The 71,650-nt window shown below is 49.5% G+C and overlaps 1 protein-coding gene and 1 pseudogene across 1 annotated transcript; both read right to left on the bottom strand.

Annotated features, from left to right (window-relative positions):
• Positions 1–52,720: 52,720 nt before the first annotated feature.
• Positions 52,721–56,437, bottom strand: LOC120661576 (annotated as a pseudogene).
• A 6,977-nt stretch (positions 56,438–63,414) lies between these two features.
• LOC120661575 (cysteine-rich receptor-like protein kinase 6) lies at positions 63,415–67,330 on the bottom strand. The gene is made up of 7 exons (XM_039940470.1): positions 66,408–67,330; positions 65,605–65,727; positions 65,362–65,516; positions 64,886–65,096; positions 64,295–64,532; positions 64,008–64,158; positions 63,415–63,924 (listed from the first exon to the last, which is right to left on the bottom strand). Exons 1-7 carry the CDS (start codon positions 67,255–67,257, stop codon positions 63,583–63,585), a joined length of 2,070 nt encoding a protein of 689 aa, XP_039796404.1. The 5' UTR covers positions 67,258–67,330; the 3' UTR covers positions 63,415–63,582.
• Positions 67,331–71,650: the final 4,320 nt, after the last annotated feature.

Here is a 71,650-nt window from a genome sequence, read left to right as displayed (position 1 = left end):
TGCTCGTTGGACGTGAGCAATGGTTTATATGACTGAATAAGACTTATTCGAAAAAGGATCTTAGTCGATATGATGGTCGACTAGTACCACTAGTCGGCACAGAGGTCGACTAGATTTATTGGTGGTGTCTCCTTTAGGAGAGGTGCCCCAAGGGCTTTGCGGAGTGAGTCACACTGGAAGATCGTGTGAGAGCTCTTTAGGTGGATAAAGCACTTGCATAGCAGTACTTTGTTGATCCTGTTTCCGCTCTGAGATAATTCAGCTTGATACTGGGTGCGTGGTTTACCCTGAGGACGGGTACTGGTGGTTGCCGGCTTGTACTTCTTGAAAAATGTGGAAGCCTTTGGCGGGATGCGGTAGTTGGAAGAAGAGTTGTATGCCTCGACTTCCTCCCGTTCCTTTCCTCTTGAGATGATGACATTGTGCGCATTGCGCCCAACGTTGATCACACTGCGGAGGTCACAATTGGAGTAGTCGTAGTTGTCACCTTGTTGTTCTTGTAGGGTGTTAGCGAGGCGTTGACGCCTGAACGCCCTCTTCTGGTTGAGCTGGCGACGACGTTCATAGAGATCTTCTATTGGATGCTGCTCGTCCAGTTGGACGGTGACGGTCACCGCTGGAGGAGGAGGAGGAGCAGGTAGTTTCTCCTTGGTAGCGACTTGGGCTTCTGTGATTGTAGGAGGAGTAGTTTCCATGTTGTCGGAAAGGTACTCGTTGAAATCATCAGAATTGTAGTCGTCGAGGTTAAGATGCTCCGTGGGATCGCCCTCAGGTTCTTCGGCGATACGAACCATGAGGATTTCACGGTAGAGGTCTTGAACTTCTTGGTCTTGTTTGCTTGAGAATATGTCTAAAGGAGTGCTCTGTTGGTAGGGCAGATCCGCTAGCTGTGAGGTAGAAGCGTTGGGATCTTGTGCCTTCCTGAGGTGCACTGTCCGTCCTAGCGGCGTTGCATATATAATTCGGTTAGGGAGGGAGTCCTGATCGGACTTGAGGTTCTTAGTCGAGTTGGACTCGACTTGTTTACTATACTGGATTAGGTCGTCCATTTGTTCCTCCGGATCGGAGGGGTACTCGGATTTGGAGTCGGTTAGCCCACCGATTTTTGAGTATGTATGTTTTGGGTGAGCGAGAAGTGGTATGCCCATCTCTACATAGAGGGCGTTCTCGTTCATCCAGTGTAGCCATGATTGAGTAGGAGTTAGCCCCTCAGGCTCCTTAATCCAGGGTTTGTCATAGATTGAGTCGCTGGATTGTTCTGGAGCCTTGGCTTTTCCTTTTTTAAGCTTGGCCAGTTCCCAAAGAGCATCGGCATGCTCGGTTGGTTTGGCCATAGCGTCCATGAACAGCTCGACGTTGTCTGACCACTCTTCAAGATCGTCAAACGGTTCAAAGTTCTCGAGACCGTTCATAAAGCGATCAAAGTCCTAATCGAACTTGGACTCGATTGGTTTCGGAGTCCGAGTGTGAGCAGGTTTCGGTGAAGGGCTCTGAGGTATCCTGGAGATAGACGGTCCCATCCGAACAAGACGGGGGTTTGTCTCACCAGCTCCCCCGCAGATTCCTCCTCCCGATTTCTGCTCTTTGTTTTGCAGAGTGCTTTCAGCCACCTTAATGCAGTTAGCAAGCTTTGAATTTACCCGATCGATCCCTGAGAGCATGTCGCCCGACCTCTTCTGCTGCGGGCTTAGTGCTTTAGGGTTCTGCTGTAGCGCAGATGGGCTGAGAGCGGGTTTTGCAAGTTTGATGCAGCCCTCTATCGATCATCAAACTTAATCCACTCCGGCGAGTAGTTCTGAGTTTTTGATCCTAGGGCGTTTGATTGTCTTGAGATGAGCCAGGTATTTTCCAAGAGTTTTGGAAAAATAAGGCTTTTCAGAATTAGAATTTGTGTCGAACTCGACCAAACCAAGAGTTCGGTTTTGAGTTGTCACGTTTCCTGGGTTGTCCGAGTCTCGTTCGGGTGGAGCTCTTTTCTTGTCGAGATCCGCAGACTCGCGGATGCCGGCGAGTTGGGAGCGGGTTTTCGATTTAGGCGAGTTAGGTGTGACAAGGTGGCTGGAAAAGCCTCCCGTTCCATCAGCCGTGCAAGCCCAGGAACCGAAAACGAAAGTCGTGCCTTCTGGCACGCTGTTGGCATTGCTTGATCCGGCCATTGAATTCATTGGTGAACTCGCCGAATCCCCTACCTAGCGCGCCAGTTGTCGGTGTTAACCGCCAAGTCTGCTTAGGGATACCCTTAGCAGTAGGGTTTGTAGGTAGGGATCGACTTCTCTAGAACTCGATGGTACAAGGAACACAAAGATTTAGACATGTTCGGGCTGCGAGTTTGCGTAATACCCTACGTCCTGTGTAGTTTGTATTGTCTTAGGTGTTGATGATTATTTGGAGGGGGTCCATGCCCGTCCTTATATATCCGGGGGGACAGGGTTACATGGAAAGTCCTAGCCGAGTATAATTGGAGTCCTACTACAACACAATCGGGTAGTTTCTTTTGTACTGCAGCTAGTTCTATGCCTATTCGGGTAGTTTCAAAAGAGGTAAGGTACATCCATGAGCTAACCCTTACTCTAGAACATTCTATGTCTATAAGAATCCCGTTGTCCCGGGTTTGACAGGCTTTGCGATCACGGCCAGCTTACCCGCATCGACGGTCTTATTTACATCGGAACTACTCGTTGAATGAGTAGCCCCAATCCCACTCGACGGCTCCACTGTGGTGGAGGGGTCTGTCTGTTCCACCGCAGCATCATCCCCAGATGTTGAGGTCCGTGGCACCTTAGCCGCCGGACTGAGAAAAGCAAAAACACAAATTAAAATTTGCAAATCGATAACTAGAAAGTACTCAATTGCAAAATAACTAGCTACTTACCTGCGCTAGTAGTATGGGAGGAGCTGCTACGCTTCCTCGCCGCTGGCCGAGTACTCCTTGGGCGTTCGGTCTAGGCATCAGCACTTGGAGTGGGGCTGTGCTCCCCATCACTCCTTTCCCTAGACGATGCCTCATCTGCACAACCAAGTCTGGATATCAGTACTGTTTATATGAAATCTCATATGAGCATACTATGATTTGATTAACAGATGAGGAAATTAGAATAACAAAAGGGTGAACAAATGCCTGGTAGCAAAGGACTACTCTTAAAGCGATCCACGTCCTCCTACAGAAAGCAAATCTTATCAGATTTACACTATGGCAAAGTACTCGATTTCTACAAATCGACTGCTCTTATCAAGTACCTGCTTCGATGGATTAGTAGTAGAAAAAGTACCAGGAACAACTGGGATTCTATTTACATTCTTCAGAAGTCGTTGTAATCGATTAAAAACTACATCATTCGAGATCTCTTCCTTCGAGTATCTTGACGGGTCAGTTGTTCCCTGATACTGGAACCCAAGCGATTCCCGAGCCTGCAATGGCTGGATCCTTCTCTTCATCCAGTCAAATACGACCGCCTCTCCAGTTAACAAGTTTTGTCTCAAGATGGCAATCCAATCAAGTAGTTCAGAGATCTGACTCTCGTCGACTGGTTTTTTGTTCCACTCGAGCCATTGGATTGGAGGGCCGGGAGTAATGGATGGAAAACTTCTCGACTGGTTCTCGACATAGAACCACTTGGGTTTCCATTCGATTACTTTATTATTAAGGTCATAAGGGATATACACTCTATCCTTTCTTTTTCTAAGTTGGAGACCCGCGCCCCCTACTACATCTAAGACGAATCTGTTGGGCTGCGATTTCAAATGAAAAAGAAAGCGAAAGAGTTCGAAATGGGGCTCGATGCCCAGAAAAGCTTCGCATAAATGCACGAAGATGGAAATGTGAACAAAGGAATTTGGGGTCAGATGATGCAATTGGATCCTGTAGTAGTGCAGGAGTCCAGAAGAAAAAATAAGAAAAGCAAGAAAACCCCAATCATCGTTCCAAGTATGAGGTGAAAGCAATAATTTCCCCCGTATTTTCATACGGATGATCTTTCCCAAAGGCAGGACGCCATTGGATAATAGATCTGGGAACTAACAGACCCTGCGACACCAGAGAATCTAAGTCAGATTGAGAACACTTACTTGTGTTCCAACCCTCATCACGGGTTGTGTCGGTACCCCAGGACTGGGGTACCCCCTCTTGCTGTGTCTGGGCAAGGGTCTTGTAGTTATCCTTAACTACATCCAAACAGCCGGACCCCTGAGGTCCGGAGTCCTGTTCTCCCAGCAACGCTCCGGACCGTTCCACAGTTGGGAAAGGTCCGGAGACACCACGTGTCCCGGAAGAGGCAGGAACTCGTGTGCGAGCAGCCGAGGCTCCGGACCTCCCACGGAGACCGGACCCCCGCGGGGTCCCGGACCCTCATGGGGTCCCGGACCCCCTGTATAATAACCGGACCCCTCACTAAGGGAAGAGATCGACGCCCCGCGTCGGGGTGGTCCGGGGCCGCCACGTGTCTGCAAGACATGGCCGTTTGGGTTTCCATACCAACGTTCACCCACCATTGCATTTATTGCGGTAGGTGAACGTCTGCATTGATATAGCAGAAGCTGAGGCGTTTCATTGACCAGGGGATACTATTGATCGCGTATTACCAAGGCAGTGGAGCCGCTGGCACCGCCCATACTGCGTCTGCCAGTCTGCCGTAACAGATGGATACGACGGCTCAGCTTCGCCCATTATGACGCTGCATAATAGCCTCAGCAGGCCACGCCGCAAGCTACACTACTCCAACGGGCGCCTAGCTGACGGGACAAGAAAAGACCCCCCTGAGTCAGAAGAGCAGCAGTGTGCATATCGGAGGAAAGATTCGCTACCACTGTAGCCACAGTCACGTTGGGCCCACCTGTCGGGGCACCAACGTCCTATGTATCCGCTCCCCCTTGATCTATAAAAGGGGGGGCGCCGCTAGAAAACCTCAGGCTGCCAAAGAGCCAAGGCCAGCAGAGGATAGGTTCATACACACCAAGAACAATACATCTCCCAGTGGACGTAGGGTATTACGCTCCGGCGCCCCGAACCACTCTAAATCGTGTGTTCTTGAGTCCTTGTCTCAGCGTAGATTCAGCCCCATCGCCTAGTACTTCCCCGAGTACTCCCTCACTGGGAATAGGCAGGTGCGCTCCGCCACCCGGCTGTGGGTACCCCTAGAAACCCCACGACATTTTGGCGCCGTCCGTGGGGAGGAACAGGCGCTGACTGGATCTTCAGGCTTCTGGGGCCGTGTTCATCCTCTGCAACGACGAACAAGAAGATGAAGGAAGGCAGGGCGTCACCCACGCCGCATGCTGTGGCACTGGGGCGCCAGTGCCCTCTGTGCGACGGTGCACGGCAGCTGCGCCTGTTGTGCGTCGCCACTGCGACGCCTCAGAGCCGGCACGTTGGTGCGCGGGGGCAACGCCTGTCGCGTGCCGCCCCGCGCCATCCCGGTGTCTGCTCAAGGTTTTCTCTCAAGCAACGGCCACGCTTCCCCTGCGGTGGCATGGTGTCGGCTCAAGACTTTCTCTCAACATGGAGCCTGGAGCCGACGGCCATCCCGGAGGAAGTTGGCCGTGTCGTCGTGTCCGGCACCGCCTGAGGTTCTTGGTGCTGTTACAGACAGCACCAAGGACAAGCCGGCGAACGACCGCACCTCTCCGCGCTCCACGTCCGGTCCATCTGCTGCGCAAGGGCGTCTGGCTTCCATCGGCAGACGACGACGACGGCTGGGGGCCTCTCCCATTCAAAGCCAAAGAATTTGTCTCATGCCATCTAGGCATGTGACAGCTCTTAGGTAAGGAGGGGTCCCCCGAGCTCCCGAGGTGATGCTGGATGATGCGGTTCAGGCACATCCAGGGCGCCTTCGCCTCCGAAGAAGAATACGCTGTATAGCATGCAGCCGTAGGTTACTCCTGAGAAAGGGCTAAGAGAGTTTCTCCTTTGTAATAACGTGGCGCCTACGTGTGTGTCCAGAGCGGTCAAGGCCAGACCTTGTAAACCCGACCTCTGGCCCTATCACACAAACAGGCAAAAAGCGGTCCGGAGCGGTGGAGGTCCGACCTCGTAATCCCGACCTCTGATGTATACCGTGACAACCACAATGATAAAGGAGATTTTCTTCCTCGGTCTTGTCTCGACTCCACCCTGATTACATTCACTCGTTTTGGTTGGCTGATTTTTGGTTAACCGTTTTCTTCCTCCCAAACAGAGTCTTTACCTTTGTTGCTAACAATCCAAGTTAAGTTGCTGGCTTGTGGTCAGGTGAGGACACCCCTTCTAGCTGGAAGGCAGTCCGGACCCCTAAGGACCTGCTCAGGAGAAGTGGTACTCGTATCCTGGGGTAGGGAAGCTCGGCGTAGCTTAGCCTGGTAATGTACCCTAAGTTACGTACTTCGCTACCCTGTTACAAGTACTCTAGTATCCGAGTCTGCTGTCTTTAGAGGTCCCGGGCTCTCTTCTAGTATAAGGCTTGGTTTCTTTGCACCTTACTATGAGGTCCGGTAACATGCTTCATCAGATCATCAGCAACAATCCAAGTCCACTCCGGTGGCCCGCTCCGGCGGAGACCGCTTGCCACGGTCGCTCCAAGTCCACTCCGGTGGCCCGCTCCGGCGGAGACCGCTCGCCACGGTCGCTCCAAGTCCACTCCGGTGGCCCGCTCCGGCGGAGACCGCTCGCCACGGTCGCTCCAAGTCCACTCCGGTGGCCCGCTCCGGCGGAGACCGCTCGCCACGGTCGCTCCAAGTCCACTCCGGTGGCCCGCTCCGGCGGAGACCGCTCGCCACGGTCGCTCCAAGTCCACTCTGGTGGCCCGCTCCGGCGGAGACCGCTCGCCACGGTCGCTCCAAGTCCACTCCGGTGGCCCGCTCCGGCGGAGACCGCTCGCCACGGTCGCTCCAAGTCCACTCCGGTGGCCCGCTCCGGCGGAGACCGCTCGCCACGGTCGCTCCAAGTCCACTTCGGTGGCCCGCTCCGGCGGAGACCGCTCGCACGGTCGCTCCAAGTCCACTCCGGTGGCCCGCTCCGGCGGAGACCGCTCGCCACGGTCGCCAAAAGCCGGGTCCGGGAGGTGGTGCTTACTCCCTGAGCGATCCGAAGTCTGTGTAGCCGCTTAGCTTGGTTCCGTACCCTAAGCCTACACCTTCGTCGCCCAATGGAGAGCACTCTAGTACCTGAACCTGGGAACAGGCATACCGGCCTCAGGGGTCCGGGATGCCCGCTCTCTCCATAAGCACACCAACGCAATCAACTTGCGTAGCAACACATCACGATGGTGGCCCCCCCTGCGGGTTCGTACCTCACCCGAGGTGGGCCCGGGGGCCACTGTCGGTACCCCAGGACTGGGGTACCCCCTCTTGCTGTGTCTGGGCAAGGGTCTTGTAGTTATCCTTAACTACATCCAAACAGCCGGACCCCTGAGGTCCGGAGTCCTGTTCTCCCAGCAACGCTCAGGACCGTTCCACAGTTGGGAAAGGTCCGGAGACACCACGTGTCCCGGAAGAGGCAGGAACTCGTGTGCGAGCAGCCGAGGCTCCAGACCTCCCACGGAGACCGGACCCCCGCGGGGTCCCGGACCCTCATGGGGTCCCGGACCCCCTGTATAATAATCGGACCCCTCACTAAGGGAAGAGATCGACGCCCCGCGTCGGGGTGGTCCGGGGCCGCCACGTGTCTGCAAGACATGGCCGTTTGGGTTTCCATACCAACGTTCACCCACCATTGCATTTATTGCGGTAGGTGAACGTCTGCATTGATATAGCAGAAGCTGAGGCGTTTCATTGACCAGGGGATACTATTGATCGCGTATTACCAAGGCAGTGGAGCCGCTGGCACCGCCCATACTGCGTCTGCCAGTCTGCCGTAACAGATGGATACGACGGCTCAGCTTCGCCCATTATGACGCTGCATAATAGCCTCAGCAGGCCACGCCGCAAGCTACGCTACTCCAACGGGCGCCTAGCTGACGGGACAAGAAAAGACCCCCCTGAGTCAGAAGAGCAGCAGTGTGCATATCGGAGGAAAGATTCGCTACCACTGTAGCCATAGTCACGTTGGGCCCACCTGTCGGGGCACCAACGTCCTATGTATCCGCTCCCCCTTGATCTATAAAAGGGGGGGCGCCGCTAGAAAACCTCAGGCTGCCAAAGAGCCAAGGCCAGCAGAGGATAGGTTCATACACACCAAGAACAATACATCTCCCAGTGGACGTAGGGTATTACGCTCCGGCGGCCCGAACCACTCTAAATCGTGTGTTCTTGAGTCCTTGTCTCAGCGTAGATTCAGCCCCATCGCCTAGTACTTCCCTGAGTACTCCCTCACTGGGAATAGGCGGGTGCGCTCCGCCACCCGGCTGTGGGTACCCCTAGAAACCCCACGACATTTTGGCGCCGTCCGTGGGGAGGAACAGGCGCTGACTGGATCTTCAGGCTTCTGGGGCCATGTTCATCCTCTGCAACGACGAACAAGAAGATGAAGGAAGGCAGGGCGTCACCCACGCCGCATGCTGTGGCACTGGGGCGCCAGCGCCCTCTGTGCGATGGTGCACGGCAGCTGCGCCTGTTGTGCGTCGCCACTGCGACGCCTCAGAGCCGGCACGTTGGTGCGCGGGGGCAACGCCTGTCGCGTGCCGCCCCGCGCCATCTCGGTGTCGGCTCAAGGTTTTCTCTCAAGCAACGACCACGCTTCCCCTGCGGTGGCATGGTGTCGGCTCAAGGCTTTCTCTCAACATGGAGCCTGGAGCCGACGGCCATCCCGGAGGAAGTTGGCCGTGTCGTCGTGTCCGGCACCGCCTGAGGTTCTTGGTGCTGTTACAGACAGCACCAAGGACAAGCCGGCGAACGACCGCACCTCTCCGCGCTCCACGTCCGGTCCATCTGCTGCGCAAGGGCGTCTGGCTTCCATCGGCAGACGACGACGACGGCTGGGGGCCTCTCCCATTCAAAGCCAAAGAATTTGTCTCATGCCATCTAGGCATGTGACAGCTCTTAGGTAAGGAGGGGTCCCCCGAGCTCCCGAGGTGATGCTGGATGATGCGGTTCAGGCACATCCAGGGCGCCTTCGCCTCCGAAGAAGAATACGTTGTATAGCATGCAGCCGTAGGTTACTCCTGAGAAAGGGCTAAGAGAGTTTCTCCTTTGTAATAACGTGGCGCCTACGTGTGTGTCCAGAGCGGTCAAGGCCAGACCTTGTAAACCCGACCTCTGGCCCTATCACACAAACAGGCAAAAAGCGGTCCGGAGCGGTGGAGGTCCGACCTCGTAATCCCGACCTCGGATGTATACCGTGACAACCACAATGATAAAGGAGATTTTCTTCCTCGGTCTTGTCTCGACTCCACCCTGATTACATTCACTCGTTTTGGTTGGCTGATTTTTGGTTAACCGTTTTCTTCCTCCCAAACAGAGTCTTTACCTTTGTTGCTAACAATCCAAGTTAAGTTGCTGGCTTGTGGTCAGGTGAGGACACCCCTTCTAGCTGGAAGGCAGTCCGGACCCCTAAGGACCTGCTCAGGAGAAGTGGTACTCGTATCCTGGGGTAGAGAAGCTCGGCGTAGCTTAGCCTGGTAATGTACCCTAAGTTACGTACTTCGCTACCCTGTTACAAGTACTCTAGTATCCGAGTCTGCTGTCTTTAGAGGTCCCGGGCTCTCTTCTAGTATAAGGCTTGGTTTCTTTGCACCTTACTATGAGGTCCGGTAACATGCTTCATCAGATCGTCAGCAACAATCCAAGTCCACTCCGGTGGCCCGCTCCGGCGGAGACCGCTCGCCACGGTCGCTCCAAGTCCACTCCGGTGGCCCGCTCCGGCGGAGACCGCTCGCCACGGTCGCTCCAAGTCCACTCCGGTGGCCCGCTCCGGCGGAGACCGCTCGCCACGGTCGCTCCAAGTCCACTCCGGTGGCCCGCTCCGGCGGAGACCGCTCGCCACGGTCGCTCCAAGTCCACTCCGGTGGCCCGCTCCGGCGGAGACCGCTCGCCACGGTCGCTCCAAGTCCACTCCGGTGGCCCGCTCCGGCGGAGACCGCTCGCCACGGTCGCTCCAAGTCCACTCCGGTGGCCCGCTCCGGCGGAGACCGCTCGCCACGGTCGCTCCAAGTCCACTCCGGTGGCCTGCTCCGGCGGAGACCGCTCGCCACGGTCGCTCCAAGTCCACTCCGGTGGCCCGCTCCGGCGGAGACCGCTCGCACGGTCGCTCCAAGTCCACTCTGGTGGCCCGCTCCGGCGGAGACCGCTCGCCACGGTCGCCAAAAGCCGGGTCCGGGAGGTGGTGCTTACTCCCTGAGCGATCCGAAGTCTGTGTAGCCGCTTAGCTTGGTTCCGTACCCTAAGCCTACACCTTCGTCACCCAATGGAGAGCACTCTAGTACCTGAACCTGGGAACAGGCATACCGGCCTCAGAGGTCCGGGATGCCCGCTCTCTCCATGAGCACACCAACGCAATCAACTTGCGTAGGAACACATCACGATGGTGGCCCCACCTGCGGGTTCGTACCTCACCCGAGGTGGGCCCGGGGGCCACTGTCGGTACCCCAGGACTGGGGTACCCCCTCTTGCTGTGTCTGGGCAAGGGTCTTGTAGTTATCCTTAACTACATCCAAACAGCCGGACCCCTGAGGTCCGGAGTCCTGTTCTCCCAGCAACGCTCCGGACCGTTCCACAGTTGGGAAAGGTCCGGAGACACCACATGTCCCGGAAGAGGCAGGAACTCGTGTGCGAGCAGCCGAGGCTCCGGACCTCCCACGGAGACCAGACCCCCTGTATAATAACCGGACCCCTCACTAAGGGAAGAGATCGACGCCCCGCGTCGGGGTGGTCCGGGGCCGCCACGTGTCTGCAAGACATGGCCGTTTGGGTTTCCATACCAACGTTCACCCACCATTGCATTTATTGCGGTAGGTGAACGTCTGCATTGATATAGCAGAAGCTGAGGCGTTTCATTGACCAGGGGATACTATTGATCGCGTATTACCAAGGCAGTGGAGCCACTGGCACCGCCCATACTGCGTCTGCGGGGTCCCGGAGGGGGGGCGCCGCTAGAAAACCTCAGGCGGCCAAAGAGCCAAGGCCAGCAGAGGATAGGTTCATACACACCAAGAACAATACATCTCCCAGTGGATGTAGGGTATTACGCTCCGGCGGCCCGAACCACTCTAAATCGTGTGTTCTTGAGTCCTTGTCTCAGCGTAGATTCAGCCCCATCGCCTAGTACTTCCCCGAGTACTCCCTCACTGGGAATAGGCGGGTGCGCTCCGCCACCCGGCTGTGGGTACCCCTAGAAACCCCACGACAGGTTGGCTCTGCAGTCGCACCCTTTCCCTTGGTCATTTTCTTGGGGGCCATCCGGAAATCTACGGATCGCTTCACGCGCATACACTGGCGAAAACCCTAGGGCGATAGTGGGGAGCAAAGGGAAACAAGAACTTTGGATCTGGGAGCTCGAGAGCGAAAAGACAGATATGAAGCAGTAAAAACAAGTGACGGCCGGTGGGGTAAAACCTAAGTTACCGCTTCATTTTATAATGGCGGTGGCAACATGGTAAAAATACCCAACAGGTCAAAACTCTGTTGCAAATCGCAGAAAAAACGGGATTTTAAAGAGACATTCCTTTTTTTGAGATTACATTCTGGAAAAGAAAATACTCACATCCCTAGTCGATTACTCGACATCCTTTTTCATTAATTGGGATTACATTCCAAAACAAGGATAAGTACTCGACACAGTACAACTACTCGACATTACAACTCGAGTACTTTTTACATAACTTTACAAATGACTCGGGTCTACACGCACACTTCTTGGCTTCCTGAGAAGCATGCTGCAGCTAGATCGGCCCGAGACCGTGATAAAGTACAAACTTGTTATTCCCATTTCAGGAATAAAGATATTTGTATTCAGGGAGATAAGCTACAAGAGTATGGAGGCAGATTACAGTAATCACCTCGCAAGTCCTCTTATAGCATCTTGCGGAGAAATTTCTCTTTCTCCCTGAACACTTTGTGGCAAGATCAAGCTTTCCCGCCAGAGATGTCAGTTCTTGGGCACCTAGAAACAGGCAACCCCAAGGATGTGACACAACAAGACCCCAAATATGCCTCATTGGACGATGCAAGGACATCATATCTAGCTTGGATCTGATGAGAGCTCTACGGATGCAGGAGGAGGCAGCAGAGACTTCTTTTGTCACTCGCAAGTTCTCTTCTAGCATCTTTTGTTGGAAGGAACTACGTAAAATTCAAGAGGACGAGAGCAAGAACACCAAGGAAAAGCCATGGTCGCTATACTTTGGTGTTTATGGCAAAAGCCTCTCCCCTACCTTTTATAGCCACAAGGAGACTTGCTAAAGGAGAACCCGTGAATCAACAGTGCATGTTTCACGGACGCATTCATGACAGCATTCACGGACGCAGTAAAAGTTGCAATAATGCAGATTCTCCAAACATTAACATCTCATGTGAGCATTGAATAAAGAGCCATACATTCCGGGTTTTATTCCTGAAATTATTTCGGGTGCAATCAGTGTGGCGGATCTAATTCTATCATTTTTCTAGGATTATACCAGAAGAAGAGGTCTTTTCGGATTCCGGATCTGATGAATCCTGCAAATAATCTGAAGGATAAAATCTGATGCCATGACTTAAATCCTTAATTCCAAATCTACGCTCGGGAGCTACTCGCAGCAAAAGGGATTTTGATTTAAGGCTCGGGGGCTGCTGGATATATGCATCAGAGATTTATTTTTCAATTTTTTTTGGAAAATAGTCTGATGTGACCCTCAGCCTGATTCTGCGATTCAACCTAAGGCTCGGGGGCTACTCCATATGGAGCGCGAGTACTTCGCGCACCATATATGATCAAGATTTCAGGGCTTGAGCACCTCACAGCCTCGAAGCAAACAGAAGTACTTGAAGGACTACTCGACGTATCTGAAGGAAGGACCAGAAGCAACCAGAAGGATGTTCTGACTACTTGAAGTACTCAAAGACGCCCAGCCAAGTACTCGATGCCTGCAAGACTCGGCTACGAAGAGCTCGGGGGCTTGTCAGACCCGGGACACGAGACTGCTTATAAACATAGAATGTTCTAGAGTAAGTGATAGCTCATGGATGTACCTTACCTCTTTTGTAACTATACGAATAGGCATAGAACTAACTGCAGTACAAAGGAAACTACCCGATTGTGTTGTAGTAGGACTCCAACTGTACTCGGCTAGGACTTTCTATGTAACTCTATCCCCCGGATATATAAGGGCGGGCAGGGACCCCCTCCAAACAATCATCAACACCTAAGGCAATACAAACCACACAAGACGTAGGGTATTACGCAAACTCGCGGCCCGAACCTATCTAAATCTTTGTGTTCCTTGTACCATCGAGTTCTAGAGCAGTCGATCCCTACCTATAAACCCTACTGCTAAGGATATCTCTGAGCAGGCTTGGCGGTAAACACTGACATTCAACAAAAATGGCAAATAATTCATGTTTAGGCTTCTTCTCCTTCTTTTATTGCTTCTTCTTGAATCTCTTCTCAACCTTCATATGTTGGTGGTGAGGCCCATCTTTGAGGAAGATCATATACCCCATTGAGTTGATTTTTGTCAAGCATTTGTTCATCTTTTTGACTTGCTTGTAGAGGTCGGGGTTCATTGGCTCTTTTTCATCATTTGAGGTGCTTCTAGCCTCCTCTTCTTCCTCTTCAATTGAGCTACCTTTGATGGCCATCTCCTTCCACTTCTTGACTTGCTTGCATGCAAGTGCACTATGTGTTGGTGAAGGAGGTGGCGCTCTTAGTTTGATATCATGGCGTAGCTCTTGGGCGACCACCTTGTTGAGGATTTGATTTGGTGTCAATGTATTGAGCTTTTTTTATAGAGAACCATGATCACCAAATCATAATTCGGCCTCCGTAGTGAGTGAAGGATCTTGCAAATGAGCTCCGTATCATCAATTTTTTTCACACCTAACGAATTGATCTAATTCACAAGAGTATTCAATCGTGAGTGCATAGATTCGGTATTTTCATCATCAAGTTGCTTAAAACTATTAAACCTATCAATGAGAATATGATATTTTTCATTGGCTACATCCTTCATGTCTTCATAGTTCTCAATGATAGTCTTCCATAGCTTATGAGTATTTTCACAAGAATAAACACGATTGAACACATTTTTATTTAGAGAAAACAAGATTATGCTTTTGGCGGTGGCGCCATATTGTCTCTCTTGTTGACTATTGTTTTTAGTTCCTTCACTAACTACTCTCCAAATATTTAGACCCGTTGTTTGGAGATGGGCTTGCATTAAAACCTTCCAATACTGGAAGCCCATGCCATTGAACCGTGGAGCATTTCTAAAGGGATACATCCCTTCCCCAAAGAGCTAACTCACTAGACGGTGAAGTCTAACCGATCAAATGAGTGGGTAAACACAAATTGCCAATGGAATTGATTTTTTTAGAGAAGTGAGTCCCTGCTCTGATACCAATTGAAAGTGATTGGGTGCTCTAACCTAAGAGGGGGAGGGGGTGAATTAGGCAACTTAAAATCTTAACCTATGGCTCCAACTAATTTGCTTAATATTAAACTAAAACATACTTTCTATATGTGCAACTATAGTTTTACAAGTGTGAAACTCTTATCCCAAAAGAGTTTAGCAACCTATGGCCTTTTCTATCAAGATACTATTCTATGAAAGTAAATGCATACAAGGAGCTAGTATGAAATGCGGAAACATAAAGTATGGGATAGGAGGAAGCAAACTCTTGATGTGGGTGTTTATCCCGTGGTTCGGTTAGCCACAAAGACACACCTACATTCACGTTGTCGAAGCACTCATTAAGAGTATCACTTCACGGTAATCAAGTCTCTTACGTGAACACAATCACGATCACCTTGATCCTGCTTTCCACTAAAAAGCTTGTCCACGAAGGAAGGGGGTGTGCACGTCCACCGTACAAGTTTGTTGTCTCTACTCCACACCAAGTCGGAGGATCGATGACGTGCCGGCGAGCCTGTAACACCCGGTTTATAAAAGAACATAAACCGAGCAATCATATACGTGCCAGGATCAAGTCACACGTATATACAACAGAATGAACAATATATCACAGCATATATAACGTAAAAAGATGTAATAAAGTGAGTACAGATGTTATTTATTACATTAATGACAAAATGTCTGATACAGCGGAAGCGTAAAAACATATACGAGAAACTCTCGGAAGTAGGGTGCCACAGGGACGTCGACTGGGAGACGAACGCCTAGAAGTCCTCGTACTCCTGGTAGCTCTAAGTGAACTCCCTCGCGTCGGCAGGAACTGAGCAGCAGTAGAATATCCCCAAGAGGAAAAAGAGTAGAGTAGGCAAGAGTGAGTACACAACTTGTACTCAACAAGTATAATACAAACTATGTAACACCCTAATTTAAATTTCAGCATTTATTAATAAATTAATTGACTTTATTTAATTTTCTAAGGTTTATTGTGTTTAGTTGGCATTTAATCTAATTTTTATTCCTAATTAATTAAAATTTATCTTAGGTTTAAATTTTTGTTGCATTCATGCTGTTGCATAATTTAAATTGAGTGTGGTTTGAATTCAAATTTTGATTTGAATTCAAACTTTGTTTGAAATAGAAAAGAAATAGAAAGAGAAAATAGAAAAGGAAAAACCCATAGGAAACCCAAACCCTCAACCCAGTCTGGCCCAAAACCAAACCCGGCCCCCCCCCCCTCTCTCCCTTGGCCTAGCCTCACGCCGGCCCAAACTCGCAGCCGGCTCCATCCCACGCTCGGCCCGGCTCCGAACGGCCCACACCGCGGCCTGCTTCTGCCCGCTCCCCGCGCGGCCCCTCCCACGCCGGCTCGCCCGCGTCCCTGCCGGTCCCCCCCGCCAGCGGCACCCCGCTCGGGCCGCGCTCGCCCCGCCGCTGACAAGCGACCCCACCTCGTCAGCTTCTCCTTCCTCCCCGCGCCGAAGATTCCTCTGCTTCAACCGCCCCTCGCTCCTCTGTACCGTGGACCCCCCCCATCTCCGCAGGGCCACCAACCAGCCTAGCCCCACGCCCGCCCGACCTTCTAGAAGCGCGCCTGGAGTCCGGATCACGGCGGGCAACGCTCGTCCGCCTTCCTTGCGCCTCACCGGCCCGGCCGAAATCTCCGCGGCGGCCCCGCTAATCACGCCTGCCGAGGATCGCTCCTGGCTCTATTTGAGCGCCGTCCGCGCCCCCCCCCTGATCCCTCCATCCACCAGCGCGCCGCACCACCCTAGCCGCCACCTTGCCTCTGCTCGGAGCGAGCGCCGCCGCGACCTCCAATCCGGTGATCCCCTGCGCCGCCCCAATTCATCATCTCCGGTGACTTCTGGACCTCTCTGACCCCTCACCGGCTTCGCAGAGCGACCCCGAGGATCCCCGTGGAGTCCGGAGGGCCGGGACACCGCCGCATCGGCCACGCCAACGAACGCCGCCCGCCTCCACCGCCGGTCCCCGTCGCCGGCCACACTACGCCGCTCCCTCGCCCGCTCCAGGCCCACGGTGAGCACCACCCGGTCCCCCTGCTCCCTTTGCGCAGGATTTTTCCGCCCTTAGCGCGCCCTAGGAGTCCGTCCGCCGCAGGCCCGCTCTTGCGCCGCCGCGCAGCCCCGCTCCTCGCCGTGGCAAGCCCCGCCAGAGCACAGCACCGCCCCCCTTCGTGTTCCAGTGACTTACGCGTGTCACGCTCATCCTTTTGCACCAGACCGCAGCCCAAATGGCCCACTGGAGCGCCAGATCGGCCAGCTCCGGCGAGCTCGCCGCCGCGGAGCTCTGCTCCGGCGGCTGAGCGCCGCCGCCCAGCGCCCCTTTGCCCCGAACCGCCCGATCCGATTTTGACGCGTGAGATTAGATCCAGATCGGGATAGGTCCGGATCGTTGGATCTAGATCCGGCGGTCCATATGCGAACTTACCGCTTCAGCCGGGCTCTTTTGCATAAGAGCCCCTGGAGTTTTCTTTAATAAACCCGCCGTCCCTGGTAGTTCAAAAACAATTAGATTTAGGTCCGGTTTTTAGCACTTAAGCCCCTGAGCTTTCCCAAATTAGCACCCGCAGTCCAGGCCTTGTGTTTTTGCACGTCAGCCCTTAGATTTAATGTTTATTTACGTTTTAGTCCTCGGTTTTAGCAGAAAAGCCCCTGAAACTTCAGTTTTCTTACAAATAAACCCCTAGAACTTGTTTTTGGCCTAGTTTATGCGTTTTAGCTCCGTTTTTAGTGTTCTTTATATCCACGCGATCGTTGTAACGCGTAGAATAGTTCTAGAGTAGTTTTGTGCGCTGTTTTTATGTATTGATGTACTGTTTCTTAGTTTTTGTTAGTGTTTGCTTGTATGCTTATTATTGTGCATTGTTTTGGCCATGTGTTCGTGAGTAGACGTTGATCCATCTGAGGAGCCCCAGTACCAGTACCCGGAGCAGCCGTCTTCCGAGCACTTTGAGCAGCAGCCAGAGCAGTACGAGGAAGGCAAGTATAACATGAACAACCCATCACTTTTAAATACAATTTCATACTGCATTTTAATACTGTATGCCTATAAGGATTTCCTAGCCACTTTATATCCTTTATATATACCTTTGGGTTGCATTTTGGTTAGTTGTGCTAGGTTGCTGCGCTATAACCCACTCTGGTCCTTTTTAATTAATTTGATTAATGGTTTACTTAAACTTAATTCTGAGAGTGGCACTCTGTGTGGCTTGAGTGGCTCACTTCTCGTTAAAAGATGGTTTTTGTAGAAACATGGTTTAGGGGGCCAGCACGGTGCTTACTGCCTGGTTGGCCACTCTCCATAAGGACCGGTTCATAGAGCGACAACCTGGGACAACAGCGCTACCACAAGGCTAGAATGGGATGGACTTGGCGTAATATTTAGATCTTTTTGGTTTGGAGTAACTTACCTGCGGGGCAAGAGTAGCAAGCTTCAATGGTCCCTGCTCCTCCGGCTTGGTCTGTGCTACGTGCTTGTACCCCCGGAGGTGGGCCCCATCGTCGCCGACCTAACTCTCGCGGTTACGCCTTACCAACGAGATTCTTTCTAAAGGCCTCGTAGTGAGTCGCTGGCCATCTCACCTAAGGAAGTGTGATGAACAACTGGCGTAGCTCACGACTTGTGGGTAAAGATGTGCAACCTCTGCAGAGTGTAAAACTGGTATACTAGCCGTGCTCACGGTTATGAGCGGCCCAGATCCTCCTTTTGATTAGTGAAGTTATCTCCTTCCGACGAGGGAGGTGCTTCTCGGGGTTTACCTTGGTGGCTTGGTTTCGGTTTGGTTCTCAGTAGTAACATGTTTAAACTTGATTAATAACTATGTAACTGGGTTAATGGTAATTCATCAACTCGTAGTAAATAGCTTCAATAAAATTTTGCCAACACTTAAAAGCTAATGCAGTTGAGTCAGCCAGCCTAGAGCCTCATAGTTTGTGTTATACTTGTTGAGTACAAGTTGTGTACTCACTCTTGCCTCTTCTCTACTTTTTCCTCTTGGCTACGCTACTGCTGCTCAGTTCCTGCCGACACGAGGGAGTTCGTCCAGCGCTACCAGGACTACGAGGACTTCTAGGTGTTCGTCTCCCAGTCGACGTCCCTGTGGCGCCCTGCTTCAGCTTCGGAGAGCTTTATTCGTATTTTGTACTTCGTTTCCGCTGTATCAGACATTTTTGTCATTATTGTAATAAATAACATTCGTATTTCGATTTATTATGTCTTATTCGTGATATGTGCTATGATATACTGTTCATTCTGTTGTATATACGTGTGACTTGATCCTGGCACGTATATGATTGCTCGGTTTATGTCCTTTTATAAACCGGGTGTTACAGAGTGGTATCAGAGCCATATCGACTGTAGGACGAAGCCTAGATAGAACTGGTCGAGTTTTAGGACTTCTTCTCACCAATCCTTGTCTGCTGAAACTATTTTACTATTATACCCCTTGACTTCTTTGACTTTTTACCCTTCTTGCCTTGATTTCTCTCTCTGAAGAATAGTTTCGTAGATTTTGGCCTGAATCAGTCATCTGACCTCCATGAGCATAGCTAGGTGACCCTTTTATAATAATACGATAGCACGTTCTGCGACGCGTTGTGTTAGTCGAGTCTTTTGCTAAACTCGGCTAAGTTGTGAAAATTGTCTGCTTGTTATTATGCTTCATGGTTGATTTGGATTTTTGACTGATTGCATAGCTTAGTAGCTTAAATTTGTTTAAAGAAAATCACTCGGATGTTAAAGTTAACTAATTAATAAAATGAGTTAGATCGTTGGGGGTAAAACAGTCAACTCTATCCTGTCTACTTTATCATGGCTGAGTCTTTTTCCGCAAAGAGTTATCATATCCATCTGAACTTATTCCTACAATATCCTTACTCGTGAAATCTTTTGTTCCAATCAGATGGTGAACACCAGGAGCACCGGTTCAGGTTCTGGCCAGCAGCAGGGTCAGAACAACCAGGGTACTGGGATCCCGATGCCTCCGCCTTTGACTCCGGAGCAGTACTTCCAGCTCCAGATGCAGATGATGGCTACCCTGAACAACACTGTTCAGGCTCTTCAGCACGCTCACACTCAGCCTCCGCCTCCTCCACCGCCGCAGCCTCGCGACAGGCGTGCTGAGTTCCTGAGGGGTCACCCGCCGACGTTCTCTCACACGTCCGACCCTCTTCAGGCTGACGACTGGCTCCGTGCAGTGGAGCGTCAGCTGGACATCGCCCAGTGCGATGATCGTGAGCGCGTCTTGTACGCAGCAGGACAGCTGCGAGGGGCAGCTTTGGACTGGTGGGAGTCCCACCCAGTTCACGACCGCGAGGCTCTCACTTGGCTCCAGTTCAGGGAGCGTTTCCGTAGCCACAACGTCCCCGCGGGCGTTATGAAGATGAAGCAGAAGGAGTTCCTTGCACTGAAGCAGGTAATCTTAAGTATAATCATTCAGCGTTTTCTTTTGAGCTAATGCCCCTTGTTCTATCCTTATGAATCTTGAGTTAATCTTCCGATATCCATCTGTCTTTGTGAATTCAGGGGACTATGTCGGTCACGGAGTATCGTGATCGCTTTCTTCAGCTGGCTCGCTACGCCCCTGCCGAGGTTGCGGATGACCGCAAGAAGCAGGAGCACTTCATGGAGGGTCTTGAGGACTACCTCCAGTACGCGCTGCTCAACCTCCGCTTCGACGACTTCAACCATCTGGTTGACAGTGCGCTCAACACTGAGCGTAAGCACTTGGAGATGGAGGACAAGAAGAGGAAGGTTGTCCCCGTTGCTTCCGGCAGCAACACTCGTCCACGACTCCAGCAGCCTCAGCCGTACCAGCAGCAGTACCGGCCTCCTCAGCAGTACCAGCAGAGGCCACCGCAGCAGTACCCGCCTCGACAGCAGCAGGCAGGTCAGGGCCAGAGGTTACCGGCACCTCCGGCTCGTGCAGCTCCACCAGCACCGCAGACTCCACGTCCGGCAGCTCCTACCGGACAGCAGGCTCAGGGACCTCCTCGCACCTGCTTTCACTGCGGCCAGCCGGGGCACTACGCCAACGCTTGCCCCCGGAAGGCGCAGGCGGGACAGCAGGGACGCCCAGCTCAGCCCAGGGCGCCAGCACAGGGCAGGGTGAACCACGTGACGGCCGAGTCAGCGGCCGAGGCTCCCAACGTGGTTATTGGTACGTTCATGGTTAATTCATATCCAGCTACAGTGCTTTTTGATACTGGTGCTACGCATTCCTTCATTACTCAGTCTTTTGTCGAGCATCATGGTATTCATACTAGCACATTAAAGAGGTGCCTGTTAGTATCTTCTCCGGGAGGACAGTTGAGGTCTCACACTTACTGCCCGAGAGTCAGTGTTTCTTTGAGGGGAGTAGAGTTCTGTACTGATCTGATGGTGCTAGACACCAAGGGCATTGATGTCATTCTGGGAATGGAGACTCTGGCCAAGTGGGGAGTTCGGATAGATTGTGCTCAGAGGACAGTCTTGCTATCAGCTTCCAGTGGCCAAGAGGTTGTTATCAGTGCAGTAGAGCCTTCTGGATTTCTTCATCAGATGGAGGCTAGACCCACGGATGGTATTCGCGTGGTGTCTGAATTCCCGGATGTCTTTCCGGATGATCTGCCAGGTATGCCGCCTGAACGCGCCATTGAGTTTTGTATTGATCTCTTGCCTGGCACAGCCCCTATTGCAAAGAGGCCCTACCGTATGGCACCTATAGAGCATGAAGAGGTCAAGAAAACTATTGATGAGTTGCTAGCCAAGGGCTATATCCGTCGCAGCTTCTCTCCTTGGGCTTTTCCATTGCTGCTAGTAGATAAGAAGGATGGCTCGAAGAGGATGTGTGTGGATTATCGTGAGCTGAATGCAGTTACTATCAAGAACAAGCATCCGCTGCCCCGTATTGAGGATCTCTTCGATCTGCTTCGAGGTGCTCGTATATTCTCGAAGATTGATCTTCGTTCGGGATATTTTCAGCTGAGGATCCGTCCTGGGGATATTCCGAAGACGGCATTCACCTGCAAGTACGGGCTATATGAGTATACAGTCATGTCCTTCGGCTTGACTAATGCCCCGGCTTACTTCATGCACCTGATGAACATGGTTTTCATGGACTATCTGGATGTCTTCGTGGTGATTTTCATTGATGATATTCTGATCTTCTCCAAGACAGAAGAAGAGCATGAGGAGCATCTGAGACTCGTGTTGCAGAGGCTGAGAGAACATCAGCTGTATGCCAAGTTCAGCAAGTGCGAGTTCTGGATTGACGAGGTTCCATTCCTCGGTCATGTCATCTCTCAGGGAGGCATTGCTGTTGATCCGAGTAAGGTGAAGGATGTGCTCGAGTGGGAGACACCACAGACAGTGAAGGAAGTCAGATCTTTCTTGGGCTTAGCTGGATATTATCGGAGGTTCATTGAGAATTTCTCCAAGATCGCGAAGCCTTTGACTTCTTTGCTGGAGAAGAATGTGGCTTTCATATGGACTGATGAGCGTCAGATGGCCTTTGATGAGCTGAAGAAAAGGTTGACTACGGCGCCAGTCCTGACTCTGCCAGACCAGACGAAGAGGTTCACGGTATATTGTGATGCTTCGAAGGATGGTCTTGGGTGTGTTCTGATGCAGGAGGGCAGAGTGATAGCTTATGCTTCACGGCAGTTACGCCGGCATGAGCTGAATTATCCTACTCATGATCTTGAGTTAGCCGCAGTTGTGCATGCTCTGAAAATTTGGAGGCATTACTTGTATGGGCAGCGTTGTGATATCTACACTGATCACAAGAGCCTCAAGTATATTTTCACGCAGAATGAGCTGAACATGCGGCAGAGAAGATGGTTAGAGTTGGTCAAGGACTATGATCTGGAGATTCACTATCATCCGGGCAAGGCCAATGTTGTAGCAGATGCTTTGAGCAGAAGGAGTTATGTCAACATGGCCGTTGCTTTCCAGATGCCTCCAGAGTTATGCGAGGAGTTCGAGCAGCTGAGTCTGGGCTTCTTGCATCATACCTCCAGTGCAGCGTTTGAGGCAGTACCGACTCTAGAGGCAGAGATCCGGCAGCATCAGAAAGATGATGAGAAGCTGCAGGAGATTCGTGAGTTGCTCAAGAAGGGCAAGGCTCCTCATTTCAGAGAGGATGATCAGGGTACCTTGTGGTACAAGAACCGAATCTGTGTGCCAGATGTGAAGGATCTTCGGAAGTTGATTCTGAGTGAGGCCCACGATACAGCTTACTCTATTCATCCGGGCAGCACGAAGATGTACTATGATCTGAAGGAACGTTTCTGGTGGTATGGGATGAAGCGTTCAGTGACAGAGTACGTGGCTATTTGTGACACCTGTCAGCGTGTCAAGGCTGAGCATCAGAGGCCAGCAGGTCTATTGCAGCCTTTGAAGATTCCAGAGTGGAAATGGGAGGAAATCACTATGGATTTCATAGTTGGATTGCCTCGTACTCAGAAAGGGTACAACTCCATTTGGGTAGTAGTGGATCGTCTGACGAAGGTTGCTCACTTCATTCCAGTGAACACTACTTACTCCGGTGCTAGACTTGCAGAGTTGTACATCTCTCGGATTGTCTGCTTGCATGGTGTGCCGAAGAAGATCATATCTGACAGAGGGTCTCAGTTCACTTCTCGTTTCTGGGAGCAGCTCCATGACTCGTTGGATACGAAGCTGCGATTCAGTACGGCTTATCACCCTCAGACAGATGGGCAGACAGAGAGAACCAACCAAGTGTTGGAAGATATGCTGAGAGCTTGTGCCATTCAGTACGGTACTAGTTGGGATAAGTGCCTGTCTTTTGCTGAGTTCTCATATAACAACAGCTATCAGGCCAGTCTGAAGAAGTCTCCCTTTGAGGCATTGTATGGCAGAAAGTGCAGGACTCCTCTCTATTGGGATCAGATCGGTGAGAAGCAGCTCTTTGGCCCTGAGATCATAGATGATGCAGAGCAGATGGTTCAGGCTGTGCGAGAAAATCTGAGGATTGCACAGAGCAGACAGAAGAGCTATGCTGATGGCAAACGGAGAGACCTGACTTTCAGTGTCGGTGATTATGTGTATCTGAAGGTGTCTCCGATGAGAGGAATCCGCAGATTTAATGTCAAAGGGAAGTTAGCACCTCGTTATGTGGGGCCATTCAAGGTGCTAGAGCGGAAAGGCGAAGTTGCTTATCGCCTGGAGTTACCTCTCAGTCTCTCGGGAGTTCATGATGTCTTCCATATATCTCAGCTAAAGAGATGTTTGCGAGTACCCGAGGAGCAGGCACCCCTGGATGGAGTCGATGTCCAGGAGGATCTGACTTATACTGAGCATCCGGTAAAGATTCTGGAGACATCAGAGAGGGTTACTCGGAACAAGCGCATCAGGATGTGCAGAGTTCAGTGGAGTCATCACAGTGAAGCTGAGGCTACATGGGAGCGAGAAGATGAGTTGAAGAAGACATATCCAGATCTCTTTGCTAGCCAGCCCAGCTAAATCTCGGGACGAGATTTCTTTAAGGGGGTAGGGTATGTAACACCCTAATTTAAATTTCAGCATTTATTAATAAATTAATTGACTTTATTTAATTTTCTAAGGTTTATTGTGTTTAGTTGGCATTTAATCTAATTTTTATTCCTAATTAATTAAAATTTATCTTAGGTTTAAATTTTTGTTGCATTCATGCTGTTGCATAATTTAAATTGAGTGTGGTTTGAATTCAAATTTTGATTTGAATTCAAACTTTGTTTGAAATAGAAAAGAAATAGAAAGAGAAAATAGAAAAGGAAAAACCCATAGGAAACCCAAACCCTCAACCCAGTCTGGCCCAAAACCAAACCCGGCCCCCCCCCCCCTCTCTCCCTTGGCCTAGCCTCACGCCGGCCCAAACTCGCAGCCGGCTCCATCCCACGCTCGGCCCGGCTCCGAACGGCCCACACCGCGGCCTGCTTCTGCCCGCTCCCCGCGCGGCCCCTCCCACGCCGGCTCGCCCGCGTCCCTGCCGGTCCCCCCCGCCAGCGGCACCCCGCTCGGGCCGCGCTCGCCCCGCCGCTGACAAGCGACCCCACCTCGTCAGCTTCTCCTTCCTCCCCGCGCCGAAGATTCCTCTGCTTCAACCGCCCCTCGCTCCTCTGTACCGTGGACCCCCCCCATCTCCGCAGGGCCACCAACCAGCCTAGCCCCACGCCCGCCCGACCTTCTAGAAGCGCGCCTGGAGTCCGGATCACGGCGGGCAACGCTCGTCCGCCTTCCTTGCGCCTCACCGGCCCGGCCGAAATCTCCGCGGCGGCCCCGCTAATCACGCCTGCCGAGGATCGCTCCTGGCTCTATTTGAGCGCCGTCCGCGCCCCCCCCCTGATCCCTCCATCCACCAGCGCGCCGCACCACCCTAGCCGCCACCTTGCCTCTGCTCGGAGCGAGCGCCGCCGCGACCTCCAATCCGGTGATCCCCTGCGCCGCCCCAATTCATCATCTCCGGTGACTTCTGGACCTCTCTGACCCCTCACCGGCTTCGCAGAGCGACCCCGAGGATCCCCGTGGAGTCCGGAGGGCCGGGACACCGCCGCATCGGCCACGCCAACGAACGCCGCCCGCCTCCACCGCCGGTCCCCGTCGCCGGCCACACTACGCCGCTCCCTCGCCCGCTCCAGGCCCACGGTGAGCACCACCCGGTCCCCCTGCTCCCTTTGCGCAGGATTTTTCCGCCCTTAGCGCGCCCTAGGAGTCCGTCCGCCGCAGGCCCGCTCTTGCGCCGCCGCGCAGCCCCGCTCCTCGCCGTGGCAAGCCCCGCCAGAGCACAGCACCGCCCCCCTTCGTGTTCCAGTGACTTACGCGTGTCACGCTCATCCTTTTGCACCAGACCGCAGCCCAAATGGCCCACTGGAGCGCCAGATCGGCCAGCTCCGGCGAGCTCGCCGCCGCGGAGCTCTGCTCCGGCGGCTGAGCGCCGCCGCCCAGCGCCCCTTTGCCCCGAACCGCCCGATCCGATTTTGACGCGTGAGATTAGATCCAGATCGGGATAGGTCCGGATCGTTGGATCTAGATCCGGCGGTCCATATGCGAACTTACCGCTTCAGCCGGGCTCTTTTGCATAAGAGCCCCTGGAGTTTTCTTTAATAAACCCGCCGTCCCTGGTAGTTCAAAAACAATTAGATTTAGGTCCGGTTTTTAGCACTTAAGCCCCTGAGCTTTCCCAAATTAGCACCCGCAGTCCAGGCCTTGTGTTTTTGCACGTCAGCCCTTAGATTTAATGTTTATTTACGTTTTAGTCCTCGGTTTTAGCAGAAAAGCCCCTGAAACTTCAGTTTTCTTACAAATAAACCCCTAGAACTTGTTTTTGGCCTAGTTTATGCGTTTTAGCTCCGTTTTTAGTGTTCTTTATATCCACGCGATCGTTGTAACGCGTAGAATAGTTCTAGAGTAGTTTTGTGCGCTGTTTTTATGTATTGATGTACTGTTTCTTAGTTTTTGTTAGTGTTTGCTTGTATGCTTATTATTGTGCATTGTTTTGGCCATGTGTTCGTGAGTAGACGTTGATCCATCTGAGGAGCCCCAGTACCAGTACCCGGAGCAGCCGTCTTCCGAGCACTTTGAGCAGCAGCCAGAGCAGTACGAGGAAGGCAAGTATAACATGAACAACCCATCACTTTTAAATACAATTTCATACTGCATTTTAATACTGTATGCCTATAAGGATTTCCTAGCCACTTTATATCCTTTATATATACCTTTGGGTTGCATTTTGGTTAGTTGTGCTAGGTTGCTGCGCTATAACCCACTCTGGTCCTTTTTAATTAATTTGATTAATGGTTTACTTAAACTTAATTCTGAGAGTGGCACTCTGTGTGGCTTGAGTGGCTCACTTCTCGTTAAAAGATGGTTTTTGTAGAAACATGGTTTAGGGGGCCAGCACGGTGCTTACTGCCTGGTTGGCCACTCTCCATAAGGACCGGTTCATAGAGCGACAACCTGGGACAACAGCGCTACCACAAGGCTAGAATGGGATGGACTTGGCGTAATATTTAGATCTTTTTGGTTTGGAGTAACTTACCTGCGGGGCAAGAGTAGCAAGCTTCAATGGTCCCTGCTCCTCCGGCTTGGTCTGTGCTACGTGCTTGTACCCCCGGAGGTGGGCCCCATCGTCGCCGACCTAACTCTCGCGGTTACGCCTTACCAACGAGATTCTTTCTAAAGGCCTCGTAGTGAGTCGCTGGCCATCTCACCTAAGGAAGTGTGATGAACAACTGGCGTAGCTCACGACTTGTGGGTAAAGATGTGCAACCTCTGCAGAGTGTAAAACTGGTATACTAGCCGTGCTCACGGTTATGAGCGGCCCAGATCCTCCTTTTGATTAGTGAAGTTATCTCCTTCCGACGAGGGAGGTGCTTCTCGGGGTTTACCTTGGTGGCTTGGTTTCGGTTTGGTTCTCAGTAGTAACATGTTTAAACTTGATTAATAACTATGTAACTGGGTTAATGGTAATTCATCAACTCGTAGTAAATAGCTTCAATAAAATTTTGCCAACACTTAAAAGCTAATGCAGTTGAGTCAGCCAGCCTAGAGCCTCATAGTTTGTGTTATACTTGTTGAGTACAAGTTGTGTACTCACTCTTGCCTCTTCTCTACTTTTTCCTCTTGGCTACGCTACTGCTGCTCAGTTCCTGCCGACACGAGGGAGTTCGTCCAGCGCTACCAGGACTACGAGGACTTCTAGGTGTTCGTCTCCCAGTCGACGTCCCTGTGGCGCCCTGCTTCAGCTTCGGAGAGCTTTATTCGTATTTTGTACTTCGTTTCCGCTGTATCAGACATTTTTGTCATTATTGTAATAAATAACATTCGTATTTCGATTTATTATGTCTTATTCGTGATATGTGCTATGATATACTGTTCATTCTGTTGTATATACGTGTGACTTGATCCTGGCACGTATATGATTGCTCGGTTTATGTCCTTTTATAAACCGGGTGTTACAAACTATGAGGCTCTAAGGTTGGCTGACTTAACTGCATTAGCTTTTAATCTTGGCAAAATTTTATTAAAGCTATTTACTACAAGTTGATGAATTACCACAACCCAATTACATAGTAATTAATCAGAATTAATTATGATACTACTGAGAACCAAACCAAACCAACCACCCGGGGAACCCCCCTAATCAAAGGAAGATAACCCCACTAATCAAAAGGAGGATCTGGGCCGCTCATGACCATGAGCACGGCTAGTATACCAGTTTTACACTCTGCAGAGGTTGCACATCTTTACCCACAAGTCGTGAGCTACGCTAGTTGTTCATCACACTTCCTTAGGTGAGATGGCTAGCAAGCACACTACGAGGCCGTTACAAAGAATCTCATTGGTAAGGCGTAACCGCGAAGAGTTGGATCAGCGACGATGGGGCCCACCTCACGGGGGTACAAGACACAGGTGCACAGACCAAGCACAGACCAAGCCGGAGGAGCAGGGACCATTGAAGCTTACCACCCTTTGCCCCGCAGGTAAGTTACTCCAAACCAAAAAGACCTAATTAGTAAGCTAAGAACGTCCCATTCCAGTCTTGTGGTAGCGCTGTTGTCCCAGGTTGTCGCTCTATGAACCAGTCCTTATGGAGAGTGGCCAACCAAGCACTAAGCACCGTGCTGGCCCCCTAAACCATGTTTCTATAAAAACCAATTTTTAACGAGACCCAAAACCAGGTCTCGTTAAAAATTGGTTTTGTTAGAAACATGGTTTACGGGGCCAGCACGGTGCTTAGTGCTTGGTTGGCCACTCTCCTTAAGGACCGGTTCATAGAGGGACACCTGGGACAACAGCGCTACCACAAGACTGGAATGGGACGGTCTTGGCTTACTAATTAGGTCTTTTTGGTTTGGAGTAACTTACCTGTGGGGCAAAGGGTGGTAAGCTTCAATGGTCCCTGCTCCTCCGGCTTGGTCTGTGCTTGGTTTGTGCACCTGTGCTTGTACCCCTGGAGATGGGCCCCATCATCGCCGATCTAACTCTTCGCGGTTACGCCTTACCAACGAGATTCTTTGTAACGGCCTCGTAGTGAGTTTGCTAGCCATCTCACCTACGGAAGTGTGATGAACAACTAGCGTAGCTCACGACTTGTGGGTAAAGATGTGCAACCTCTGCAGAGTGTAAAACTGGTGTACTAGCCGTGCTCATGGTCATGAGCGGCCCAGATCCTCCTTTTGATTAGTGGGGTTATCTTTCTTTGACGAGGCAGGTTTCCTCGGGTGGCTTGGTTTGGTTTGGTTCTCAGTAGTATCATAATTAATTTTGATTAATTATTATGTAACTGGGTTTATGGTAATTCATCAACTTGTAGTAATTAGCTTTAATAAAATTTTGCCAAGACTTAAAAGCTAATGCAGTTGTGTCAGCCAACCTTAGAGCCTCATAGTTTGTGTTATACTTGTTGAGTACAAGTTGTGTACTCACTCTTGCCTCTTCTCTACTTTTTCCTCTTGGATACGCTACTGCTGCTCAGTTCCTGCCGACGCGAGGGAGTTCGCTCAGCGCTACCAGGACTACAAGGACTTCTAGGCGTTCGTCTCCCAGTCGATGTCCCTGTGGCGCCCTGCTCAGCTTTGGAGAGTTTTTATCGTATTTTGTACTTCGCTTCCGCTGTATCGGACATTTTTGTCATTAAAGTAATAAATAACATTCGTACTCGCTTTATTATATCTTTTACATGATATATGCTGTGATATATTATTCATTCTGTTGTATATACATGTGACTTGATCCTGGCACGTATATGACTGCTCAGTTTATGTCCTTTTATAAACCGGGTGTTACAGAGTGGTATCAGAGTCATATCGACTGTAGGACGAAGCCTAGATAGAACCGGTCGAGTTTTAGGACTTCTCTCTCCAACCCTTGCTAGCTGAAACTATTTTACTATTATACCCCTTGAATTCTATGCCTTTTACTCGTCTTGCCTTGATTTCTCTCTATAAAATAGTTTCCATAGATTCTGGCCTGGAGTAAGTCGTCTGGCCATCATAGGTATAAGCTAGATGACCCCTTTATAATAATACGATAGCACGTTCTGCGACGCGTTGTGTTAGTCGAGTCGTGTGTTAAACTCAGTTAAGTTGTGAAAATTGTATGCTTGTTATTATGCTACATATTTGATTTGGATTTTTGGTTGATTGCATAGCTTAGTAGTTTAAATTTGTTTAAAGAAAATCACTCTTAGGTTAAAGTTAATTAATTAATAAAATGAGTTAGATCGTTGGGGGGTAAAACAGTCCACTGTATCCTGTCTACTTTATCATGTCTAAGTCTTTCTCGCAGAAAAATATCGTTTCCATCTGAATTTATTTCTGCAATATCCTCACTCATGAAATCTTTTGTCCAAAATCAGATGGTGAACACCAGGCGTGGTTCTGACCAGCAGGGGCAGAACAACCAGGGAACTGGGATCCCGATGCCTCCGCCTCTGACCCCGGAGCAGTACTTCCAGCTCCAGATGCAGATGATGGCTACCCTGAACAACACTAGTCAGGCACTTCAGCAGGCTCACACTCAGCCTCCACCTCCTCCACCGCCGCAGCCTAGCGACAGGCGTGCCGAGTTCCTGAGGGGTCACCCGCCGACGTTCTCTCACACGTCCGACCCTCTTCAGGCTGACGATTGGCTCCGTGCAGTGGAGCGCCAGCTGGACATCGCCCAGTGCGATGATCGTGAGCGAGTCTTGTACGCAGCAAGACAGCTGCGAGGGGCAGCTTTGGACTGGTGGGAGTCCCACCCAGTTCAGGACCGCGAGGCTCTCACCTGGCTCCAGTTCCGGGAGTAGTTCCGGAGCCACAACGTCCCTGCGGGCGTTATGAAGATGAAGCAGAAGGAGTTCCTTGCACTGAAGCAGGTAATCTCAGAAATAATCATTCATTGTTTCCTTTTGAGCTAATACCTCCTTATTCTATCTTTCTGAATCATGAATTAATCCTTCGATATATATATCTGTCTTTTTCACTTCAGGGGACTATGACGGTCACGGAGTATCGTGATCGTTTTCTGCAGCTTGCTCGCTACGCCCCTGCCGATGTTGCGGATGACCGCAAGAAGCAGGAGCACTTTATGGAGGGTCTTGAGGACTACCTCCAGTACGCGCTGCTCAACCTCCGCTTCGACGACTTCAACCATCTGGTTGACAACGCGCTCAACACGGAGCGCAAGCACCTGGAGATGGAGGACAAGAAGAGGAAGATTGTCCCCGTTGCTTCCGGCAGCAACACTCGTCCTCGCCTCCAGCCACCCCAGCAGTACCAGCAGCAGCAGTACTGCCCCCCCAGCAGTACCAGTAGAGGCCGCAGCAGTACCCGCCTTGACAGCAGCAGCAGGCAGGTCAAGGCCCGAGGTTACCGGCACCTCCGGCTCGTGCTGCTCCACCAGCTCCACCAGCACCGCAGGCTCCACGGCAGGCAGCTCCTCCTGCCGGATAGCAGGTTCAGGGACCCCCTCGCACCTGCTATCACTGCGGCCAGCCGGGGCACTACGCCAACTCTTGCCCCCGGAAGGCACAGGCGGGACAGCAGGGGCGTCCAGCTCAGCCCAGGGCGCCACTTCAGGGCAGAGTGAACCACGTGACGGTCAAGTCAGCAGTCGAGGCTCCTAATGTGGTTATTAGTACGTTCATGGTCAATTCATATCCAGCTATAGTGCTTTTCGATACTGGTGCTACGCATTCCTTCATTAGTCGGTCTTTTGTCGAGCAACATGGTATTCGTACTAGCATATTAAAGAGGTGCCTGTTAGTATCTTCACCAGGAGGACAGATGAGATCTCATACATTCTCCCCCAGAGTTAGTGTATCCTTGAGGGGAGTAGAGTTCAGTACAGATCTGATGGTGCTAGACACCAAGGGCATCAATGTCATTCTGGGGATGGAGACTCTTGCTAAGTGGGGAGTCCGGATAGATTGTGCTCAGAGGACAGTCTTATTGTCGGCTTCCAGTGGCTAGGAGGTTACTATCAGTGCAGTGGAACCTTCTGGATTTGTTCATCAGATGGAGGCTAGACCCACGGATGGTATTCGCATGGTGTCTGAGTTCCCAAATGTCTTTCCGGATGATTTGCCAGGTATGCCGCCTGAATGCGACATCGAGTTTTCTATTGATCTCTTGCCTGGCACAGCTCCTATTGCAAAGCGGCCCTACCGCATGGCACCTATAGAGCATGAGGAAGTCAAGAAGACTATTGATGAGTTGCTAGCCAAGGGCTATATCCGTCGCAGCTTCTCTCCTTGGGCTTTTCCATTGTTCCTAGTAGATAAGAAGGATGGCTCGAAGAGAATGTGTGTCGATTATCGGGAGCTGAATGCAGTTACTATCAAGAACAAGCATCCATTGCCCCATATTGAGGATCTCTTCGATCTGCTTCGAGGTGCTCATATATTCTCGAAGATTGATCTGTGTTCGGGTTATTTTCAGCTGAGGATCCGTCCTGGGGATATTCCGAAGATGGCATTCACCTGTAAGTACGGGCTGTATGAGTACACGGTCATGTCCTTCGGCTTGACTAATGCCCCGGCTTTCTTCATGCATTCTGATCTTCTCCAAGACAGAGGAAGAGCATGAAGAGCATCTGAGGCTCCTGTTGCAGAGATTGAGGGAGCATCAGCTGTATGCTAAGTTCAGCAAGTGCGAGTTCTGGATTGACGAGGTTCCATTCCTCGGTCATATCATCTCCAAGGGAGGTATTGCAGTTGATCCGAGCAAGGTGAAGGACGTGCTCGAGTGGGAGACACCACAGACAGTGAAGGAAGTCCGGTCATTCTTGGGCTTAGCAGGATATTATCGGAGGTTCATTGAGAATTTCTCCAAGATCGCGAAGCCTTTGACTTCCTTGCTAGAGAAGAATGCGGCATTTATATGGACTGATGAGCGTCAGATGGCCTTCGATGAGCTGAAGAAGAGGTTGACCACGGCACCAATCCTTACTCTGCCAGACCAGAGCAAGAGGTTCACGGTGTATTGTGACGCTTCGAAGGATGGTCTTGGTTGTGTTCTAATGCAGGAGGGCAGAGTGATTGCTTATGCTTCACGGCAGTTACGTCAGCATGAGCTGAACTATCTCACTCATGATCTTGAGTTAGCCGCAGTCGTACATGCTCTGAAGATTTGGAGGCATTACTTGTATGGGCAGCAGTGTGATATCTACACTGATCACAAGAGCCTCAAGTATATTTTCACGCAAAATGAGCTGAACATGCGGCAGAGGAGATGGTTAGAGTTGGTCAAGGACTATGACCTGGAGATTCACTATCATCCGGGTAAGGCCAATGTTGTGGCAGATGCTCTGAGCAGAAGAAGCTATGTCAACATGGTCGTGGCTTTCCAGATGCCTCAGGAGCTATGTGAGGAGTTTGAGCAGTTGAGTCTGGGTTTCTTGCATCATACTTCGAGTGCAGCATTCGAGGCAGTACCCACTCTAGATGCAGAGATCAGGCAGCATCAGAAAGAAGATGAGAAGCTACAGGAGATCCGTGAGTTGCTCAAGAAAGGCAATGCTCCTCATTTCAGAGAGGATGATAAGGGTACCTTGTGGTACAAGAACCGGATCTGTGTGCCAGATGTGAAGGGTCTCCGGAAGTTGATTCTGAGTGAGGCTCATGATACAGCTTATTCTATTCATCCGGGAAGCACGAAGATGTATTATGATCTGAAGGAACGTTTCTGGTGGTATGGGATGAAGCGTTCAGTGGCAGAGTACGTCGCTATTTGTGACACCTGTCAGCGTGTCAAGGCTGAGCATCAGAGGCCAGCAGGTCTGTTATAGCCGTTGAAGATTCCAGAGTGGAAATGGGAGGAAATCACTATGGACTTCATTGTTGGATTGCCTCGTACTCAGAAGGGGTACAACTCTATATGGGTAGTAGTGGATCGTCTGACGATGGTTGCTCAGTTCATTCCAGTGAACACTACTTACTCCGATGCCAGACTTGCAGAGTTGTACATCTCTCGGATTGTCTGTTTACATGGCGTGCCCAAGAAGATCATATCTGACAGAGGATCTCAGTTCACTTCACAATTCTGGGAGCAGCTCCATGATTCGTTGGATACGAAGCTGCGCTTCAGTACTGCTTATCATCAGATAGATGGACAGATAGAGAGAACCAACCAAGTGTTGAAAGATATGCTGAGAGTTTGTGCTATTCAGTATGGTACTAGTTGGGATAAGTGCCTGTCGTATGCTGAGTTTTCATACAACAACAGCTATCAGGCCAGTCTGAAGAAGTCCCCCTTTGAGGCATTGTATGACAGAAAGTGCAGGACTCCTCTCTATTGGGATCAGATTGGTGAGAAGCAGCTCTTTGGCCCTGATATTATAGAAGATGCAGAGCAGATGGTACAACCTATGCGAGAAAATCTGAGGATTGCACAGAGTAGGCAAAAGAGCTATGTAGATGGCAAACGGAGAGACCTGACTTTCAGTGTTGGTGATCATGTATACCTGAAGGTGTCTCTGATGAGAGGAATATGCAGGTTTAATGTCAAGGGGAAGTTAGCACCTCAGTATGTTGGTCCATTCAAGGTGCTAGAGAGGAAAGACGAAGTTGCTTATCGCCTGGAGTTGTCCACCAGCCTCTCAGGAGTTCACGATGTCTTCCATATATCTCAACGGAAGAAGTGTCTGCGAGTACCCGAAGAGCAGGCACCACTGGATGGAGTAGATGTGCAGGAAGATCTGACTTATACTAAGCATCCGGTGAAAATTCTGGAGACATCAGAGAGGGTTACTCGGAACAAGCACATCAAGATGTGCAGAATTCAGTGGAGTCACCATAGTGAAGCTGAGGCTACATGGGAGCGAGAAGATGAGCTGAGGAAGACCTATCCAGATCTCTTTGCTAGCCAGCCTAGCTAAATCTCGGGGACGAGATTTCTTTAAGGGGGTAGGGTCTGTAACACCCTAATTTAAATTTCAGCTTTTATTAATAAATTTAATTGGCTTTGATTAAATTTCTAAGATTTGTTGTGTTTAGACTTGCATTTAATCTAATTTTGATTCTCAAGTAATTAAAATTTATCATAGGGTTAAAATGTTTGTGCATTCATGCTGGAGCATCTTTTCTTTTGTTGTTTGGTTAGAGTTTGAATTCAAATTTATTTGAATTCTTATAGCTTGAGTTTGGATTAGAGTTAGAAAGAAAAACCCAAAACCCCAGCCCAGCACCAAACCGGCCCAGCCCTTCTCCCTCTCCCTTTCCCTTTTTCCCCTTCTCCCCGCGGCCCGCTTCCCACCCCGGCCCAGTCCTTCTCCCCGCAGTCCACCTGACCCACCTCCGCTCGGGCCCAGTTCGCGCGGCCCATTCCCCGCGCCTCCCGCACGCTCAGCCTAGCGCCGTACGACACGCTAGCTCGGCCCAAGCGCGCGACCCAGTGCTCCGCCCTCCGCTCGCCCGGTGCCCCGCTCGGCCCGCACTCGCCCGTGTCGCCTTCCCCTCGCTGCCAGGCCGGACCCACGGGTCAGGGCCATCTCCTTCCCCGCGCCCTCCGCTCGCACAGCAACCGCACACAACAAACCGGCCGTGATCCCCGGCCGCGATCCCCGCATCCCTTCATCCCTATCCCGCTCGCCGAGACCCTCTGTCCGGGCTCTTTAAACCGCCCCGTAGTCTCCTGCTCCCTACCCCGCACACCAGCATCGCCCAAACCTAGCTGCCGCCTTGCCCCTGCCAAGAGCAGAGCACCTCGCCGCGGCCACGCCACTCCGCCGCACCGGAGCCCCGGCCAACCCGTGCAGGAGCATCGCCACGACGCCAGAAACCCTCCTGAAGCCTTTGCCTCGGCCCAAGCCCCGTGCTGCGCCGGAATTTCGCCGGACATCTCTCCAGTGAGGTTTTCCCCGCCCGCTCGATTTCTCGCCGCCGGTGGGTTCCCGACCTCACTGAGCCCTCCACCGGCCTCACAGGAACACCCCGCATTGATCCACGCCGCCCAGACGTCCAGAGGCCCTCTGCTTCGACCCATCTCCGACCCCGTCCGAGCGCCGCCGCCCGGGCCTCGTCGCCGGCCCCCTCTGCGCCGCATCTCCGCCTGTTTCCAAGCTCGGTGAGCTCCCCTAGTCCTCGCCGTGCTTTTACTCTAGTTGTAGTAGCCCGTAGCATTCTCTAGGCCCCAGCGAGCGGCACACCGTCGAGCCCTACGCCGCCGAGCCGCCATCTCCGACGAGCGTCACGCCCGGAGCCCCGAACCGCCTCCCCGTTGCCGCCGGTGCGTTACGCACGCCGCGCTCGTTCTTTTGCACCAAACCCCAGGCCAAAAGACCCCCTGTAGCGCCTAAACCGTCCTCTCCGGCGAGTTCCCGGTGGAGCTCCGCCGCGGGGACTCAAGTCCGGCGAGCTCCGCCGCCGCCCCGCGCCCCGTTGCATCTAATCCGCCCGATCTGGAGGCAACGGCCCCGATTAGATCTAGAGCCCATCAAACCCGAGCCGTGTGATCGCGATCTAACGGCCCAGATCTAAACATACCGGTTCGCCCTGGCATTTTTGCTAAAGAGCCCTCCAATTTCCTTGCAATTAACCCGCGGTCCATGTCTGTGTAAAGATATTTCTATCCAAGTCCTAATCTTTACACCTAAGCCCTCGAGGTTTTCCAGTTTTTAACGCGCGGTCCACCCAGCTGTCGCACCAGGTCTTTTTGCACGCTAGCCCTTGGCTCTAATGTTTAATTACATTTGAGCCCTCGGTTTTTGCAGAAAACCCTTAGAAACTTAGTGTTTCTCGCAGATAAGCCCCTAGAACTTGTTTTTGGCCTAGATTATGCGTTTTAGCTCCGTTTTAGGCGTTCTTTATATCCACGCGATCGTTGTAATGCGTAGAATAGTTTTAGACTAGTTTAGTGTGCTGTTATTATGTATTGATGTACTATTTCTTAGCTTTTGTTAGTGTTTGCTTGTATGCTTATTGTTGTGTATTGTTTTCTGGCCATGTGTTCGTGAGTAGACGTTGATCCATCTGAGGAGCTCCAGTACCAGTACCCGGAGCAGCCGTCTTCTGACCAGTTTGAGCAGCAGCAGGAGCAGTACGAGGAAGGCAAGTTTAACATGAACAACCTATCACTTTTAAATATATTTTCATACTGCATTTTAATACTGTATGCCTATAAGGATTTCCTAGCCACATTTATCCTTTATATAATTACCTTGGGTTGCATTTTGGTTAGTTGTGCTAGGTGACGCGCTATAACTCACTTGGTCCTTTTTAATTAATTTGATTAATGGTTTATGCAACTTAATTCTGAGAGTGGCCCTCTGTGTTGGCTTGAGTGGCTCACGTCTCGTTAAAAATTGGTTTTGTTAGAAACATGGTTTAGGGGGCCAGCACGGTGCTTAGTGCTTGGTTGGCCACTCTCTATAACGACCGGTTCATAGAGCGACACCTGGGACAACAGCGCTACCACAACACTGGAATGGGACGGTCTTGGCTTACTAATTAGGTCTTTTTGGTTTGGAGTAACTTACCTGTGGGGCAAAGGGTGGTAAGCTTCAATGGTCCCTGCTCCTCCGGCTTGGTCTGTGCTTGGTTTGCGCACCTGTGCTTGTACCCCTGGAGGTGGGCCCCATCGTCGCTGATCTAACTCTTCGCGATTACGCCTTACCAACGAGATTCTTTGTAATGGCCTCGTAGTGAGTTTGCTAGCCATCTCACCTACGGAAGTGTGATGAACAACTAGCGTAGCTCACGACTTGTGGGTAAAGATGTGCAACCTCTGCAGAGTGTAAAACTGGTATACTAGCCGTGCTCACGGTCATGAGCGGCCCAGATCCTCCTTTTGATTAGTGGGGTTATCTTTCTTTGACGAGGCAGGTTTCCCTGGGTGGCTTGGTTTGGTTTGGTTCTCAATAGTATCATAATTAATTTTGATTAATTATTATGTAACTGGGTTTATGGTAATTCATCAACTTGTAGTAATTAGCTTTAATAAAATTTTGCTAAGACTTAAAAGCTAATGCAGTTGAGTCAGCCAACCTTAGAGCCTCATAGTTTGTGTTATACTTGTTGAGTACAAGTTGTGTACTCACTCTTGCCTCTTCTGTACTTTCTCCTCTTGGATACGCTACTGCTGCTTAGTTCCTGCCGACGCGAGGGAGTTCCTGCCGACTCAAGATCAAATGAGAGCGAGGCTCTTTCCGTTCTCTCTACTTGGGAGAGCGCTGCAATGGTTTCATTCTCTACCGATGAACACGGTGCAAAATTGGGAGACCTTGATGAAGGAGTTCTACTCGCCGGGCAAGACCCAAATTCTACGCAACAAGATTGCAACATTCGCGCAAGCCCCGACGGAGACTATTGCGGAAGCCTATGAGAGCTTCAACGACTACATGCAGCGGGAGCTAGGAAGCCTAAGCCAAGAGTTCAAGTGGAGACCATCATCAAGGAGAAGGCACCTACTCCTATGCCAGAGATAGTCACCGAAGAGCCGGAGTTTGAGCTAGATGACATAGACACAAAGATTCTACCGCCAAGGCCACAATACCGCAAAGGTAAACATGAAGATGAGCAATTCAACAAATTTGTTGATATGGTACGCAGGTTGAGCATCAATATGCCGCTTTTGGATGCTCTACAAGTTCCGACGTATTCTCGTTACTTCAAAGACATCATGGGAAACAAGCGCGAGATACCGCCAAGCACCGTCAAGCTAACCGAGGAGTGTAGCGCGGCAAATGCTAATGAAGCTCTTGAAAAGAAGAGGGACCCCGGATGTCCTACCATCCCGTGTTCCATTGGATCTCTTATGTTTGAAAGAGCGCTTTGTGATCTCGGTGCAAGTGTGAGTGTCACGCCAAAGAATGTGTTCGAGAAGCTACGCTTACCAGAGCCAGAACCCACCGCCACGTGCCTAGAGTTAGCGGACAATTCCTTTCACTATTCTTTGGGAATCGCCGAAGACGTGCCCGTGAAGATTGGAGAACACTTAGTCCCCATTGACTTTGTGATTCTCGATATGGGAGAAGGAAGCAAGGCGCCTCTCATCCTTGGGAGGCCTTTCCTCAAGACCGCAAGGGCGAACATCGACGTTGGCAAGGGGGAGATAAAGTTCGACATCAATGGCACCACAAGCGAGGTCAAGTTTCGTCCACGCCTCGAGGTATGCAACATGATCAATGTCAAATATGTTCCGCCTCACCGCCGTGTCATAGAGGAGAAGCCGGAGAAAGATGAGGAGCCGAACAAGAAGGAAGCGAAGAAGGAGATAGAAGTCGTCGCATCCATTGCGACAAAGAAGATCGCTGCACCCGTCAAGAAGAAAGCTAAAAGCCCGCTTGTGAAGACCAAAAAGACGACTAACCTAGAAGACAAACCCGCACCACGGACTGTGCGGAAGTGGGTACCCAAGACTGCAGCGCCATCACCGAGCGTTGGTCCGAAGTGAAGAAGAAGAAAGTCTAGCTATAGACTATAAACGAAGCGCTTTGCGGGAGGCAACCCGTTCGTCGAGTCAAGAATAAAGCTGCCGGGAGTTCAACCTGTTCGTCAAGTCAAGAATAAGCTGCCGGGAGGACAACCCGAGAAAGGTTTAGGTAAGTAAGTTGAGAATTTTGCTACGCAAGAACATGATATACTTTTGAACAATTGGTCGTTTGGTCGAACAATTCGATTTGGATTTTAATCGCTCGGTCATTTCGATGTTGTTTCTTATTTTAAACCAATGACATGAGCCATCCTATGATTTATTTGCCTCTTCTTGAGAAAGCCACATCCAAAATTCCATACCTATTTTTGGCGACCGTCCTCTCTATGACGGCCGGACCAAGTTGAGATAAAACACACGAATAGAGCCACGCTATGTTTATATCATTTGAATTCTTGATGCATAGGTTCGCGCAAACATAGAGAGAATTTTCAGTTTCATCACCATAGGATTAGAATTTTCCTAACTTTATTTATTCCTTTTTTCAAATCTCCCTATCTCATTTTGGCAAAAATTAGAACCTAAACCCAAGACCCACAGTTGAATTCGAGATTGTTCGCTATCAATTCATGAAAGTGAACAGTTCCGGTGCAACCAAAATTAATGTAGTCGGGAAATATTTTTCGACTTACAAATGTAAAGATGTTTCAATTCCCCTCTGATTATTCATTTAAACTCATTGCATGCTTTGAGTCAATTCTGAAATTTCAAAGTTAGAGGAGGACTAAACATCTAAGCATGATTTGTAGAGGGTTTATGTGCTTGATTAACATCCATTGATCAAAGTGAGTTCACGGGAAAGAGTTGTGCTCTCTACCTACCACCACATGCAAATAATTCAAAGGAGGAAGCAGCCATGCATGGGAAGGACATGTGATTTTCAGCAAAGATGGCACCATGTGATGAATGATTAAGCATGGGACAAGGTGAATGACACAAAGTGAAGAAATAATGCTGCAAGTGGACATCAAAGGCAAAGAAGGAGTGGTTCACGGGATTTGGATGGTGCAAAGCACCAAAGATGTACTGGACAGAAGCAAATAATTGCACCAGGAAACCACTAGAGGAAATTGAAGTGGAGGAGAGCCAGGAAACCCCTAGGCCGGTCGGCCCCAAGGCCCTAGGCTGGCCGGCTTGGCCCCTTTTTAAGTGCTCTGGTGCTCCCCTTTGACAGGTACGCTCCTCACTCAGTTCATTGTTTATGTTCTTCAAGTTCTTCACCCAGAAACATTAGTTAGAGCCCTGAAAAATTCGTCCACCAAAATCTACTCCAAAAATCTCAGAAAATTCACCACAATTCCTAGTTTGTTCCACTCTTCGATATATTGTTCTCCCGCTGGCAAGAAATCCCTGGTGTGTTTGTTTTTGAGTGTGTGCAGCAAGGAGTCACCATGAGTGGCCTCATGAAGTTCATCGCCGGGAGGAGAAGGACGCGTTCATCAACATCCGACGCATCGCCAAGTTCTTCACGGAGGCACTCGGTCTCTGAGTCTCCGCGGAGCATGGAGGAAGACAACCCCGCACCGAGGAGCGACATGTTGCTCCTTGGCGGGATGAGAGACCCAAGAAGCTCCTCCATGAGATTCACCGAAGGGATGCCACCTCCTCCACGGCGTTCGACAAGGTCATCCGCACCACCACCATACAAACCCAAGAATTCAGAATATGGGTTTATTATCTTGTCGAAGGAAGAAGAAGAAAGGCTCAAGTTCATGAAGGGAAGGCTGCGAGCAAATTATGATTTTGATGATGAAGCATTAGAAAAGTTGGGATTTCATCATGACATCTACCAACTCTTAGAGAACATCGGTTGGAATTTATTTTCCGACGGTGTCACAGTAGACATGCAAGAAGAAGTGGCTTTAGAGATGTTCATGACACTGGAGAAAACAACGGAAGTTGTGGATGGTGAATAAGTTCCATGTCTGAAATTTTGGCTCAAGAATGAAGAAAAAGTCATCACCTATGGAGAAATAGGGAGTTTGCTCGGATTCAAAAGTAATGCATATGAAATGGTGCAAGTTGAAGATAGAGAGCTTGATGAATTTTGGACAAAGATAGCAAAAGATGTCAACCTCCAAAGGAAGAATATAAGTAATGTGACCCTCCAAATATTCCACTCTTGGTTGAGCAAAAGAATTCTCGGGAGGATGAGAGAATCGAAGGTCACCGACCAAGAATTAAATTGGATGTATGCTGCATTGGTGAAGAAGCAAGTGATTGATCCCACCTACATCATGGTTGAAAGGTGGATTTGTGAAGTATCATCCGGCACGGGAGAAGTTGGTTCGGGGTGTTATCTCACAATGATAGCCCGAGCCATGAATCCGAGGTTACGAGTGATCCAAAAATTTTATGTCCCGGGAAGAGATATTGGGATTGAACATTTGAGGCAAGATCATTATATCGGAGGGGATGAAAAGAAGGGATTCACTATTTCTGAAATGGATATTTCCCTCCCCGATCAAAGGCTGAAATTATTTGCAAGAGGGAGGACTGATTGGCGAGTTGAAAATATTGGAAAAAGGTGAAGAAATCAAAAAGAGGAAGGTTAATTGAAGGAACATCGGCATCGGCCCAACAAGAAGACTTGGAAGTAAACCTTCCACCGCCAAGTTCCGCTTATTGGAGGAATGAATTTCAAGGTGCATCAAGTGGACAAGGATACCCGCAAGGATGGACAAGTCAATGGGAAGGGAACCAAGATCAAGCATGGGGGCATGCTGCGGCGGCGCCCCCACCATTTAGCAACTACAGCTACCCACCCTTGTCATACCAAGGAGAGATGCCCGACCCGTCATTTGGAGCACAATATTTTGACCTCCCTCAACCAGAACAAGGAATGAGAATCATGGGTGCCTATGCAAGAAGAAACATGGAAGATATAGACGCCATCCGGAGGCACACAACCCAACTAGAAGATGGAACCGCGGGAATTGAATATCAAATGGGACTTCTAGGCCTGGCGCCACTGGAACAATTTAATGGAGGAGCATTTCAGCAGTATTATGACCAAGGATACAATGCAAGAGGCAATCAAGGAGAGTGATCGACGACAAGACCATGAATAAAAAGCTCGCACGTGTGGTTTGGATTTTTCTATTTCTTTTTATTTATTTTCAGCATGTGTGCAAGCTTGTGTGTGCGTAGCAATTTTCTGTTTTATTTATTTCAACATGTGTGCAATTTGCTTTCTTTTGTTTTCATCACCAAGATAAATAAATGCATCACCCACGCTTTAATGTTATGGTTAGTAATAATGATAGAAAGTTTGTGCCATAATAAAATATGATGATCGTTGCCGCCTTGTCTACTTTCTTGTGCTTGGTTTATGCATGATTAAACTAATGCTCTCTCTAACATAATCTGAAAATTAATTAAATGCCAGCTAATTCAATTGTGGAGGTTATGATAAATTAAGACCCATATCTTTTATTCTTGCTCTCTTACTTAAGCTTGTCAAGGAAAAATTAATTTGGATTTAATTTTGAGCTAACCTTGTCAATGATACCTTTTGCAATTGCTCTACCCTTCTACAAGCCTAAATGATATATCATAACAAACCATAGAGCAAGAATTATTTTTAGGTGAATTAATTCAGGATTTATCTTCTTTGGTACGAGACTAAGAAGCTGATCATTCCGTATTTTTGTGTACCTTTCTTTTGCTAGCCATTCTATCCATGTATTGTGAGTTTCTATACCAGGAACATCGCAAACCTCGCTGGATATCCACCCTTAACCAAAAACATCTTTTTGTGAAACACGTCCTTGACCACAACCTATATATTGAGTATATATTTTTATTTCGACGGCAAAACAGTGGAATCAAGAGCAAAATTCAGTAAAACATAAGCTTGGGAAGCATCAAAGAGTTCGCAGAAAAAATCCGAAGAAGTGGAGGCCTACAGGCAGCATGCCGACCGGCCCAACACCCCTAGGCCGGCTGGCCTACCCCTTTTCCTTCTCTGTTGGCTTCAATCTTTCACGAGGAGATGCTCCCTTGAATTCCAAAGTTGAGTCCAGAGAATTGATAAAAGGTTTTGTGCACTCACTCCATCAAGTTATCATCACTTCATTGCTTGAGGACAAGCAAACATTCAAGCATGGGGGGAGGTGGAGTAAGTGCATTGTGTTGCCAATGGTTCTGAGGAGCAAAAAGAAAGTAAAAAAAGAGAGAAAAAAATGAATGATGATGAAAAGCTCCTCGGTTCCTTTAGCTTCATTAAACTCCAGGTACTTTGAAGATTATTCTATACTCAATTATTCCAACCATATGCAATCCGATAACAAGGACTTCAATTGTGCCTTGGGATCAACCGTTGCCATTTGCACATGTCCACCATCTAAAGTGTGTGTTCCATTCTCTCCCTCTCCATAATAAAAATTATTTTCCAATGGTCTTTTTGATGAGTCTCGGTAAATCCATAAGAAGTATTTCTTGTTTTGATAATATCTTGATTATAATATCTTTTGTTAGGACTAACCTTTCCAGAGCTCCAGATAAAGCCTCACACATACATGAGAGAAAGAAAAGAAAAGTTCTAGCAAGTTTGAGAGACAAGATGAGCTGAGAGTTTCCATGAGAAAATTGCAATGAGGTTTAAATTATTGATCTTGGTTTAGCATTACTTATGGAACTTACTTTCTTAATTCTGAGACTTGTTTAATTTTGAGAGCATGTGCTTAATAATTGTGGGGAAGCATTTAACTTGTATCTACCTTCCACATTGAAAAAGCAGGTTACAACTTGAACTATTAACTGCAAAATATTTTGGGAGCATTGTGTTTTCTCGTGTATGATCGAGTGCAGGGATTGGACACTGAAAGGCAGCGCTGATTTTTATCAAAGACTTACTCGAGGACGAGCAAGGTTTAAGCATGGGGGGAATGTTGGCGCTCCTTAAGTATCCATTTTATCCCCTGTTTAACTTTGATAATGGCATGAATTTAATATCAGAATCACTAACCATCCTAACCTCGGCCCAATTATTGGTCGTTTTCGCGTTTGCACATATATTTTGGAGGTACTTCGTTTTTGCAGATTTTTGACCAATTTTGGAGCATGAAATTATGAGGCCCACGATCACGCGATGACCCCAAGAAAGACGAAGGCCAAAGCCCGAACAAAGGATCGAAGGCCATGATGATTAGAGGCCCGTTCATGCACATCCACCCTCCAATGAAGCCCAAAGGACAAAGCCCACAAGATAAGATCAAGATACTTTGGGGCTAAGCAAAGCAAAGAGATATTTAACGAAGGATTTTCCATCCTATCCTTTTCCTCGAAGAAATCTCGAAGATAATGACGTCTAATGGGGTGCAATCGTGAAAGGCATAAACTCTAGAAGATTCCAGGAGACTTGGGGAGAAAGAAGGACACGAGATGGCGAAGGAATGAGCCTGGCCGGCCGGCCTAGGCCCATTGGGCCGGCCGGCCCAGCCCTTTTTTGAGGCGGTTCGGCCTCCCCTTTGACCTAGGGTTCCCTGAGGCTATTTAAAGACCCCTCCCCAAGGTTCACGCAGAGATCAATTCGGGAGACGACGCCAAGGAGCAGAGAAGATAGAGGGACACCTCTCGGAGAGCCGAGGGTCGTGCTGGTTGTCTAGGGTTTTCCCTAGCCGGCGTGGGAACCTTGCAAGGAAGACCACATCGGAGTTCTAGAGCTAGGATCATCAAGATCAAGGTAGGGCCCCGGTTGTGATCTTGTGATGTACAATCATTCATGGTGAAGTTATTTGTGATTCCGAATATTTAGTGGCCATGTTCTCTCTTTCGATTTCGTTCTTTTCTTTGGGTTTGCTTCATCTTAGATCTATTATCGAGATAGATCGCTTAGCATGATCTTATAGTCATGGTGGCTAAAGGTTCATGGCGGAACTACCAAAGGGGTTTCGACTTGCTTCAGGGTATTTCGTTCAAAAGGGGGGCGTCGTGACCGGCCGTCTCCACAGAGTAGGCGGAGTATCGAGGGATCGGATTGGAGATTTTGGGTTTAAAGAGGCTTTTCATTGAAATTCACATCTACCTTACTTCACTTCATCTAGCTGGAACTACAACATATGCATGATCTAGGTGATCTAGATTGGTTATCTCTAACTTTCTCTCGCAAAGGTCATTTTTAGTAGATTAGATTCATTTTACACCACATCAACACAAAGGAATTTCTATGTTAGTAGATTCATAAACCTTGGGGGAATACTCTGAGGGAAAAGCTACACGAAACCGTGCGCTTGTGGTATATAAATCGGGGGCGCTAAGGAGCATCAACAACCCTGCTCTGGCGCGGAGGTCGCGGGGCGGCTGTTGCTAGGGTTTGGTGGCTGCGGGATGGGAAGATGAGGGCGCAGGGGTTGCAGGCGGTTTAAAGGGGAGGGCCGAGGATCTCGGGGAGGTGTGCCGTGGAGGGTGCAGGCGAGCGTCACGGCGAGATTAGCGGCGAGCTATTGTTGCGCAGGCGGGAAGGAAAGGAGGAAGGAGATGGCGCCGACAGGTGGGGCCTGGCTGCCAGCGAGAGGAACGGCGCGCGCGAGTGAGCACGCGGGCGCGGCTGAGCGCTGGGCTGTGCGCGGTTGCTGGGCCGCGCTGGCTGCTGAGCTGGGCCAAAGAGGAAGAGGAGCGCGCGCGTGGGCCGCTGGGCTGGCGCCGGGAGAGAACGGGCCGCGGGATGGGGAAGGAAGGGTGAGCGGCTGGGCTGCTGGGCCGCGGGGAAAGGAAGTGGGCCGCCAGGTTTGGTCTGCCTGGGTTGGGCAGGGGAAAAGGGAAGGTGGGACATGGGCCGGTTTGAGTTGGTTTGGGCTTTTCCAATTCCTTTCTTTTTCTATTTCTAACCAAACTCAAATCTATTTGAATTCAATCCTATACAATCAAACAAAATAAAACCATGCACCAGCATGAATGCAACAACAAGTTTAAACCTAGAGAAAATTTTAATTACTTATGAAACAAAATTGGATTAAATGCAAGACTAAGCAAATTAAATCCTAGAAAATTAAATAAAGCCAATTAAATTTATTATTTAATGCTGAAATTTAAATTAGGGTCTTACAGAGCCACCAATGCTTCAAGGGGCCGGCGCACCGAGATCTTCTTGTTGGTTCACTCAAGAACCATCCATAAGGCATAACACCTTGTTTGCTCACTCACTTAAGAGCTAATCTAGCACTTACACTCTTAAAGCTAGTGCTAAACCTAAGGATTTGATCAATATGCGCTTGGATTGGCTTAGAGAGTTTCCTGGGTGTGTTTGAGACTTGTAGCAACCCCAGCAATCTTGAAATGTCCGGGGGATGGCATATATATAGCCCACCAAATCCATAGAGCTGTTAATACTCGTTATCCAAATTCTTGCGGAGGCGTCGAATAGACCGACGGTAGGGCACCGGTTCATCCGGTCACTCTGCGCCACGCGGTAGCCGTTTGGTCTCTGACAAGTGACATGGCAGTCACCGGATAAACCGGTCAGGGGTAGTCGTTTCATCCGGTGGTTATCGGTTCATCCGGTGCTGAAGGAATCTTCGACTTGCTGTTGACGTCATTGCACCGGTGCCCGCCGGATCATCCGGTGCTGAAGGCTTTGCTTCAGCGCGCTTGACATCGTCTCTACACGAACCTCCGGTGCTTGCTCCGCCGCTTCTTCTTGGCACCGTCGATTCATCCGATGCCACTTGGTCTTCTCCACGTGGCCTACCACCAGTGCTGCTAATTGCTTCGATGCCTATGCGTCGGTTCATCCGACGATCATCGGTTAGACCGGTGCCTCTACATCGGTTCAACCGGTGCAGCCGTTTTGTGTAGAACTCGTCCAATTCGACATTTTCTTGAATTTTTTCTTCGTGTTTTGCTTTGTTTGCCCTTTTTGTTTCATCCCTGTGATCTATAAATATTCAATTGATAACTCATTAGTCCCATTAATTGCGTTATCACTCAATTACCAAAATCACAAAACAATGGCCTAATATAGCCATATTCCTTACACTGTTGTTCCCGCAGACCTGCCACGGGGTCTGCGCGGCAGCCAGCGGCGCGAGGAGGGACAGGGAGGCGAGGGCCAGAAGAAGGACAAGGCGCTCGGAGGCTACCGTGGCCATGGCGCCCGCGCGCTCACGGCGGATCGTGGGGTGCGTGGGTGTCCCAGGGGTTTTGAACATGGGAGTGTCCATGGTTGGCACAAGCGCAAGGATAGATGAATGGATGATGGATAGTTTTGACTAAAGAAAATGCACCGTTGATTGCGAATTTCTTAGTTGACGCTCATTCGCCGAGACGCATGGCGGCGAACACCCCATATTAGTCCACCTTCCCTATCCCACTTCCCTTTTTTGGTATCCGTGTCACGTTGCTGTCTGCGCCCTCTTCTGATTTTTGAATCCCGTACCATTTTTACTCCCCCACCTGTGGTCGGTTACCAATACCGATTCCAATTCCTCCAACCCCTGCCGTCCCTTCAGTTTCCCGATGTTTTTTTCACCACCTGCCCCAAATCAGCTACGCCCGCCTCAATCCCGCCACCACGTCGGGGTCCTCGCCGGCCGGCGATTTTCTTCCTCACCGTGCGGGAGCTGCGCCGAGAGAGAGGAGGGGATCCTCGCACGTTCGTCCTGGGGGAGCGCCTCCTCGAGGCACCAGCGCCAAAAAGCATCCCCGCGCCCGCCTCCTCCCGCTGCTGCGCTCAGTCCCCCATCGCGAAGCAAGCGGGCTCAAGCGCGACGCTCCTCTGTGTCTCTCTTCTCGACGCCGCATCCTCGGCAGCCGCTCCCGCCTCTAGTCACAGTCTCCCCTGATCCGATCCCACCGGCAACTCAGTGAGTAAGTGCGCCCATTACCCCGCTGGTCTCCTACCTACCTTTCTCATCGAGCAGGAGTCACGACGAGATCGAGGTTGCCCGGCTATTCGTTATTACCGAGGGGAGGCGCGCCGGGAGCGAGAGGGCACGTCGATTTGTTCGCCGGCGATTCGTGGTCGTTCTGGCCGAGGGGGAGGCGCACCGGGAGCGAGGGAGGGTTCACATGTCGATCTCGTCGCCCGGCGATTCGTCCTCACCGAGGGGTGACGCGCCGGGAGCGAGGGGTGTCGCGCTCAAAGTTTTGGATATACACTTATAAAGTTTTGGATATACGGAGGATAAAGTGTTCAAATGGTCTAGTTAAATATGCTACAAAGTTTATAGTTTGATATTTGAAAGTTTTTTGGAACTAAAAGTTTGCTGATGCGGTAGTACAAAGTTTATAGTTTCAAGTTTGAAAGTTTTTGGAACTATAAAGTTTTATTAATCAGATAGTGAGTCCTGGGCGGAGACGATGAGAAAAGATTGAGGCAAGACTGAACATCATTTTGTGCTTTTGAGATTTGTGTTTTTGTTGGGATTTTCGTTTGTTTTTGTCTTACATTTGACTAATTTGGCTCGCATCTGCCGAATGTGCTTTTGTAGGCAAAGTATCAGTTCATTTGTCTGATTAATTTGACTATGGAATAAAAATATGATAGCATGATGAACTAAGAACAGTTGTCTTATAAAGAACTAACGGATTGGAGGTTGTGCGTATTGTGTTTCTAGACTAGATTTTCTAGGAACCAGTAACCCCTACTGTGTTATTCTTTTATATTCGACAATGCTATATTCAGGACCATTGATTTGCATGCCTTCTTCCTGATACTTCTGCCATCAATTCATATAACTTAAGTTTAGAAATTTATGTGTTACTGGTCACTTCTTGCAAGCATTGGTCAGGCAACCACTTTTGCTACTTAGGTATCTTTTTTTTTTTTTGCTTTGCATGCCTTCTTTCTGGTACTTCAGCCATCACTTTTATACAACTTCACTTTGGAAGTTTTTGTCCTACTGCCCACTTCATTCAAGCATTAGTCAGGTAGCTATTTTTACCATGTAATTAAGTACCCCAATTTTTTCATGCCACAACAAACTCCCAGGGAATTATAGATGTAATAATCTCATCAATTTTCCAATAGATAACTTGCTAGTAAAAAATTATATGTATTTAAAAAGTTTAAGTATACCATTAGTAAGTTTTACTGAATTATGTAGAAAGTTTCTGATATGTGATTTTAAAGTTAGTGGTGTACAAAGCTTATAAATGTATATCTTTAAAGTTGCGATATATAAAGTTTTCTGATATGTCTCCAAATTTTTCTAAACTGTTTTGGAAAGTTTTTCCATATCTATTAAAAAGGTTTGTTTCCATTTTCAAGTTGTTTGAACTACAAATGTAAAGTTTTGTGTACTTTAGTTCATAAGTTTTAGAAAATACTAATGTGAAGTTTTTAAATTATGTTCATCCAAATATTAGAGATTCTATAAAGTTTTGAGTAGTGCATTTCAAGGCTTTTTTAAAATGTGCTCTTAAAATTTTAATATGTGCACTTAAATTTTTTTCACATGCCTTTTTTACATACTGCTATGTATACAACTTGAAAGTTAAGGATGCATACTTTTTTTAAATAATGTATCTAAAATTATTTGACCAACTTATGTAAAGTTCAATACATGTGGTTTATAAGCATTCAAAGTATCGATATGAAGTTTTTGAATATGTACTTTTAATGTTTCTTCAAATATGCAAGCAGTAAGTACCTGAATATCGAGTGCAAAGTTTTGGCTCCAGGAGTACAATTTTTTAAATATACTAGTAGAAAGTTTCTGTATTCAAATTTACGGCTTCTACCATTTTTTTAGATTCAAAGTTTTGATCATCCATATCTTTTTACTTATTTAGACGAGTTTTCTTCAAAGTTCCTGAATTCAAAGTGCAAAGTTACCAAAATTTGATTGCAAAGTTTTCAAAATGATGATGAAAGCTAAACTTTGTCAAAAGTTTTAAATATATAATTTGAAAGTTTTTCATACCCAGTCTCAAAGATTCATAGGCATTTACTTAAAAGTTTTGGACTGTGCATATTTATTTATATGAAGTTTCAGATTTACCCACAGATAATTTTTTACTTAAAAGTTTCGAACATGAGCTTGTAAAGTTTTTAGTATAAAGTTTATAATATGTTTGTATAAAGTTTCATATCCAATAGTATAAACTTTTTGAATTTACTGCATAAAGCATGTCAATGAGTCAATGGGCGGCAGGCTACTAGTAGTTCAAAATGCTCGAAGTGATCTTTTTCTTTATTCTTGACTCTTTTTTTAGTTTTTTTTAAAATAAGTTTTGGGATGCCCCTGTTGAGCTACTGCATGCACACATATTTCAATTTTTTTCCCAATAACCCATGCTTTTCTGCTCATATTATTTTCTTTTTTGTGTACTAAGTCCAAATGCTCTGAATATATGTTTTACAATAACCATTGGGGGGTGTATTCTTGTACTGGAGATATGTATACCTCAACATTTTTTTGGTACTAACTCAAGCATCAAGCTTATTATGTGCTAGTACAGAAAGATCTTGGTTCATGGTTCAAAGATTAGTACACAAAGATCAGTGAGTACACTTTTCCTTACCCATCTTTATTTCTTTCATGGCTCATGAGTACTCAAAATATATTTACTTGTTCAAAGATCATAGTTTCATATTTTAAAGTTTGAGACTATAAAGTTTATTAGTGTGCTAGTACAAAGTTCACAGTTTTAGATTTCAAAGTTTTTGGATCTCCAAATCATAATTATGTGCTAGTACAAAACTCATAGTTTTAGATTTCAAAGTTTTCTTTCTGTGTGTGTGGGGGGGGAGGCTATAAAAGTTTACTAGTGTGCTAGTACAAGTTCAATGTTTCAGTTTTCCAAGTTTTTTGGGACTAGAAAGTCTATTATTGTGCTAGTACAAAGTTCATAGTTTTGGATTTCAAAGTTTCTATAGCTGAAGCTTTATTATTGTCGTACTACAAAGTTCATGGTTTTGTTTTTCAAAGTTTCCTTTTTGGAGCTGTAAAATTTATTACTATGGTACTACGAAAGTTCATAGGTTCATATTTCAAAGTTTTTTGGGAAGCTAATAAAATATATTAATGTGATAGTAAAAAATTCATAGCTTCAGGTTCAAAAATTTTAAAACTAATATGAAACTATTACTGCAATATAAAGTTTATAGCTTCAGACTTCAAAGTTTTTAGAACTATAAACCAGGTTCCATTTTCTTTTTCTCCTTTTTATTTTTATTTTTTATGTACAAAAATATCTTAAATAGAATTTTATGTTTTTCTCTCGCACAGGAAGATGCAAAATCACTTTGTGAATGCATATGTACGTTGGAGAACAACAACCAATCAATTTTTCTTTTTTAAAAAAAAATTATCCCTCCTGTACGCCTGAGCATGAAATCCTAGATAATTGTTCCACATTTGTAATTAAATATTGTGACTTTTTTGTTTTTATTTTCTCAATCTTCTTCTTCTTTTAGTTCTACATTCATATGTATGTGAAACGCCCCGTCCATTCACTCACCCACACACCCGCTGTCCCGAAAAGAAAATAGAAAGCAGAGTAAATCACAGAACCAACGATGACAGGGTGTACCATTGGAGCAAGTTAAATGCTTATTCGCTACTACTACCGACGCTGCACATGCGTTGATTGGTAGTTGCAGCGCTCGTGCGCTGCTTCCTTGCCGCGGCGCACGGTCGCCAACTAGCTGCCCCGCCGTTGATTGTGTCATTCGTCGTTGGATCCTGCCGTGGGGGCGAGCTGGATGACATGCGGGGCCCAGGCGTGCACAATGGACAGGACTTTTCTTTTTATGGGCACAATGGACAGGAGATAAGGAAAACTGCCAGCACTTTTCAGGCCATGATCCGAGGAGCTGTGTCAGGTCCTGATTTGTTATCTGAGCCCAACTTGCACTACGAGAGAACATGGAATATTAAGGGCTATGTTTAGTTTCAAAAAAATTTCAAGGTTTTCCTTCACATCAAATTTTTAGACACATACATGAAATATTAAATGTAGTTTAAAAAATAACCAATTGTACAGTTTAGCTAAATGATGAGATGAATCTTTTGAGCCTAATTAGTCTATAATTGAACACTAATTACCAAATAAATACGAAGTGCTACAGTAGCCGAACTCAAAAAAAATCGCGAACTAAACACGCCCTAAACGAAATTTATTTGTAAAATATTTTTAAGGATGTAACTTTTCGCGATGAATCTAATGACGACAATTAATCCATGATTGCCTACAACAATGCCATATTAACTATTCTCTAATTATGCGGTCAAAAACTTCATTAGATTCATCTCACGAACTAGCGTAGGGGTTGTGAAGTACGATACGGTCATGCGGTCATGTGGGCAACGCAGCGCGATACGGTACGGTAGCACCTTCCTTTTCTGGGATTCAGATTTCCCTGTTGAAGGGAGTTCTACAAAACAAGACATCTTACTATTACTAATTGGAGGGTTCTTTTAAAGTCTCCAGGTGAAGCCACTTAGGATCCTAGGTGGACAGTCTAAAAAAATAGAAAAATCTTACAAATTCTCATAAAAATCAGAAACGTTCGGCCATCACTTTGGCAACTCTAATCATAATAGCCATTGGATCTGTTATCTTTTTCTAATGAATTACTCACCTCTGAACCTAGGTGGACAGTCTAAAAAATAGAAAAATTTTACAAATTCTCATAAAAATCAGAAACATTCTGTCATCAGTTTGGCAACTCTAATAATAATAGCCATTGGATCTGTTATTTTTTTCTAATGAATTACCCACATCTGCCATTATGAAAATAGACTAAAGTAACCCCCTAAATATGTATCTAAATTACCCACCTCTGCCATTATAAAAAATAATCTAAAGTAACCTCTAATTTTCATGTAAATTACTCACTTATGCCATTATAAAATAATATCAAATAACCCCCTAAATTTTCATATATATTATCCAATGATATCATAATAAAAGTTAAAATAAGCCCATCAAAATTATATAATTATAATAAAATCTTAAAGCACATCTATATAAAATTGAGTAAAAACGCCAGGGCCTTGCCTGTAGCCCACCAAGTTTATTGCCACAACAATAATCCAATTGCCCTGGCAACATAAGAAATGCTTGAGGAATTATCTTGGTTCCAGTTCTGTGATTGACACTTCATTCGGTGACATCGCCCCTGATTTACCATTTCCGGTGGACTGGGAAGCTGTTGGGTATGATCCTGAATGAACAGTTGAGTAGTAACCGCTCTTGGGAATGAAAAATAGCTTCAACGGAGCCTGGAGAGATACACTGCCGCTGCTGAGCATGACGTTTACTGTCGACATCATCGGTCTGTCAACCGGGTTATCCTGAACACATAGTAGCCCGATGTGGACACACTTCAGCATCTGTTCTGCAGGAGCTTTGCCTCTCAGAGATGGGTCCATGATCTCCACAAGTGTTCCCGTGGTCCAGTGCTCCCAAACCTATGTCAAAATGGGAATTCCGTTAGCATTTTTTAAGCAAATTACTTGTGTGGAGATTTTGGGAAAAATAGAATGGCTTACAAGACTTAAGAGATCAACAGATTGCTCGATGTTGAAGGAGCCGCTGCTTCTTCTTCCGGTCAAGATTTCTAAAATCAAGACGCCAAAGCTGAACACATCTGACTTTATAGAGTAGTGGCCACGCATGGCATACTCCGGTGACATATATCCACTGCAACAAGAAGAGTACTTCTTTCTAGTCACAGACAGAGCTATGTGCCAAGGGGGCCAAATTGCAAAAGCTAAAGAATAAATGGTGCAAAATAGGGCCTTGTTTCTCTTCTTTTCATGCCAGTTTAGAGAGAGGGGTGGAGAGGGCTTACTATGTTCCGACAACTCGACTTGTGATCTCCCGTGATCGATCCCCTCCAAATAATCTAGCCAAGCCAAAATCTGAAATCTTAGGAGTATAATCAGAGTCTAGAAGGACATTGCTCGCTTTAAGGTCCCGATGGATAATCTTCAACTGAGAATCTTCATGGAGATACTGTAATCCTCGAGCAATTCCATTTATTATCTTGACTCTCTTTCCCCAACCTAGCTCCTTGCTTTTCTCAGGATCTGGAGGTTGAACAAGAAATGGCATGTCAGCAATGTTATTTTTTAGTTGGTTATTCTACTGAAAACAGATTATTACAAAGTAGTAGTACCGAAAAGAATGGTGTCGATGCTTCTGTTGGGCATGTATTCATACACAAGCAGTTTCTCATGTTCTTGCAAGCAAACACCAACAAGCCTAACAAGATTCTTGTGTTGCAGTTTGGCAACCAGAACAAGCTCATTTTTCAGCTCTTGTATTCCTTGGCCTGAACTCTGTGAGAGCCTCTTCACTGCAATTTCTTGGCCATCAGGAAGGACACCCTGCATGAGTGTGAACCTTCAGTTGACGAAACTGAAAAGACTTAAAGAATTGAACTCGTATATGTCCTACCTTATAGACAGCACCAAAACCTCCTTCACCAAGCCTATTGCTCTCAGCAAAGTTATCAGTCGCAGAGCGTAAAGTTGATATATCAAGAAGAAGTGAATCGATGCTTTCAATGTCCTCAGCATTGGTTGAATCTGTCAGAATATAGTGAAAACACAATGAGGAAGTCGACTAGTATCTATCATAAATAACCTCCTGTTAATTCATTAAAAATCTAAAATAATCAAATATATAGTACTACTGTTTGTTTCTTTTTTTAATAAGCCAAGTAGTTCGTTGGTTCGCTTATTTTATCTAATTCTAGATTATGAAGACAAAACTTACAAGATGGTGTCTGCTCTCTTGATGGTCTCCTCCTCCTCCACAGGAAACAGATAAAAACCGTACTGATAGCTAGCACCGCAGCAACTATCGGCAATGCGATTGCTACTGCAATTCCCGTTTTGTTTTTGCTTCTTCCTGTAAACAAGTGCCTCGAACTTCAGCAAACAGCATGCTTCAAATCTTACTGACGATTCAACCACAGTCTGAATTCTGAACCACTTAGTACAAAACATATTTTACTACAATCGATGACCTTCTTTTCAAAAGATTCATAGACTCAAGCACTTGCAGAAAACTTTGGGGTCCAAGCACTATGGAAATCAACTACTAGCAGAATAGCATTGTGGCGCTTTGCAATATGTTATCTGGGATATGATCAATCCAACAGATAAAAAACAATGATAACTTTACGACACAGTTTCATCTTTTGCTGACCCTTTTCTAATTAGCAGATGATTGAGTGGACCACTATAGAGAGTTTAAAGCACTTTAACTTTGAGTACGTAGTGCCTACTGCCTACTTATGCCCACTGGTATACATTGTTATTGTTTTATTTTATACTTTCCTAGAGAAAAATGTTGCGGTTGTTGAGGCTTCCTTGTTCTGTTCGTAATTTTACAAAAAAAAAAAGGAAAACAAATTTCATCCCTTGGACACCAAGATGCACAAGTATGTTTCTGTAGAACTGAAAACTAGGAACTCTTCAGCATACTGTAATCGCTATTTCCAGTCAACCATGTAGTAAATGATAGCGACGGGACTGCATAGGGGTCGAGATCATCGAATAAACCGGTGTACGCCGTTACATGTCCTGTAGCAAAATCTGTTGTCTGGCCGGGCGCGTGTTTCCTCTGTGTTCTTGAGACACATCCCAGTTCTAGAATCTGATTTCAACGATAAAATCTAGAACTAAAACCAAACCAAAAGGTGCAAACTTAGTAGATTTGTGGTGGCGTCTCACCTGGTGTGGCTGCCGTCGGTGTCACGTTAACTGGCGTAGGAGGTGGCGCCGTCGCCGGCGTCGACGGCGCTGGCAGCCTCAGCGACGGGGCCCCGGAGAAGAAAGAATAGACCTCGTACCTGAAATTGCACCGCATCCTGATAACCCTCCCGCCCTGACTGCCGCTGAGGTACTGCGGCGCCATGGAAATTATGCCGCCAAGGCAGCTCCGGCAGTCGGCGGGCGACATGTCCGGCGTGCACTGCGTGAGGCCGTAGATGGTGGGGTTGGCGGCATCGAACGCCTCCTCCCCCGTGGCGAACAGCCTGGTGGAGTTGGCCGCCGCGTAGTCCCCGGTGGCGTTGAGGAGCACGGTGACGGCGGCGTCGAACGCCTTGACCGGCGAGCTCACGTTCTGCGAGTTCATGAGGATCATGGGATCGTCGTTGTTGCTAGTGCTGGCGAGGAAGTTCTGGTTGGAGAAGCGGAGGCAGCAGGCGTCGTAGTACACGGCGGCGTCATTGTCGTAGGGGCAGAGATGCTGCGCGTCCTGGAACGCCGTGGCGACGCAGGACCCGCAGGCCGTGGCGTTGGTGTCCCCGCGGCAGAGCGCGAGCGCGTAGGCGATGTCCGGGACGCGCCGGCGCTCCCCGTCGCGAAGAGGGTCCCCGCCCGGGACGCGTTCGCGGGGAGCGCCGTGGCGAGGCTCGCGAGGTTGGTCTGGTACGTGCTGTTGGCCGTGTATTTGCCGGTGCTCCCGCAGGCCGGCCACGGCTGCGCTGCGGCCCGCGGAGCGAGGAGGAGGAGGAGGAGGAGGGAGGCGACGGCGAGGAGGAGGAGGTGCGGGGAGGCGCCGCGGCCGGGCGCGGCCGTGTCCATGTTGCCGCGGCAAGCCGGTGAATGAGGAGGGCGGTGAAGCACTGAAGCTTGTGTTGGAGGAGCTTTTTAGAACGTGGAACGGAAATATCCCTTGGCAATGGCAGGTGTCCGTCCTCACCGGTCACAGCCACCAGACGATCAGATCAAGGACCCCGCAGGTTTGACCAGCGATGCATTCGGTGGGCCCCGAGGAGCATGCAGGCTGTGTATGACTGTTGGTACCAGGACTGGGGTGCCGCTCTTGCTATGTCTAGGCAAGAGCCTTGTAGTTATCTTTAACTACAACTAGCTACCGGACCCTTGCGGTCCGGAGCCTTGCTCACCCGGCAGCTGTCCCGGACCCGTCCCCTGGTTGGGAAAGGTCCGGGAGCACCACGTGTTACGGGAAAAGTTGGCGCTCACCCCGAACGGCCGGAAGCTCCGGGCCTCCCATAGAGGTCCGGACCCCTAAGGAATCTCGGATCCCGGACCGCCCATGGGGTCCGGGACCCCCTGTATGGTAACCGGACCCCTCGCTAAGGGAAGAAGTCGACGCCCTGCCTCGGGGTGGTCCGGAGCCGACACGTGTCTACAAACACGGACACGAGTACAAGACCGCCTGGTCTCCATTCTAAGCCTCACCCACCATAGCATTCATTATGGTAGGTGGACGCCCGCATTGATGTAGCAGAAGCCGAGGCGATTCTTTGACCAGGGGGCACTATTGATCGCGTATTACCAAGATGCATAGTGGAGCTGCTGGCGCCGCCCACGCCGCGCCTGCCAGTCTGCCATAGCAGATGGATACGACGGCTCGGCTTCACCCATTATGACGCCTACATAATAGCCTCAACAGGTCACGCCGCAAGTTACGTTCCCCCAACGGGCACCTTGCTGACGGGACAAGAGAAGACCTCCCTTCGTCAGAGGGTCAGCAGGGCATGGAAGCATATCGAAGGAAAGATTCGCAACCACTGTAGTCATTGGAGTACTCGCGCAGTATGCTGCACAGCTCGTTGGGCCCACTTGTCGGGGCCCCAATGTCCAATGTACCCGCACCCCCTTGGTCTATAAAAGGGGGGCGCCGCTAGAAGAAAACCTCAGGCTGGGTGAAAGCTAAGACCCGGCAGAGGATAGGTTCATTCACAAGCAAGAACAATACTTCTCCCAGTGGATGTAAGGTATTATGCTCCGGCGGCCTGAACCACTCTAGATCGTGTGTTCTTGCGTGCCTGCTTCAGTGTTAGATTAGCCTAACTACCTAGTACTTCCCCGAGTTCTCCCTCACTGGGAATAGGCGGGTGCATTCCGCCACTCGGCTGTGGGTACCCCAGAAATCCCACAACATTTGGCGCCGTCCGTGGGGAGGTCAGGCGCTGGCTGGATCTTCAAGCTTCTGGGGCTGTGTTCATCCTCTGCAACGGCGAACGAGAAGATGAAGGAAGAAAGGGCGTCACCCACGCCACATGCCGCGGCACTGGGGCGCCAACGCCCACGGTGCGGCGGCGCACGGCAGCGGCGGTTGTTGTGCGTCGCCACTACGACACCTCAGAGCCGGCGCGGCCACGCACAGCGGAGGCGCCGCTGGGCGCAGCCGCCCCTACGTCGGCTCAAGGTTTTCTCTCAAGCAACGGCCACGCTTCCTCTGCGGTGGCATGGTGTCGGCTCAAGGCTTTCTCTCAACATGGAGCCTGGAGCCGACGGCCATCCCGGAGGAAGTTGACCGTGTCGTCAAGTCCGGCGCCGCCTGAGGTTCTTGGTGCTGTTACAGACAGCACCAAGGACGAGCCAGCGAACGACCGTTCTTCTCCACGCTCCGTGCTCGTCCATACGAGCACCCATTCTCCTGCGGGCGGCAGGCGGGCTGGCTTCCGGAGGCAGGCGACGACGGCTGGGGGCCTCTCCCATCCAAAGCCAAAGAATTTGTCTCATGCTATCTAAGCATATGACAGCTCTTAGGCAAGGAGTGGCGCCCCGAGCTCCCGAGGTGATGCTGGATGATGCAGCCCAGGCACATCCACGGCGCCTTCGCCTCCGACGACTATGAAGAATCCAGGAGAAGCGGTGCCGCTTCCAACCAAAGAAGAACACGCTGTATAGCATGCAGCCGTAGGTTACTCCTAAGAAAGGACTAAGAGAGTTCCTCCTTTGTAAAAACGTGGCGCCTACGTGTGTGTCCAGAGCGGTCAAGGTCTGACCTTGTAAACCTGACCTCTGGCCCTATCACACAAACAGGCAAAAAGCGGTCCGGAGCGGTGGAGGTCCGACCTCGTAATCCCGACCTCTGATGTATACCGTGACAACCACAATAATAAAGGAGAATTACTTTCTCAGCCTTATCTCGGCTCCGCCTTGATTATGTTCTTTCGTTTTGGTTGGCTATTTCTTGGTTAACCATCTCTTTCTCCCAACAGAGCTTGTCCTGGGGTACCCCCTCTTGCTATGTCTAGGCAAGAGCCTTGTAGTTATCCTTAACTACAACCAGCTACCGGACCCTTGCGGTCCGGAGCCCTGCTCACCCGGCAGCTGTCCCGGACCCGTCCCCTGGCTGGGAAAGGTCCGGGAGCACCACGTGTTCCGGGAAAAGCTGGCGCTCACCCCGAACGGCCGGAAGCTCCGGGCCTCCCATAGAGGTCCGGACCCCTAAGGAATCCCGGATCCCGGACCCCCCATGGGGGTCCGGGACCCCTGTATGGTAACCAGACCCCTCGCTAAGGGAAGAAGTCGACGCCCTGCCTCGGGGTGGTCCGGAGCCGACACGTGTCTACAAACACGGACACGAGTACAAGACCGCCTGGTCTCCATTCTAAGCCTCACCCACCATTGCATTCATTATGGTAGGTGGACGCCCGCATTGATGTAGCAGAAGCCGAGGCGATTCTTTGACCAGGGGGCACTATTGATCGCGTATTACCAAGATGCATAGTGGAGTTGCTGGCGCCGCCCACGCCGCGCCTGCCAGTCTGCCATAGCAGATGGATACGACGGCTCGGCTTCACCCATTATGACGCCTACATAATAGCCTCAACATGTCACGCCGCAAGCTACGTTCCCCCAACGGGCACCTTGCTGACGGGACAAGAGAAGACCTCCCTTCGTCAGAGGGTCAGCAGGGCATGGAAGCATATCGAATGAAAGATTCGCAACCACTGTAATCATTGGAGTACTCGCGCAGTATGCTGCACAGCTCGTTGGGCCCACTTGTCGGGCCCCAACGTCCAATGTACCCGCACCCCCTTGGTCTATAAAAGGGGGGCGCCGCTAGAAGAAAACCTCAGGCTGGGTGAAAGCTAAGACCTCAGGCGGCTGTGGTTTGCAGCACCACAGCCGGGTGGCGGAAGGCACCCGCCCTAGCCCAGAGGGTGTGTACTCGGGGGTTAGCTAGTCTTAGATCGATCTCACTCAAGAACACGATGAACACAACAAGATTTAGAGTGGTTCGGGCCGCCGGAGCGTAATACCCTACGTCCACTGTGTGTTGTATTGCCTTCCCACGAAAGTGTGAGAGTTGCGAGAGCTTGTGTCTGTCTGGAGATAATCCTGTGCTCAGCGAGCGCCTCCCTTTTATATCTCAAGGGGGCGCGTACACAGCTGTTGGGTCCCCGACAGGTGGGTCCAACATTGTAGTATAAAATAACGTACTGTTCATACATTAAGGCGTTGCAGGCGAAGGAGATCTCTCTCCTGGATTCCTTTGTCTGCTCCTGGAGCCCTTCGTTCATCATGTCCTGGCGCTGTCTTGTCGGGACGATGCCAGATGAAGCTAGTGGCGTCGCCTGCCACGTAACTTAAGCGGGCTGTGTAGCTTGCGGCGTAGGCGGCATGATGGAAAAGTGCCGTGCCGTCGTATCCATTTAATGCGGCAGACGGGCTCTGCGCGGGTGCGGCACAGGCGGCTGCACTGTGCTCCTTGGTAATACGCGGTGCACAGCGAGGCCTGACAAAAGCTGTCACGCGTACCGCGGCGGCAGAGCACGCCTTGTCCATCTGCATTAAATGCAGTGGGCGCGCGAGTCTTCCAGCGGAAGGCTTGCGCTTGAGTCCGTGCCTCCGGGCCACGTGGCGGCTCCGGACCCCTATGCGGGAAAATAGGGGGGTCCAGGCGGCGCATGAGGTCCTGGATCCCTATGGGGGTCCGAGGTCCCGGCCGTCAGCCCGGGTCGTCCCTCGCTTAGAGGCACGTGGCGTCTCCGGACCCATCCCCAGGCGGGGAGCGGGTCCGGGGCCGTTGGCCTGGTGAGGGAAGAGCCCGGCTCGTGGGGCCTGGCTACTCTGTCTCTTCCACGTAGTTACGGATAACTATGCAGGTCCTACCTTGCTGCAGTAAGAGTGGGTATCCCTGCTACAGGGTACCGACAGTGGCCCCCGGGCCCACCTTGGGGGAGGTACGAACTGATAGGTGGTCAAAGCCAGTCAAGGCCCCTGCAGAAACTGAATGGAGCCAAATTGCAAAAGTGGCCCCACCTGTGGGTTCGTACCTCCCCCAAGGTGGGCCCGGGGGCCACTGTCGGTACCCTGTAGCAGGGATACTCACTCTTACTGCAGCAAGGTAGGACCTGCGTAGTTATCCGTAATTACGTGGAAGGGACAGAGTAGCCAGGCCCCACGAGCCAGGCTCTTCCCTCACCAGGCCAACGGCCCCGGACCCGCTCCCCGCCTGGGGATGGGTCCGGAGACGCCACGTGCCTCTAAGCGAGGGACGACCCGGGCTGACGGCCGGGACCTCGGACCCCCATAGGGATCCGGGACCTCCTGCGCCGCCCGAACCCTCCTATTTTCCCGCATAGGGGTCCAGAGCCGCCACGTGGCCCGGAGGCACGGACTCAAGCGCAAGCCTTCCGCTGGAAGACTCGCGTGCCCACTGCATTTAATGCAGATGGACAAGGCGTGCTCTGCCGCCGCGGTACGCGTGACAGCTTTTGTCAGGCCTCGCTGTGCACCGCGTATTACCAAGGAGCACAGTGCAGCCGGCTGTGCCGCACCCGCGCAGAGCCCGTCTGCCGCATTAAATGGATACGACGGCACGGCACTTTTCCATCATGCCGCCTACGCCGCAAGCTACACAGCCCGCTTAAGCTACGTGGCAGGCGACGCCACTAGCTTCATCTGGCATCGTCCCGACAAGACAGCGCTAGGACATGATGAACGAAGGGCTCCGGGAGCAGACAAAGGAATCCAGGAGAGAGATCTCTTTCGCCTGCGACGCCTTAATGTATGAACAGTACGTTATTTTATACTACAATGTTGGACCCACCTGTCGGGGACCCAACAACTGTGTACGCGCCCCCTTGAGATATAAAAGGGAGGCGCTCGCTGAGCACAGGATTATCTCCAGACAGACACAAGCTCTCGCAACTCTCACACTTTTGTGGGAAGGCAATACAACACACAGTGGACGTAGGGTATTACGCTCCGGCGGCCCGAACCACTCTAAATCTTGTTGTGTTCATCGTGTTCTTGAGTGAGATCGATATAAGACTAGCTAACCCCGAGTACACACCCTCTGGGCTAGGGCGGGTGCCTTCCGCCACCCGGCTGTGGTTTGCAGCACCACGACATTTGGCCTAGAAATCCCACAACAATGACGTGTGGGGCCGGTGCAGTGGTGCGCTGTTGATGGGAGAACGCTGTGACCTGTGAGCTGAGATACAGGAAAAACACGGCACTGGACATAGGAAGGAAAGTTCTTAGGGGTGCCGTGTCTCGAAGGGGCTTGGTCAGTAGCCGGACCAAGGAGACTTCGTAGTTCTCTTTTGATCAGGTTTCCGCCCAAACTTTTCTGGAAAGCAGGAAATAGAGAGACCAGGCACCTTTGGATCTTCAGGGAAGCTATTGGTAAATCAAATCCCCCTTTCAATCTTCTTCGGCACTTCCAACCTTTAACACTCGAACAGTCAAAACAGTATGATTCTCACACCTCTCTCTTTTGGGTATTGGCAGCCTTCTTCCTCTGGCTCTTCAAGCATATGAGAGGCAGCAGAGGGTAAAACCATCAACGCCATGAAAAAGGGAACAGGCAACACCTGCACCTACAGTGAGTTTTGTGGCTGTGTGTTTTCTCCCTGCACGCACCGATTAAGAAAATTCCAACTTATCAGTGACCGACCGGTCAGGCGTGGACTTCTAACCGTGTCGTTCGCTGATTAACTAAGGGCTGATTGTGACAGGACTGGAGAAGGCTAAGATGTAATCAATGCCACCACCAGCATGACTAATCACCACGTTGAAGTGTATAACTGGCTACTGATGGTGAGTTGGTCACTGATAAGTTGCTTAAGCAACTACTACAAGTTTTCTGAAAACTTGCAACCGCGCGAACGGAGCGCTGATAGTAAGGGTAACTAGGTAAGAAAAAAATTTTCCTATATGATTGTGGTGATTGAGGCAACCAGTTGAAGGTTCAGGTTTCCCTACTTGAAATTGATCACATTCGTCATATGTGTTTGTGTTTCCTTTTTTTATCTCTTATTTCAGTGCTTCAAAGATGCAAAGTGTGTTTCTTTAGAACGAATCAATTAACAACTCTTCTGCATACTCCCACTCGCCATTTCCAGTCAAACGCGTAGTAAATGATAGCGACGGGACTGAGAGATGTGAAGACCATGGAAGAAAACCAGCGTACACGGTTATATGACCTCCACAAAATTGTGTTACAATAATAAAGTCCCCAAATAATATGTGACCGCCACTCGCCATTTCTTGCTTGGTAATTTGCCAGTTTTTCTACAGTGCCATGTCATGGCTCTGCATACAACTCCATGTGACCCCACTAAGTTGTACTCCCTTCACTTATAAATTATAAATGTTTTTTTTAAAAAACGAAAGTAGTAGTATTGTGCTGGTCTTACCACCATATCATTTTGTTTTTCCCATGTGCTTTCCATCAGGTCTCATATGATTTATGAACTTTTCCAAAAAAAAATAACCTTATATCTTCTCGTCTTAAATGCATGAAGTTCTCAGTGCTGAAACCCGGGCCTGAGAAGAAAATTTTCTAAGCTGACCTACCTTACCAGTTACCACTTCACAAAACCAGCCATTCATCTCAAATAAAAAAGGGAGAACAAGAGGGAGAAATGAATGGTTACTCAAAGACTAGTCTCTACCTTCTATAAAAAAAAGGTTAGTCTCTACCTCTATAACTTGTAGCACAATAATCTCTGCACTTTGACATCTAAAAATCAGAGGGAGAACCCCTTAAACCACAACTTACATCCAAACCATACATAACTGAATCCTTTCAGCTCATCTAGGATCCGGATCGGTATTAGTAACATCGTTCACTGAAAAGTTATCCTCCACAATCACATCAGACTTCTCATATACATAGTTACCATGTATGCATCGATCGAGCACTGAACTAGAGTCTCCCCCAAAGAAGAATGCAGGTTGCCGAGGCTTCTGAAGCCTTATCCTGCTTCTAGTTAGCATTACAACAACTGAAGATATGCTTGGCCTGTCATCAGGATTCTCTTGGACGCAAAGAAGACCAATGTGGATGCATCTTAGTAGCTTGCTCCTAGTATGTCCATCAAGTGGTTTGTTAATCAGCTGCAATGCCGTCCCTTGGGTCCAACAGTTCCATACCTATTACATGCTTCCCTTCAAATTTTCTGGTTTCAAGTAATTTCAGATAACCAGCTTTTGGTAAAGATGAAAATGCTACTTACATCAGTTAGGAGATTGACAACTTTGTCTGGATCATCAGAACTAGTATTTCTTTTCCCGGTTATAATCTCCAGGACCAAAACACCAAAGCTGAAAACATCAATCTTCGGTGATACTTTTCCGAACAATGCATACTCTGGTGCCATATATCCGCTGTAAGAGAATAGGAATTAGGTAGACTGAAGATTTGAACAGAAGTTTGTATTGGTGTCATATGCCGTGTTTTTTTTTTGAACTGTACACATATTCCGTGTTTCAGGACTCAATATAATTAGGTGTATGAGCTTACTATGTTCCAGCTACATTTGTTGTCTTAGTCTGAGTATGACCACCTCCTAGCAACCTGGCCAATCCAAAATCTGCAATTTTTGGGTTCATGTTTTCATCAAGCAAGATGTTATTTGCTTTCAAATCCCGGTGAATGATCCTTATGCTGGAATCCTCATGAAGATACAATAATCCCTTGGCAATTCCTAGAATGATATTGTACTTTTGCTCATAATTTAGGATTGCCCTCCTACTACTATCTGTTTCCAAAAAAAAAACAGATGGCTAAAAATTAAAAGGATTTTGGCATGAAGAATGCATAAAAATGCCAATTTACAGCATGCAAGAATAATTTAGGCAATGACAAAATTTGCATGCCCTAATCTCTTCTGCAACTAGCTTGCCAGAAACGATACAGTAGTGCTTGTGCTGTTACCCATGGTGCCCATGCCCATTTTAAGTCACAAATTCCTTGGCGTGGTTGATTTCAATTTTCAAATAGCACCATCAAGTTAGCAAAACCAAAAAAAATTCTGGAATGTGACATAGCACCACAAAATCATTTGCATAAACCAAGAAAAATGTGGAGTACAGCAATTGCAGAATCAAATACCAAATAGAATTTTATCAAGGCTTCCGTTCTTTATATGCTCATAAACAAGCATCATCTCATCCCGGTCCGAGCAGAACCCAAGTAACCTGACAAGCTTTATGTGCTGAAGCTCGGCCAGTACTTGCACTTCATTGTGAAGCTGATTAAGTCCTTGTCTAGTACACCGGGATAGCTTCTTCACTGCTATTTTTTGTCCATCAGAAAGCTTCCCCTGTAAAAACAAATCGCTTACAGCAGTGTTAGAGTATATTAGGCAACTCCGGATATGGTTAGTTTAGGATTGATTGTAATCCCGGGATAACCTTCCTTATCTCTAGGAGAGGCTACTTGCCCTCCAAGCCATGTACTCTATATATACCGCCCAAGGGGCTCAATGCAATACATCGACCACATTATACACATCCTACCTTCCTACAAGCAGCAAACAGAAAAGGTTGTAAATGCTTTCTTCTCTCTTGCATGTTGTGGTTTCTTACCTTGTAAACGGTACCGAACCCGCCCTCCCCAAGCTTATTTTTCTCATGGAAGTTATTGGTTGCTTCTTGAAGAGTAAGTAAATCGAACACTGCACATTTCCCTCTTTCAATCCTCTTTGGCATTGGTATTTTTCTAGGGATAATCGGCGCCGAATCTGTAAAGATACAAATGGCATAATAAGCAAACTAGAATTCCCTTACGCTGAGCAAGCACTCAAGACTTTCAAATAGTATGTTTCTAACTGTTCTGGCTCCTGACAGGTGTCTTCCTCTTCAAACAAATGATAGTACAGGCCAAACCAATCAGCATCAAGAAAAGGGAACCGGCAACACCAGCAGAGATTTTGGTTGCTCTGTTTTTCCTCCCTGCATACATGGATAAAGAAAAAATTGGATTATTGTGCCAGAAGAAACGTTCAAGCGTGGACTTCTCACCGAGTCACCGTGCACGCGTCGTTTTTGCCAGTTTATGAGGCGAGCGACTGATCGCGATGGGACTGGAGAAGCCAAGATGAAGCGAGTAAAGGTTAATGGATCATTTTTATGTGTGTGGCTGAGTAGATGATACGCTTGTGAGAATCCCACCACCATTTGACGACATAGTAAAACAAGTACTCCGTACACAAAATAATCATTTTTCATCAAATATAAACTGTAAACAATGGATGATAAAAACGAGGGTATGACAGCCCCACCATTTTTCATTAAGAGGAAGCAACCGGCTTTCCGATCGAGAAAACCTCCAACCCTAACCGCGCTACCGAGGGAGATTTGTTTAACCACAGTTAGAAATTGGCTTCCACGGACAGTTGAACCCAGAACTTGAGGAGTACTATTCTAACCAATTCAGCTAGAAACCGTTTGCTCCAAACAATGATGACGATGTAGCATTTAGTACCATGAGCACGACTAGCCACCATTGGAAGTTTCCAAGTGTCCAACTAGTCAGTGTGTTCACATTACTCACATCATACACCACATGGCATTAAGGCACAAAATTTCCTCTCCAATTGCTTTCGGAAAGTAAGAATTTTGCTCAAAAATACCTGGTCTGTTTACCGGTGACGTAGAGTTCGCCGGCACCGGCACCATGGTGTGTGGCGATGGCGACGCCAGCGCTGGAAGCTGAAGCAGTGGACTCCCTGAGAAGAAGGGATGCAGCTCGTAACGATAGTTGCAGCGCACCCTGATAAACCTGCCGCCCGGGCTCCCGCTGAATACTTTGGGCGCCATCCGAGTTATATTCGCTAGGCAGCTCCGGCAGGCCGCCAGTGTGATGTCCGGCGTGCACTGCGCCAGCGCGTAGATCGCGGGGACGCCCCCGCCCGGCGCCTCCTCGCCCGTGGCGAATCGCCTGGTGGGGTCTGCCGCCGCGCGGTCCGCTGTCGCGTTGAGGAGCGCGCCCACGGCGGCGTCGAACGCCGCAGTTGGCGCGTTCACGTTCTCCGTGTTGAGGAGGCACATCTCGTCGGCGGCGGCGCCGGCGAGGAAGTCCCGGCCGGAGAAGCGGAGGTAGCAGAGGTCGTAGTAGATGGCCACCTCCCTGCTGTAGGCGCACAGCTGCTGCGCGTCCTGGAACGCGACCGCGAGGCACGCGGCGCAGGTCGGGGCGCTCGCGTCGCCGCGGCAGAGCGCGAGGGCGTAGACCACATCCGGAGCGGCGCCGACGGCGGCGGCGGCGAAGAGGGACGCGGAGGAGGAGGCGTTCCGGGGGAGGACGGCGGCGGCCAGCTCGAGGTTGGACTGGTACGTGCTGTTCTGCACGAAGGCGCCGCCGCTGTCCCCGCAGTGCGTCCACGGCAGCTGGGCAGCGGCGGGCGGTGCGTCGAGGAAGGAGAGGAGGAGGGTAAAGACGATGCTGGAGGAGGAACGGAGCGAGCAGCGATGCGCGGGCATGGCGGCGAGCCGGTGAGGTGACGGCGGAGACGGGGCGCCGGCTGTCTGACTGCTGATTTATTGACAGATTGTGTGATTAGAAGGGATGCCTTGCCAGCCTTTTAGTTTTTTCAAGCATAGAATAGATTTTTTGACCTCATGCGTGTCCCACAAACTAGTCGCGTTGCATGGGGAAAAAAGTAGAGACCTATCACCCAAGCGAGGTTAGAGCTGGAATTTGCACCGTGTCATTTTTGAACGGTATACTTTGACACGATCCGAAGCACGACACGAAATATTTTGGATCGTGGTAACACGAACACGAGGGTCATATTGTGTCTAGAATCTCAACATAATAGGATGTATGGCACGGCCTGTATTTTGAGTCGTGCTTAGGTTGGCACGGAACCAAAATAGTCCGTCGGCCCACATCTATAGATGGCCAAATGGGTTGGGTCAAATGGGCCGCATTAGACACGACACGAAAAAAAACCCTAATCTAACACAAGCCATGACTAATAGGGTCAGTGCCGACCCGACCCAATGCATAGGGTCGTGCTTGGGCTTGGACCCGACCTATAGTGCCGACCCTGACCCAACACGACTAATGGGCCTGACCCTATGTGACACGACTATTTTGACCCAAGTGAAGCGTCCCCTCATAAGAGAAGACTTAAAAGTGATACAATATCAGTCCCAGAAGGCTGATAACACTTTTATTACATCAGATGGTACATCACCGTACAACTCTACGCGGAAGTGGGCAGTGAAGCGCCACTATCGCGAGGATAACAACTAACACCCACACAACGATATTAACTACGAAAAGGGGGTCATCAGTGTCTTGCGTCATTCGGAACTTCCTACGAGTGACCCTATCCACAGGCAAAGTTGGGTGCAGGACGGAACCTCTACTCAACGTTTTCGGTAACGAAGTCTGGATCTTCCTCTGTAAAATATTAAGAATAGGGTGAGTACAAACGTACTCAACAAGTCCAACCACACCCACGGAAGGGTATAAACAGAATAGAATGCACAGGGTAAATCAAGGATGAGGCTAAGGTTTAATTTGCGGAAAGCAAATTTTTATGCAGGGGTTCATTTAAAAGAAAGAATTTTCAAGCAAGTTTTCTTGTACCGAGTAACACGTAGTGTTGATCCACACAGGATCCAAATTTTAAATTGCTACCGGACTCCTCATCCGCCGTAGCACACAGCACAACTGCCGGACACTTTTCCAAAACCACTCACGCCAACCCATTCATTCCCAGAAGAAACACTAGTTGTGTGATCAAACCGTAACTCGCCCAATACCGTGCGCACGGCTATTCGAATAGATTTTAACTCTGCAGAGGTGTGCAACTTTACCCACAAGCTGGTTATCGCAACTCGATCATCTTAGTGTCGTTGCAGATCCCAACAAAGGCATTACCCACCTTAGCTAGACCTGACTAGCCACCACGGGATCCACCAAGGGGTCATCGACCTTTCACCTAGGTTTAACCGGGGCATAAGTCACACAGAGCTTATCCCTTCTCCTTAGTTATCCGTTGCTCTCAGCTCTCCTGATGGCTATCAGACTAACTAGAAGGTTTATGCTAAGCCGTTGCCCATACAACAGGTCGAGTGGTTTGCACGATAGTGGAGTTATGTGGGATGACACACCAACTCGGTCCTTAATTGTGACAAGATGGATATCTCTCTTCCTTGCCCAACCACACAGGTTAGAGCACACCATTCGGCAATTCACACAGAAGTGCCATCCATCCCATCTAAACTCATCTTTCAAAAATTCTACATTTTTCCTTTCCCACACGCTCACGCATTTTCCTTTTATAAAACAAGTTGGATCGTGTTTAAGGTCCTAAGCGTTCTAGCAGCGATTAATGTCCAAACAATTCACATTCAGACATTAATCTAGGTGGTCAAGGAATGGTTATAACAAATCAAGGGGTGGCTATCCAACATATGCAGTTTTGTAAAACAGGCCAATAGGTTGTGTTTATAAAAACTAGGTCAAAACATGCATCAAAGGATGTGATTGAACTTGCCGTCTTCAAAGACTTCCGGGAAGTCCGGATCGAGGTACTGTCCTTTGGGTTCAGGGTCGCGGAACTGGTCCTCGTTCACTTGCTCGCAGTACTGCTTGTCGACGGGTCTTCCCTCGTTCACACCGTGATCTACGATCTACACAAACAAGCACACAATCAAGAAAAAAAATAAAAGTTTTATCACGGAGCTCGATTCGGAAATAATTAAAATATGGAGATAGGAGTAATATTTTTGGGCGATTTCCTAATGGCATTGCCAAAACTATGTTAGGAATGGCGTGGTAAAGTTTCAGGTCGATCGGAGATTGTTTGGCGCATGAAATGGTAAGTTAACGGGGTGTTTAGGGTCTAAACATGGATCCAAGGCTTATTTGTAAATAGTTTTGGGATGACAGGGGCTTTTTTATAATATTCAGAAATGTCTGAGTCACTCTTGGAAAGAGCAAGGATCTATTTAGAATTATTTTCATTTAGTGGAAGGGTTTGCTTGCAAAAAGGAATAATAGGAAGGCCTCTTTTGGAAAAAAGGTTATAAAGGGGTGGGGACTCTTGAGAGAATAGAAAGAAGGGCGGAGGGTTTTGGGCAAAATGCCCTTCTTCTTCCTCTCCCCCGCGACCAAAACAGGGGAGGGAGAGGGGCGGCGTTCGGCGGCCGAGGCCGGCGGCCCTGGGGGCTCGGCGGCGGCCATGGGGAGGAGGAAAAGGGAGAGGGGGCAACGGGGAACCTGTTCCCCACCTCGATTTGGGCTGGGGCGCAGCGAGGAGGTCGGTCCATGGCGGCGTGCGGCGAGCAGCAGAGGCGACCGTGGCGGCGGCGCTGCGGGTTGGGAAGGATGGCACGCGGTGGCGGAGGTGGTCGTGGGGGTGAAGGGCTGCGAGGAGCGCCTATTTATAGGCGGAATAAGGCGGTGGAGGGGAGGGGCAGCGGTGCTCGGCCGGCGAGGGTCGCGGCTGGCTTTAATGACGGTGGGGGCCAGTGCGGTGTCGTGGATCGGTGGCGCGCGGGCGGCGAGGCAGGCACAGGTCGACAAGACGTCTCGGGCAGCGAGGAGGTGGTGCTGTGCAGGGCGAGCGGCACGGCATGCTCTCCGGGCACGCGGAGCACGTGGGGACGGTCGGCGGCTAAGACGTGGCACGCACGTCGCCCTGCTCGCTGGCGGATGCGGGAGCTCGGGCGTCATGGACGTCGGCGAGCACGTGGAAGAGGGGCCGGCGTGGCTGAGCGACGCCGAGCACTGCTCGCGAGCAGTGCGGCTCGGGCGGCGAGGCGGTCGCGCTGTGCCAGGCGGCGCGGCGAGCTCAGAGCGGCGGCGTGGTGCGCGTGGGCGCACGCGTGCAGCGCGTGGGGCGCGTGGATGGGAAAGCGGCGACGAGCTACTTCGGCAATGTGCAGGAGGGCGAGGTCGAAGAGCCGGGGGCCGGGCGTGCGTGGGCCGAGCGGCGCTCTTGTGCGCGCGGTAGGGAGGAGAGGGAGGAGGGAGAGAGAAGGAAGAAGGAAAAAAGAAAAGGAAAAAGGAAATGGAGAAAAAGAAAAAGAGAAAGAGAGATTCGCGGCGGCGACCGCGGCCGGACGCGCACGCGCGCCAGTCGGACGTGACGCGCGGGATGAGGGCGAACAGGGAGACGGGACAGCGATGGATTCGGATGTCGGGACCGGTTTTTCGGGAGATCGGGAGATCGGGCGGGGAAGGTCTGAGCTCAACGATGAAAAGTTTTGAGAATTATTTTTAGCGCGTATTTTATTTTGGTAGATTTTTTGGCATGTCACACCAAGCCACTAGCTGTTGGATGCTTCAGAGACCTGTTAATAGCCCAAGCACATGTAAGAGCCCATGCCACCCTATTCCTCTCTCTATCTCTCCCCCATCCCCTCCTCTCTCGTTCTCTCCCTACCGCCCGTTCCTTTTACTTGCCGATGGTGGAGAAGCGGAAGAGGCTGGGAGCCAGCGAGCTACAGGGGAGGGTCGCCGATGCGCGAGCAGGGGATGGCCGGTGCGCGAGCGGCGGCGGAGGGTCGGGCTGTGTGGCAGAGGACGACAGGCGGCGTGCTCGCGGGGATGGTTGCTACTCTCACGGCGGAAAATGGTCGGCACGCGAGCGGCTGAGGTTGGCGGCCGGCGGACAAGCATCGCGCGTGGTGAAGGCCGGCGGCTGCTGCGCAGGCAGCAGGACGATGGCGGGCGCGCCGTGGTGGAGGCCGGCGGCCGGCGTGCGCGTCGACGGGGAAGGCGGGTATGAGCACGGCGGAGGCCGGGCGGTCGATGCAAGAGCCGGCTAGAAAGGGCCGGCGTGGGTGCGGCGGAGGCACGGCGGAGGCCGGGCGGTCGATGCAAGAGCCGGCCAGGAGAATCGGCATGGGTGCG

This window comes from Panicum virgatum, chromosome 2N (assembly GCF_016808335.1).
Source record: "Panicum virgatum strain AP13 chromosome 2N, P.virgatum_v5, whole genome shotgun sequence".
NCBI classification, from domain to species: domain Eukaryota; kingdom Viridiplantae; phylum Streptophyta; class Magnoliopsida; order Poales; family Poaceae; genus Panicum; species Panicum virgatum.
Note: the sequence above shows the minus strand (reverse complement) of the source record. Positions and strands in the feature narration are given on the sequence as shown.

Bases quoted from the DNA above. Each gene is read 5' to 3' on its own strand.
- LOC120661575 (XM_039940470.1), bottom strand. From the start codon at position 67,257: ATGCCCGCGCATCGCTGCTCGCTCCGTTCCTCCTCCAGCATCGTCTTT. The intron at 65,728-66,407 runs GTATTTTTGAGC...CCATGTATGCAG, and splicing joins GTCACCGGTAAACAGACCAG to GGAGGAAAAACAGAGCAACC. The intron at 63,925-64,007 runs GTAAGTAGCATT...AGCATGTAATAG, and splicing joins TTGTCAATCTCCTAACTGAT to GTATGGAACTGTTGGACCCA.